The sequence below is a fragment of the Notamacropus eugenii genome, chromosome 6 (assembly GCF_028372415.1).
Source record: "Notamacropus eugenii isolate mMacEug1 chromosome 6, mMacEug1.pri_v2, whole genome shotgun sequence".
NCBI classification, from domain to species: domain Eukaryota; kingdom Metazoa; phylum Chordata; class Mammalia; order Diprotodontia; family Macropodidae; genus Notamacropus; species Notamacropus eugenii.
This window is the reverse complement of record NC_092877.1, coordinates 13,433,497-13,505,585: the sequence shown is the minus strand read 5'-3', so window position 1 is coordinate 13,505,585 and position 72,089 is coordinate 13,433,497. Positions and strand designations below refer to the sequence as shown.

At 36.1% G+C, this 72,089-nt stretch overlaps 1 long non-coding RNA gene and 1 pseudogene across 1 annotated transcript; one reads left to right on the top strand and one right to left on the bottom strand.

Annotated features, from left to right (window-relative positions):
- Window positions 1-24,519: 24,519 nt before the first annotated feature.
- Window positions 24,520-28,637, bottom strand: LOC140511123 (estradiol 17-beta-dehydrogenase 11 pseudogene; annotated as a pseudogene).
- Window positions 28,638-31,867: 3,230 nt separating this feature from the next.
- On the top strand, window positions 31,868-67,793 carry LOC140511955 (uncharacterized). Its single transcript, XR_011969731.1, has 3 exons — window positions 31,868-31,953; window positions 32,288-32,432; window positions 67,596-67,793. It is a non-coding gene; the product is annotated as an uncharacterized lncRNA (long non-coding RNA).
- Window positions 67,794-72,089: the final 4,296 nt, after the last annotated feature.

Genomic DNA, 72,089 nt, shown 5'->3' with positions numbered 1-72,089 from the left:
TCCAAAGTTACTGAACTGGTCAAGTTCTTTGTCCCACCTGTACCCTCAAAGAGATAAAAGAAACAAGAAAAGGGCTGATATTTAGGTACAAAAATTTTCTAGTAGCTCTTTTCATTAATAAACTGAACATGGAAACTCAGAATGGGTCTTCCTATTGCTAAAAAAATATTGCTTTATAAGTATGATGCAAATTATTTTGCCATAAGAAATGACAAAATGAAAATTTCAAAGAAAACTAGGAAAACTGTAGTATGAATTAATGAGAACTGATATAAAACTGACAATGCTTTGAGGGGGAAGCTGTGTTAGACTTTAGGACTGATTAATAAAATGATAAATCACAAGACAAGAGGACTGATGATGAATCATGTCAGTCATGTCCTTTCTGAAACTTAAAACCCAGAATGAAATATTGTAATGGTAATTTAAAAGTGGAGATCTTTCATATTCACTAATAAGACCATGTGACCTGATTGGGTACCATGGAAGTCTGAGTTACATGAGTCTGAATCACATGGAGCCTGTGGTGGGAAGAGTTTGTTGAATGAGTGGAACAGGAAGAGGCAGAGCTACAGCAGAGCTGAGAGGAAATTAGTGAGAGAACAGAGAGAACTAGGAAGGATGCAGACAAGCAGGCTGCTGGTTAGCATGAGCAAAGGGTTTTTTTTTTTTTTTTTGTGATTTTTGTTTAAGGGCCTCACTTGTGATTTGTTTAATAGAGCTGGTTTGTGGGAAGCCCAGCAGGGGGAAGGCTTGGGGATGATGTTGTTCTCTATATCTTTACTGTGTATAGAGTTTTGTTGCTATGATGGATTTGGCTTCATGGTGTCTGAATAAATGTTTTGGTTCTGCCTTCCAGGTGGAGAGTCTGCTGCATTTTGCCATTCAGAATTGCCCCAGGATAATCATGGCCACTGTAGGCACTGTGAATATCACACTGTCACTACAAATATGCATAGTTGTAAATAGATAATAGAATTGTTTTGGGTTTTTTTGCTAGATTTTGGATATTTGCTATAACTTTTTGGATTGTTGCTTAATTTATTATTTATCTGGGATACTAATTTAAGGAAGAGTTAATAAATGGAAATTGAAATGAAAATAAAAAATAAATTGACTACAAAAAGTGGAAAATAAGGATCAGATGATGGGAAATTCAAGGTAGTGATGAGCAGAAAGAGATGAGAAATGTCAATTCTTATGTATTTCCCCCTCAATTTTAAAAGAAAAGTTTCACCAGTGATCCCACAAATTACCACATTTCCACTTTCTAGTCCCACACAAAAACTAGTCTCTCTGATAATGCCATTAATATTAGTGCTTTGCAATTACTAGGCCCTCAGGAAATATTTGTCTAAATTGAATGCTATCCCCACCTGATTTCTTATTTTTTTTTTCATTTCAACAACTTGCTTAGCTTATATTTGGACTCTTTGTTCTGTCTAGCTGATTGATGAAGAGGTCTTGCTTGCCTCTCTGGTGATCTAGAGACCTGTATGAACTGGTTATCAGTTAAAGTTGACTGGCATTAGGTATGGGAATTTCAGATACAATGTTTACTGGTACTTTTGTACAGTTACTACTCCCCATCTGTCAATAACAATGATGTCTATGACACAGAAAGAGGGCAGGAAAGTTCCTGCCAAGAAGAACTGGACCTCTCAAGTGACTGTCAGTTACAGACCTGTTATTTTTTCCTGACTCTTACTTTCCTTTCCCATCATTGATTCTTGTGGGAGTCTTTATTGATGGAGTCTCAAAGTCCACAAGTTTTCTAGGATCTTCTTGATTTTGTTCACCAACTTCTAATGCTCAGTTCTATCAGCACATGTTGCCCTAGTTGCTAGAAATGTTTAAAATGAAGAAAATTTTACATTTTCTCAGAGAAACTTTCTAATTTGTGATGTAAAAAAAGAGGAATAATTTAGTTCAGTTTAATAGAACAGGATAGGAAACTAATCATTACAGTGATTTCTACCTTCAAAAAGAATATGTACATTGGCAATTTTTTAACCTCTCAATATCAGTTCTCTGGGACATATGATCATTCGTAATAGCTTAATTGCATCACTATATGGCACGATATATTATAGTAACATAAGTTGCAAAGTCAGGAACCTGAAATGGTGAGAGCTCCTTCTTTCTATAACTTGCTCAAAAGTGTATGGACACAATGGTGCACTGGACTGATTGCCTCTTGAAAAACTTCTCACACAAATGTACAAGCAATGTAAGCCAGAACTGGATAGCTTGAGAAAGGATTAATTGTAAAGGATTTCAGAACAGTTTTCCGAATGACACTGAAAATGTAGGACCTTTGCTTTGCTCTCTGTCAAGTTCAAAACAGAGTTCATTAATTTTTACTTTCTGCACATTCTCTCATTTCTCAAATTCCTTTATTTTTTTTTGTCAAGGGCATATCATCTACCCAATCACACAGGCTCACAACTTCAGTTTCATCAATGATTCCCTACTCTCACTGACCTCAGATATATACACCTTTGTCAAATCTTATCACTTCTACTCTTACAACATGTCTCTTATAAGTCCCTCCCTTCATTCACATAAGTACCACTGTGGTTCAGAATATTACCACTTCGCAAGTGTATTATAGCAACGTTGTTTTAATTGTTTAAATATAACACTGTTATGTCTCTTCCCATTTCGTTGTATTTTCCATTTTGGTGCCAGTGATATTTCTAAAACACTGTTCAAAACATGTCAAAAACCACACTGACTCCCTATTCTCTCCAAGATCAAATGCAAAATTCTCTGATATTTAAATATCTTCATATCCTGTCCTTATCATAAATTTCTGTTCTCCTTTACTTTCCTCTGTAAACCATTAGAATTTTATCATCTTGAGGGAAAGAATTATTTTCATGTTTCTTTGCATCCTCAAAACTTAGCACATCAATCAGTATTTAGAATGTACTTCTTATTTGCTTGTTGATTGATCCCCATTATATGAGAACAAAAGGTCTATCTGTCTATCTATCTGTCTCTCTGTCTGTCTGTCTATACATGTCACAAAAGAGCAGCAATTTGGATTGAGAAGTAATTTCCTCACCTGAAATTTCCCAATGCCAGTGAAATTAAAGATTCAATCCATATCGTTTTCCCTATCCTTATCTTTATCCCTATACCTTTCCCTAGTCCTATTCCAATTCCTATCCCTGCCTGTCTGTTGAAATGAAGTTAAAATGAGAAAAGAAAAGAAAAATGAAAGGATGAGTACCAATTGGGATATGATCACCAATCAAGGAATGAATTGCATGGTCGTGGAAATAGGAAAGAAAGCTGAGATGTGGACAAATTCAATCAGCTGGTCAATAATTGGTTCAGCAGGTACTTTTCAAAGTACCTAACATATGCCAGGCTTTTTGAAAGGGAAAAAAAAAGACTTGGTAGGATTTCATAATTAGATATATGGTAAGATAATTAAGCAAGAATTTAAACATTTAACCATGTTCAAAATAGCAGATAGTATTTGTTTATCATTCGTCGTCAGCACAGTTTTTAAAGATCAGAAACCAAGAAGGTGATGAATATTAGATTTCTTATTGAGCTGCCTCCTTAGATCACTTGTGCCTTGATTTCTTAAACTGATTAAAAAGAAAGAGAAAAGAAGCAAAGCAGGAAAAAATAAAGGAATAAAATAATAATAGAAAACAAATTCAGCCCAAATATTAAAATGCTGTGAGGGTTTTAAATAGGAGTGGAAAATCATTTATAAATGTATAAAACAGACCACAGAACTTAAGCAATCAATTTCTGAAATCACTTAAAACCCTGTAATTATATTATCATATGTGGATAAATAATCTCATGAAAAAATTCTGTGAAGATGGTGAATTAAGTCAGAAAATTCAAACCTTTCCCTGTTTCCCCACAAACACAACAAAATAGCCCCTAGAGGTGAATGTAGAATGGTAAAAGTAAACAAGAGTGAGGGCAGAACTGTGGACTTGCTGGGACAACCAGATAATTTTGGAAGAAAAATCTGAGCCCCAAGGCTTGGTGTCTGGGAAGAGTAAAGGTCTTCAGGTTAGCTCTCCTGAAACAGTAAATGGTGAGTCCTGGGGCTAGCTGGGTTGGTAGGTAGCCTTGGGCCGAGTCACAGGAACTTTCACCTCCAGATAGTATAGGTAATTGGCCTCTGAGACAGAGAAGATTGAGGAAGCCACTGCTGATAATGAATTTCAGGCCCATCCTTGCTGCCCCAACAAGACATGGCTGGAGGAGAGAACGAGCTAGTACATGCTGGTGAGTGCAGAAGTAGTGGGACAAGGATGCTGCTAGCTGTGGACACTTACAGGAGGTTGGAGTTCTTGGTTCTGGTTTTAGGCTAAAGAGTAAAACTGTAGGAGGATCTGACCCCAAAGGCACCATCCCAATATGCTAGGACTAGAGGTGATTACAATAATAGGCTGCTACAAATTAAAAAAAAAGACCAGCAAAAGAGAAAAATACCCATCTATGGAAAGTTACTATGACAACAGAGAAGATCAGGGTTCATTCTTCAGAGGAAGATACTGAAGCAAAAAGAAAAAGCCTCTACTAATGTCAAATTGTCACCTGCCCAAAAAGAATTCATAGAAAATTTTGAAAAAGACTTCAAAAATCAAATGAGAGAGATTGAAGAAAAAGATTTTTTAAAAAGAACAATCCAATGAAAACAAGAAGATTATGAAAATAAAGTCAACCAACTGGAAAAGGAGATACAGAATTTTAAGGAAGAAAATGACTTCTTGAAAATTAGAATTGAACAAGTCATGTTGGAGAAGATGTGGGAGAATTGGAACACTAATTCATTATTGGTGGAGCTATGAGCAGATCCAACCATTCAGGAGAGCAATTTTGAACTATGCCAGAAGGGCTATAAAAATGTACATATTTTTTGAAACAGCAATATTACTTCTAGAGCTGTATCCCAAAGACATCATAAAAATGGGGAAAAGATACATGTGCGCAAAATATTGAGGGGACGACCATCAATTGGGAAACTATTGAACAAGTTGTGGAATATGAATGGAATGGAATACAATTGTGCTACAAGAAATGACACAATGGTGGACTTCAGAAAAACCTGGAAAGCCTTTTTTGAACTGATGGTGAGTGAAGCAAACTGAAACAGGAGAACATTCTACACAATAGCAGTGACAGTAGGTGAGAACCAATTTTGAAAGACAGCCCTTTTAAGCAATTCAAGGAGATAAAGATTTCTGAAGGACTCATCACACAAAATGCCATCCACATTCAGAGAAAGAACTATGGAGTCAGAACACAGAATTAAGCAGACTATTTTCTCTTTTATTTTGTTATGTTTTGTTTTGTATTTCTCATGGTTTCTCCCATTTGTTATAATTCTTCCATGCAACATGACTAATGGGAAAATGTTTTTAATAGGAATGTGTGTGTAGAACCCATATACGATTGCATGTCACCTAGGGGATGGAATGGGGTGGGAAGGGGAGAAAATTTAAAACTTATGGAAGTGAATGTTGAAAACTGAAAACAAATAAATTAATAAATTTTGGGGGAAAAGAAAATTAAAACTGAGGAAGGGAAAGACAGTGAAGTTATGAGACCAAAAAGTAATGAAACAAAATATAAAATGAAAAATAGAAGGAAATGTGAAACATCTCATAAGAAAAACAACTGATCTGGAGAACGCATCAAGAGGAGAAAACATAAGAATAATTGAACTCCCTGAAAGCTGCTATTAAAAAAAGAATCGATACAATAATGCAAGAAAAAAATGAAAGAAAATTTCCTTGAATAATTAGAATGAGGGGAAACTTAGAAAAAAAATTCAGTCACTGCCTGACAGAGATCCTATGAGGAAAATATATAGGAATATCATAGTCAAATTCTGAAACCCCCAGCTCAAGGAGAAAATATGAGTAACTATAAAAAAGCAATTCAGACAGAGCAGAATCACAGTTACAATGGTACAAGACTTAGCAGTGGTGTCACTTAAAAAAAACCTCCACAAAACTCTGGTCTTGGAACACTATATATCTAGGAGAAAAAGAATTAGGACTAACGTCTAACCTATTCTACCCAATAAAGTTAAGCATAATACTGAGTGAAGAAAAAGAATATTTAATAAATTACCAGACTTCCAGGATTTTGCTGCCAAAGGAAACCTGTTGAAATCAATATAAAATCTGACATAATGTCCAAGAAAAATATAAGGTGTACATCAAAGTCTAACAAAAAGGGACTCAGTAAGGACAAACTGTCTACTTTTTATACAAGAAAATGTAAAACTTATGTTTAATATTGTTCTCAATGACTAGGTAGTTTGAAAGAAAGATTGGAATAGACTTGAGTATGATGTGATTCTAAAAAGTAACCATTTAGGAAAAGGTAACAAATATCTTATATAAATGAGGTGTAAGAGGGAAAACTAACATGATTTAGATGGTGGAGAAGGGCTGATAGTTCTGGAAATCTACTCTCATTGGGAATGGGTCAAAGAGGGAACAATGCATACATATCGATAAGGTTATAAAATTCTAAATTCAGAAAAATGAAAGACTAAGGGGATAGGAAGGGGGAAGAGGAGAACAGAAGGGTTTTTAGAGAGGATCCCATTTACACCAGATCTGAGTTAAAGAGAGAACAATATATATATATATTAAGAAGAAAACAAAAGTCTGAATTTATAAGGAAATGATGAATAAGCAAATAGGGTAAAGTGAGGTATAGTAGGGTGTTTAGATTAATGGGAATTGGAGGATAAGGGAGGGATCATTTTTAAGTAATAGGAGGGCAAGGTAGCTGGTAAAAGAAAAGTAGAAGAATCAAGATGGATAAGGAAACAAGGAATATACAAAAACAAAAAAAAACCATCAGGAGTAGAATTTATTAGGGAACAAAACCAGGTAGTTATCATGATCTCAGATAAAGTTAAAGCTACAATAGATATAATAGAAAGAGAAAGATAAGGATATTATATCATTCATGTCAATCAATTTTGGTTTAGACAATTTAAAATAACTAGACATTATAAGGTTGGAATATTGCTGTGGTATGGGATATAATGATTTGGTGGACTTAGAAAAAATATGGAATGACTTGGATATATGTAGGAAGAGATTATCCATCCTCAGAGAAAGAGAGGGCAAATAAGTATAGTATGGTCTTACCCAGATGCATGTGAATGTATGTGTCTCTATATTAGTAAGATTATAGATATCTAAGTATATGTATGTGTATATTTGTGTGTACACACATATGTAGTATGTATATGGGTATGTGTAGGTATGTTTATCTGGGCTTAATTATAGCCTTCTGGGGCTTGGAGGGGTAAAGAACAAAGTAAAAATGTGTACACAGAGAACAGAAAAAAACTTACAAGGAAGAAAAGATTGACAGCTCTGAAAGTAATGTATATCATTTATTATATAGGCTTTTTGAAATGGAAATTTATTGCTGTATATTTTGAATCATTTTTTATGTTGTGCTGTGCACATGGCAATTTATTTCTTTTTTCATTTTATGTTTAATTTTCAATATCTATGTTTCTTTTTCTTTTCTTCTTTTATTTAAAGTTTAGCATGTAACCTTTATATGTACATGTGTATATATATGTATGTATTTTAAACATTCATCTTTTTTAGTTAACTAAGAGAAGGTCCTGAAATAATCATTCACATTCTTGTGCTGTGTTTGTAATTTTGGGCCCATTTCTTCAACGATGACCTAAGGTGTAAATGAGGAAATATTTTCTATCTATTCATCTATCTATCTGTCTGTCTATCTATCTATATCTACCTCTATATTCATCTATATCTATCTCTATATCCATTTATACCTATAGAAAGAGTTGCTATGGTGATCTCATTGTTATATGATTGTGAAACATGGACAGTCTACCAGCACCATGCCAGGAAACTGAATCACTTCCCTTTGAACTGTGTTAGGAAGATTCTGAAGATCACCTGGCATGATAGGGTACCAGACACTGAAGTCCTTGCTCAAGTTGAACTGCCAAGTATTCAAACTATGCTTCAGAGAGTGCAACTGTGTTGGGCTGGCCACGTTGTTAGAATGCAAAATGTACGCTTGACAAAAAGACAATTTTATGGAGAACTTGCATGGAGCAGGTGATCACATGGTGGCCGGAAGAAATGATACAAGGACACTCTTAAAGTCTCTCTCAAGAACTTTAGATTTGACTATGCAACATGGGAGACACTGGCACAGGACCGTTCAGCATGGTGTGCCCACATAAGAAAAGGTGCTGTGCTCTTTGAGCAAAGCAAAATTGAGACAGCAGAAAGTAAACGCAGGATGAGCAAATTTGGGATGTCCACCTCAAATATTCACACAGAGCATCTGTGCCCAACCTGTGGTAGAGCATTCCGAGTTCGTATTGGTCTGATCAGCCACAGTTGGACACACTGAAATTTCACTTTACAGTGGTAATGTCATTTTGGTCCTCTTTGAAGACGAAGGACAACCACCACCACCATAAAAAGATATATTACTAACCCTAACCTCATGTCCATCTATATCTATAGAGAGATGTAAATAAATATAGGAATAGCAATAGATAGATGATAGATGAGAGAGACGAAAGAGAGACAGAGAGAGAGAGAGACAGAGAGAGACAGACAGAGAGAGAGACAGAGAGAGACAGAGACAGAGAGACAGAAAGAAAGTGGGAGAGAGTAATAAAAGAATAATGTCTCTTCTGAATAAGGAAATGTCCACTCTTCTTCCTCACTTGACAATGTTACACTTGTAATTTCAGTTGTGGCCAGAAGGACTCCACTGTGATCTGTTATGTCTTATCTGGAGAATCTTTAATGGCTCTTGGTTAAAACATCTGCTCATCTATTTTCAGAAAAAGATTGTACCATCCAATCTTATTTCCTGATTTGATAGATAAGGAAACAGAGCTCCATAAAAGTTCAGAGATTCTTATAAGGATCACACAATTTATTAGGAGCAGAGCTTAGATAAGGACTAATATCATGGAGTCCTAGGTTTGGGGAACTGGGAGAGACCCTGAGGAAGAGCTTGGTTTGCTGTTTTCAGGTCACTTCTCTCTCCACTACAAACCACTCAGCCACTCAGTTTTATTTTTAGTTCCCATGTCCACAGTATCAAGACTAAGGAAAAAATCTGAAGCTTTGCCATTGCAAATGTAGTAATTTCTCTTGTAACATGAATCCACACCCACACAAACACAAACAGTGTTAATTTAAGGATCATGATAGAAGATGGAAATAAATTTGTGTATCAGTGGCAGGTAAAGGAAGTTCTTATCAAAAAGCATTGAAATTCAGGTGAAAACAAACAAGCAAAATGTGGACAATGATTAAAATGTACTAAATAGGAAACCAGACCTGGAGTCAAGAAGATGAGTTCAAATGTCACCTCAGATGTGTCACCCTGGGCAAATCACTTAAACCTGGGTACTTCTGTTTCCTCATCTATAAAATGAGTTGGAGAAGGAAATGACACCACCCCTCCAGTACCTTTACCAAGAAAACCCCAATTGGAGTTACAAAGAGGAAGATATGACTGAAATAACTGAACAACAACAAAGAATCTGAGGGGGTCAAAACAACACCAAACTATGAATGCAAATACACAGTAGAATTAGGTCTATTCATGGTATGGAATTAAAATAACAGTACTTGCAAAGTTGCCAGTTATTAAGATCTTTTTTATTTTTTTCATTTATTTTTTCTTCCCAATGCAAAATGGACCTAGAGCCTATTAGATGATAATAGCATACACATTTTATTTTCGAAGTCAAAAATTATTTCCACAAATTTTCAAGCTCAAAGGATTGGTAGAATCCAATGAAATTATACTAAAATGATTTTCTTCCAGCTTTGAAAGGAAAATAGTACTGTAAAATCACACTACTTTGAAGTAAATGTGAATAGAATATCTGTTTGTATGTGTGTCTCTCTGTATTACTTTGAGGACGATGTAATTATAATACTGCCCTTACTCCCTTACCTTTTCAAATATGCTTTAGAGCTCGTAGGCTCCTTGGAGATTGTATTGTCCAAGTTTCTTACTTCGGACACGAGAAAACTGAGGCACAGAGAGGACAGAGAATCATAGGATCATAAATGAAGTGCTAAGGGGATTTCAAGATTAGTTGGTTAAATCCTCCTCATTTTATTGAAAGGGATACTGCAGCACAGACTTATAGAAAAGGATACTGCGGCAGAAATGGCTTAATGGATTGCCTGCATGGTTCTTGTCCTTCTTTCTCAAAGAAGACCAAAATGACATCACTATGATAGAGTCAAGTTTCATTGTGTCCAGTGGTGGCTGATCAGAACAATATGAGATTGGAATGCTCTACCCTAGGTTAGACACAAATAATACTAGTGAATATTTAGGGTGGGTACTCTCAATTTGGCCATGTCTCAGTTCCTTTGAGCTGTTTCAATTTTCCTTTGCTCATTAGAGCACAGTACCTTCTCTGATGTGGGCACACCATACAGAGTGGTCCTGTACCAGTGTCTCCAAAGTCACACAATCAATTCCAAAATTTTTAAGAGATTCTGAGAGTGTTCTTCTTCTGACCACTATGTGAATGCTTGCCCTGTGTGAGCTGTCCATAAAACAATCTTTTTGGCAAGAATGTGTTTTTGCATTCAAACATGACCAGCCCATTGGAGTTGCACTCTCTGAAGCAGAGTTTGAATCCTTGGCAGTTTAGTTCGAATAAGTACCTCATTGTCTGGTACCTTATTCTGCCAGAAGATCTTCAGAATCTTCCTAAGACAGTTCAAATGGAAATGATTCAGTTTTCTGGCATGGTTCTGGTGGACTGTCCAGGTTTCACAAACATACAACAATGATGTCAGCACAACAGCTCTGCAGACATTCAGCTTGGTAGTCAGTCAAAACCTCTTCTCTCCCACACTTTCCTCAGAGTCTTCCAAGCACTGAGCGAACTCTGGCAATGTTTGTGTCAACCTCATTATCAATGTGTATATCCCTGAAAAGTATACTATCAAGGTAAGTGAACTTATCTGCAGCATTCAAAGCTTCTCCATTTGCTGCACTTGACGGTTCCACATATGGATGCTGTGGTGGTGGCTGATGGAGCACCAAGGTTTTCTTGGTGTTGGTAGGCCAAAATTAGCACAGGTAGGAGAGAATTGATTTCTACTTTGTTGCATCTCAGCTTCAGACGCAGTATTGAGTGCACAATCATCTGCAAACAGATAATCATGCACCAACACTCCCTCCACTTTGGTCTTGGTTTGTAGCCTTTTTCAAGTTAAAGCATTTACTGTGTGGTAACTGACCTTGATTCCATGTTGATCCTCACTGAAAGCATTTGACAATATAGCTGAAAATATCATACTAAAAATCATGGGAGCAAGTATACATCCTTGTTTCACTCCACTGGTGACTGAGAAAGCCTGAGACCATTGTCCATTGTCTAGAACCCAGGCAACCATGCCATCATGAAATTGATGTACAATGCTGATGAACTCTGGGTAACCAAATTCTGACAGAATATTCAATAAGCCCTCATGACTGATAGTATCAAAGACTTTGGTCAGATCTACAAAAGTTGTGCACAGATCTCTGTTCTGCTCCTGGCATTTTTCCTGGAACAAACACCATATTGACTGTTCCTCAGCCCTATCTGAAGCCACATTGACTGTCAGGTAGATTATCATCTTCTAGATGAAGGATCAGCCTATTAAGGAGGACTTGGGCAAGAATCTTGCCAGCAATGACTAAGAGAGACACTCCACTCCTTTTGATTGGCACAGGACAATCTATTTCCTTTTACCTTTATAGAGATGGACAGTGGAGGCATCCTTGAACTCCAGGGGGATAACCTGTTCTTGCCATACAACCTGGAAAATTGCAGTGAGCTTTTGTATGAGCAATGGTCCCTCTACCTTGTAAATCTAAATTGGAATAGAGTCAGCACCAGGTGTTTTGCTACATGAAAGGAGCCTAATGACATTCAGAGCCTCTTCTTCAGTTGGAGCTTCATCAAGGGAGGTACTAACTTCAATCTGAGGTAAATTGTCAATGATCTCATCATTGATTGATGATAGTCTGTTGAAAACATTATTGGACTGTTCAGCCCATCTCTCTAGGATCATGTCCCTATCACTAATCAATGTGATTGTGTCATCACTGAGTAATTGAGATGTGTCATAGGTCTTTTGCCTACAAATACCCTTAAGTGCATTGTAAAAGTACTTTAGATTGTTACGATCACCATGAAATTGAATTTCATCTATGTGTTCATCCTTTGTTGCTGAAGAAAACCATGCCATCAGAGAAATATCAGAGACTGCACTTGACTTTGTTTTGAATTAGTGAGGACCGTGCAGGTCACCAGCCTCACTACTCCAGAGCCATCTGAATCCAGTGACCAGATATTCATCAGGATGACTGGAGATAACCCAGGATGAGGCAGTTGGGGTTAAGTGACTTGCCCAAAGTCACACAGCTAGTGAGTGTCAAAGTGTCTGAGGTGAGATTTGAACTCAGGTCCTCCTGACTCCTGCACTATTGCTCTGTCCACTGCGCCACCTAGCTGCCCCTTAACTTTCCTCAAGACTCAGCTAATGCACCACCACAGGCTTATCAACTTCCTCACCTGGTAATCAGGGTCCTTTACCAGGAACTTCCTCTATTTCTCCCCAAGTCATCTTGAACTTCTTTTTCACTGCAGTCAAGACAGTCTTCTAGATATCTTTCCACCTGTCTTCTTATTGAGCCAGAAATTCTGCATACAAGCATTGTTTGTACTTTACTTCTGATGGAATTAAATGATGACTTTTTAGGGATGGATGAACTATCCTGCTGGTAAACCCTGTGGAGTTCTTGTTTTTCATTTAGCAGCTGCTGAATTTCCCCATCATTTACCTCAAATCAGTCTTGGTATTTTCAGGTGTTCTGACCCAGATGAGCAAATGCAGTGCTGTACACTAAATCTTTGAAAGCTGCCCACTCCTTTTCTGTTGCCAACTGTGTGTTGGCTCAACTTTTCCTCCAAGTTAGCAACAAACTATTCCCTCTCAGAGAAGAGCTCTAATTTGTGGATTGCTTAAAACAGTAGAAATGCCAGGGGAAAGATCTGAGACCAGATGTCCTTAATCTGACTACAAATCTAGAACACCTATCCCTACTACATGCTGTTGTTTTGCACTAAACATTTTTGTTTACTTTTCTTAAACAACACTAGAGGTAAGGAAAGAAGCATGTATGAAGGGTGTGTGGGATACAGTGACCCTGACTCAAATTAAACTCAGAAGCTTTTCAAAATAGAAGGTAAAAAGGAATTTATTATAATCTCATGAGAAGGTGCACTTCCCATGAGACCATGGGTGGTGTCAGCAAGGGGGTGCACCTGAGCCGAGGATAGTACAGCATTATTTAGCCTCTAATGCAGAAGCCCACTAGTCTCTCTTCTCATTGGCTGGGATTCCAGGGATACAGTCTAAGCTTGGGAATCTACTCCAGAGACAAAGAACACGGAAAGGATTGTTGCTCACCAATGAGGGTTTTTGTTACCAAATATGTAACTTAAGGGAAGAATGCTGATGTGGCATTAAGGGAGTGTTGAAGGGGAAGGGTACACCAGGTCACATGACCAGAATTTTGGTGGTTCTCCTCCATCCTGGAACATTTTATTTGCCTAAGGGGGATACTTAGTTATTTTAGGTTTGGCAGAAAGGGTGGGGGTTGGGGGAAATTCATGCCTGAGGGGTCTTTCCTTAACCTGATTTTACTCAAGGGCCTACTATATGTCCAAAACTGTTGTGAGAGCTTTATAAAATATCTCATTTCATCTTCACAACAATTATGAGTCTATTGTTGTTATTACCTCATTTTTAAAGTTTGCTGAAATTGAGATGGATAAAGTTTAGGTGACTTTCCCAGGGTCCAACAAATAGTAAATATCTGAAGTAATATTTGAGCTTGTCTTTTCAACGCTAAGACTAACTTTCTATTCGTTGGGCTACTTAGCTACCCATAATTCCAAGACTTGAATTGTAACAAGTATTCTCAACTTGTCACATATGAATTTGTTTTCCATTAATATTCTGATAATTATACACGGATATAATTGATCTGCTTTATAGTGTTATGTATTTTATACACTTAATTGTTATGAAAAAGATTTTATAGACTTTGCCAGACTGCCAAGAGAAGAAGGAGAAAAATAGAAAGGGGGGGGGGGGAAGAGCAACAAAGAGAAAGAAGGAAGGTAGGAACCAAAAAAGAAGATAAAGAAAAGAGGAAGAATCCCTTGTTAAAGGCATTTCTATTTCCTCCAGGTGTAAGGTGGTGACAAAGTTGATTATCAATGGGCTACTATTTATAGGCTCTAGAAGTAAATAGTTCAACTACTACATTTAGTAAGAAATTGTACAAGAAACCATGTGAGTAAATACTTAGTGTATTATGAATATTCGAAATTTAGTAGGAAAAATAGAAGTGATATATAAAATTGGATAGTAACTGCAATCAAGATATTAATAATATTGTCCAGTTATATGGCATACTGGAGAGAGTTCTATCCTTATCTATGGAAACCTCTTCATTGAAGCATTGTGTCTGACATTCATTGATTTTGAAACAGTGCGGGTAGCTAAACAAATGACTTAGGAAAATTCCAGGTAAATTTCTGATTACAAACAAATTACAAATCGTCATGAATATGAATATATTTTCTTAACTTCATAAGATATTGAGCTTAACTTTGCAACAAAAAATATAATTTTGGATAATGTCAACTTTTTTTTTAATGATCTGCATTAAAAAAAGTAATGAAAGCTCCTTGTAGAGCACAGCTGTGTCTACTTGGATAAAGTTGACAACATCATTTTGACAATTTGTGTAATTAAAATCTGTTTAGGTGAATTGATTCAGGTGAGTTGATCTTTCATCTATAGTCTTTGTAATTTGTACAATAGAATCTGTCAATTAGCATTCCCATTTTGTACAAATTTTTGCATATTAATCTGTGAAGAAATGAATAGTAGTAATTAGGTGTTTGGTTTTATCCTTTAGCATTTGTCAGATATATTTTGTAATCTTGCTTATCATTTTCTGAAGGCCCCAGAGGTAGCCAGAAGCAACTATCTCATGAATTCTTTGTAGACCTTAATCTCTGTGTGTATATTCTTTATAAAATATTATGTAAATATATATATATATATATATATACATATATATATATATTTGTGTGTGTGTGTGTGTCTCATAATGCTGGGGGAACCTATCTTAATAACGAATGATTGGGTGAATTTATTACAAGCTGAAAGGTGAGCAGTACTTTCTAGGCCCTAGTAGAAGATTAGAAGGGAAAACAAACAGCCATAGTTTATGCCATACTGAGCGACCATATTTAAAATGGGGAAGAAATAACATAAATGTTAGAGGTAGAAAGGTGCTTAGCTATTGTCTAATCTAACTTCTTCATTACGCAGATGAAAATTTTAAGTCTAAAAGAGGTTTGGTGGCTAGAGTTCTGGACTTAAAAGTCAGGGAGATCTTAGTTCAAATCCTGCCTCAGACACTTGCTTCCTTTGAAATGCTGGGCAGGTTGCTTAACCTATCTTGGTCTTAGTTTCCTCATTTGGAAAATGAGGACAAGAATAGCATGTACCTCACAATTATTGTAAGGATTGTAGACCCCTTCCTAAACCACTTTGAACCCCAAAGACCTGATAAAAGCCTAAAACCTGGATTGGCCAATTAGGAAAGACATTTTGGCCCGCTCTGAGCTTAACCTACTGTAATCCTTCCTGTGCTCTAGCATAATTAGATATGCTTTGCTTTGCTCCCTGAGTGAACGCAAAATATCCCTTCCTGTGTCAGCTACTGCAAGACTAGGTGAAACTGATCAGGAACATTCTTTTGTTTATGACTACCAAGGACAAGGTTCCTTGTCCCAAACACTACCTTGAATAATGGGACTTTTCTCGTCTTGGTATTCTAGACACCTGTTATATGTTATACTTTATGTCATGTTAATGATAAAAGAAACACAGACATGATGGATCTATAATTTCAATTGACACTTTGACATTCTCCTATGTTATTGTATTTTCAATGTATCCACTTAAGACATTCCTTTCTCATGTTATGGTTAATACACATGGAGACTATAACTTTGGTTGACATAGGCATCCTGAGCCAAGAAGGGAGGGAGGGGTGAAAGGGAATTGCTCTGAAGATATAAGATGCTCTTGTCTGTCTATCCTTGAGTTCATTGTGTGCAATGAATTCCCATGCATATCTCTATATTCATGTTCTGCAAACTTTGGGAGAAATAAACATATGCATCAAGTTTAAATGTGTTTATCTTTCTAACAACAAACTCAGTAATGGTTGACAGGATCAAAATAAATAACATGTAAAGTGTTTTACAAAATGTAAATCAATATACAAATGCTAGTTACTGCTACTACTAGTATTACTATTACTACTACTGCTACTACTACTAATACTGTTACTACTGCTGCTGCCGCTTCTGCTGCTGCTCCTGCTACCACTACCACCATCACCATTAAATACCTTATAGATATAATAATAGTACACAGGTTGTGAAGTACTCAAGTAGCACAGACAGTCAGTAAACAAAATTATATTCCATCTAGGTTCTTTTGTTCCAATTTCAATTTTCTTTCCCATGTTCCATGGACAAATACTATTCAAACTTCATTTACATATGTATAAGACCAAGAACAATATCCAGTAAGCAGATGTTATTTCATAAATTCTTGCTTAAGTAAATCAAATGTCCACACAGTGTTTCCCAACACCATATAAACCATAGATTTACATTTCCACGAATAAAAAATTAATATTAGATTCATAGATTGTTTAAAGAAAAGAATCTCTAAAGTGTTTGATACTAAAGAAGTCATTCAACCTCTTAGTGCTCTAGACAATTCTAAAACTAAATTTCAAAGAAGTTGCTGACTTTGACTGGTAAAGATCCCATTCTTATCCCTATCCCTATCCATCCATCCATCCATCCATCTATCTATCTATCTATCTATCTATCTATCTATCTATCTATCTATCTATCTATCATCTATCCCTCTGTCTGTCTGTGTCTGTCTGTCTATCTATCTGTCTATCTGTCTGTCTGTCTATCTATGTATCTGTCTGCCTGTCTGTGTCTGTCTGTCTGTCTGTGTCTGTCTATGTGTCTATCTGTCTGTCTATCTCTCTCTCTATCTATCTGTCTGTCTATCTATCTATCTATCTATCTATCTATCTATCTATCTATCTATCTATCTATCTATCCTATCTATACCTATCAACCTATATCTCTATCTATAACTAGCTATATTAATTTATATCTATACCTATCTCTATGTATATCTATTTATCCATTACTTGTATAAAATTAAATTATTTTATTTGTTTTCAGTGTTCCACAATCACTTCCATATAACTTAGATTTTTTTCCCCTCCTTCACCCTCATTCCCTTCTCCCACCCCACTCCCCCCCGAGACAGCCTACAATCTTATATAGCTTCATGTATCCATTTGGACTTTATCCTTATGTACAATGTTAGGTATTGGTCTATACCTAATTTCCACCACACTGTAACCCAGTTTTCCCAGCAATTTTTGTCAAACAGTGAGTTCTTATACCAGGAGTTGGGGTCCTTGGGTTTATCAAACAGTAGATTGGTATATTCATTCACTGGGGCAGCTAGGTGGTGCAGTTGATAGAGCATCAGTGCAGGAGTCAAGAGGACCTGAGTTCAAATCTCACCTAGATACTTGACACACACTAGCTGTGTGACCTTGGGCATGTCACATAATCCCAGTTACCTCATCCTGAGTCATTTCCAGTCATCCTGATGAATAACTGTTCATTGGATTCAGATGGCTCTGGAGGAGAAGTGAGGCTGGTGACTTGCACAACACTCCCTCACTCAAAAACAAAGTTAAGTGCAAGTCATGTCATTATTTCCTTGATGGCATGGTCTTCTTCAGCAACGAGGGACGAACACACACATATGCACTGACTACTGTGTATTGAGTACCTAACTTATTCCACCAGTCTACCCTCTGCTTCTTAGCCAGTATCAAGTGGTTTTGATGATTGCTGCTTTATGATATAATTTGAGATATAATTGAGGTCTAGGCTACTTTCCCTATCATTTCTTTTCATTACTTACCTTGATATTCTGGACCTATTCTTCTTCCAGATGAATTTTGATATTATTTTTTCTCACTCTAGAAAATAATTAACTGGCAGTTTGATTGTTATGGCACTAAGTAAATTAATTTAGGTAGAATTGTCACTTTTATTTTATTAGCGTGGACTACACACTAGAAACTGATGTTTTTCCACTTGCTTAGATCTAACTTTATTTGTAGGAAAAGTGTTTTGTAATTGTATTCATATAGTCCCTTGGTTTGTTTTGGCAGGTAGACTCTCAGATATTTATTTTGTCTATCATAGCTTGAAATAGAATTTCTCTTACTATCACTTGCTGTTGGGTTTTGTTAATAATATAAAGAAATGAAGGTGTTTTATCTGGGTTTATTTTGTAACTTGCAACTTTGCCAAACTTGTTTATTATTTCAAGTAGTTTTTCACTTGATTCTCTGGTGTACATTAAGTATATTATCATATCATCTGCAAAGAGTGATAACTTAGTTCCTTCTTTGTGTATTCTAATTCCTTCAATTTCTTTTTCTTCTCTTATTGCTAAGGCTAAAATTTCAAATACCATATGGAATATCAGTGATAATGGACATCCTTGTTTCACCCCAGATCTTATTGGATATGTATGTAGCTTATCACCATTGCATATAATGCCTGTTGATGGTTTTAGGTAAATACTGCTTATTATTTTATGGAAAGTTCCATTTATTCGTATGCTTTCCAGTGTTTTCAATAGGAATGGGTGTTGTATTTTGTCAAAAGCTTTTTCTGCATCTATTGAGATAATCATATGATTTCTGTTAGTTTTGTAGTTGCTATGATCAATAATGCTAATATTTTTTCTAATATTTAACCAGTCTTGTATTCCTGGTATAAATCCTACCTGATCATAATGTATTATTCTTGTCATAAGTTGATGTATTCTTTTTGCTAATACCTTATTTAAAATTTTTGCATCTATATTCATTAGAGAAATTGGTCTACAATTTTCTTTCTCTATTTTGTCTCCTCCTGGTTTAGGTATGAAAACTATACTTCAGTCATAAAAGAATATGGTAGGACTCCTTCAGCAATTATCCCAAATAGTTTATATAGTATTGGAATTAACTGTTCTTTAAATGTTTGATAGAATTCTCTTCTAAATCCATCTGGCCTTGGCGATTTTTTCCAAGGGAGTTCATTTTTGACTCGTTCAATTTCTTTCTCTGAGATGGTGTTATTTAAATATTCAAGGTCCTTTTCCGTTAATCTGGGCAATTTATATATTTTTAAAAGGAATCATCCTTCTCATTTAGATTGTCTAATTTATGGACATACATTTGGACAAAGAAATTTCTAATTATTGTTTTAATTTGCTCAATATTGGAGGTCAGTTCACCCTTTTCATTTTTGATGTTGGTAATTTGGTTTTCTTCATTTTTTAATCAAATTGACAAAAGTTTATCAATTTTATTGTTTTTTTCATAAAACCAACTCTTTTAGTTATTAGTTCAATAATTTTCTTAATTTGTATCTTATTAATCTCCTTTGGTTTTCAGTATTTCAAATTTGGTATTTACTTGAGAATTTTCAATTTGTTCTTTTTCTAGCTTTTTCAGCTGCAAGCCCAATTCATTGATCTCTTCTTTCTCTATTTCAGTCACGCAGGCATTCAAAGATATAAAACTTCCCTTAAGAAATGCTGTTGTAGTATCCCATAAGACTTGGTAGGTTGTCACATTATTGTCATTCTCTTGAATGAAGTTATTGATTGTTTCTATAATTTATTGTTTAAGCCATTCATTCTTTACAATTCTATGGTTTAATTTCCAATTAATTTTTGATTTATATTTCATTGACCTTTGATTGCATATAATTTTTATCGCATTATAATCTGAGAAGAATGCATTGACTATCTCTGCCTTTCTGCACTGGATTGTGACGTTTTTATGGCAGAGTACATGGTCAAATTTTGTATATGTGCCATGTACTACTGACAAAAAGTATATTCCTTTAGATCTCCATTCAATTTTCTCCAGAGATCTATCATATCTACCTTATCCAGAGTTCTATTTACCTCCTTAATTTCTTTCTCATTTATTTTGAGGTTAGATTATCAAGTACAGAGAGGGGGCAAATTGAAGTCCCCCATTAGCATAGTTTTGCTGTCTATTTCTTCTTGTAACTCCATTAACTTCTCCTTTAATAATTTGAATGCTATATCACTTGGAGCATATATGTTTAGTAATGAAATTTCTTCGTTGCTTAAGGTGCCTTTTAGCACAATATAGTTTCCTTCCTTATCTCTTTAGATTAGATTTATTTCTGCTTTTGATTTGTCTGAGTTTAGGATTGCTACTCATGCTTCTTTTACATCAGCTGAAGCACAAAATATTCTGCTCCAACTGTTTTTCTTTACCCTTTTTGTATGCCTCCCTTTCAGATGTGTTTCTTGTAACCAATTCTTTGTTGGAGTGTGGTTTTTAATCCATCCTGTTATCCATCTACATTTTATGAGAGAGTACATCCCATTCACATTCACAGTTATAAATACTATCTGTGTCTTTCCCTCCATCCCCTTTCTCTCTGTTTATGCTTTTGGTTCTCCTTTGTCCCTTCTCCTCCACAGCAGAGTTTTAATTTTGGACCACTGCCTCCCTCAGTCTTCCCTCCATTCTTTCAGCCCCCTTTTCTTTTAATCTCCTTCTCCCTTGCTACTCCTTCCCTCCCCTTTAGCCTCCTCTCTCTTTTCTTTCTTCCTTCCCCTCCCACTGTCTATAGATTTCATTGTATTTCTATACTTCGCTGAGTTTTCTGTGCCCTCCTTGAATCCAATCAGATGAGATTACCTCTCAAACAATGCTCATCTCCCTCCCCTCTTTCCTTCTACTGTAATATATTTTTATAACTCTTTCTGTGATGGAATTTATTTTTTCTGCCTCTTCCTTTTCACATCTTCCATTACAATCCCTTTGCATCCTTAAATCACATTTATTATCATCACATCATTTAATTTATATCTACTCCTTCTACCTACGTATATCCCTTTTGCATTTCATAATAAATACAACTCTCAAGATTAACAAACATCATCTATCCTTATAGAGATGTAAGCAGTTTGCCCATATAGTGTAACAAGTTTTTTTCCCCTCCTGTTTTCCTCTTTATACCTCTCTTGAGACCTGCATCTGAAGATCAAATTTTCTATTGAATTCTGACCTTTTCATCAGGAAGGTCTGGAAATTCCTTATTTCACTGCATGTCCATCTCCTTGCCCAAAATGTTATGCTCAGCATTGCTGAGTAATTAATCCTTGGCTGTAGTCCCAGCTCCTTTGCTTTACAGAATATTGTCTTCCAATTCCTTCAGTCTTTTAATGTAGCAGCTGCAAGGTCCTGTGCAATCCTGACTGTTGCTCCTCCATATTTGAATCATTTCTTTCTGATTGCCTGCAGTATTTTCTCTTTTGTTTGACAGTTCTGGAATTTGGAAAAAATATTCTTTGGTGTTTTTAGTTTGGGGTCCCTATCAGGAGGTGAACAGTGGATTCTTTCGATGACGATTTTGCCCTCTGTGTCTACGACTTCTGGGCAATTCTCCTTGATGACTTCTTGGATGATATTGTCCAGGCTTTTTTTGTTCATCATGGCTTTTTTGTAGACCAGTAATCCTTAGATTTTTCTCACCTGGATCTATTTTCCAGGTCAGTTATTTCTCCATTTAGATATTTTACATTTTCTTCTATCTTTTCATTCTTTTGATTCTGTTTGCCTGATTCTTGAGATCTCACATATTCATTATCTTCTACTTGCCTAACTGTATTTTTTATCAAATTGGTTGCTTCAGTTAACTTTTGCATCCCCTTTTCCATCTGTCCAATTTTTCCTTTTAAGGACTTATTTTCACCAGCTATGTTTTGTGCTTCCTTTTCTATTCATCCAATTGTCCTTTTAAATTCTTCTGTGATTTCTTTTTTCATACTTTTGAATTCATTGATCAGTTTTTCTTCTGTTTCTCGAATTTGGGTTTAAAATCCTTCCTGAAATCTTCCAAGAAGGCTTTTTGTGCTTCACACCAGATCACCGAGCAGATGAAGTGAGCTTCAGTCCTGAGTGGGGGTCCTCAGATGAAGAGGAGTAGTGGCGTCGTGGACTTGGTGGTGGCTGTGGAGAAATAATCCTACTTGCAAGTCCAGGGCAGAAAAGAATGCTTGTGGTTGCTTACAGACCACAGTTAAGGACAGGAGAGGAGTGATTTCATCACCTTGGAGGAACTGAGAGGTTGCAGGTCCCTAGAGAAATCTCAGAGAACAGTCACACAGATCCTCTGAAGCCTAGAATAGTATATGGTCCATGTGACAAAGGAATCAAAAGTCAAATAACTAGCTGGGAAAATGCCCCCCAAAAAAATAAGAGTACAGAAGGTTGCATTTTTGGTGAAATGGTATTTTCTTCCATCCTTTCTGATGAAGAAGAACAATGTATGCCATCAGAGGCAGACATAAAAGTCAAGGCTTTTATATGGAAAACCTTCAAAAAACATGCAGTATCCTCAGGCCATGGAAAAGCTCAAAAAGGATTTTGAAAGTCAAGTAAAAGAGGTAGAGAAACATTGGGAAAAGAAGTGAGAGCTATGTAAGAAAACCATGGAAAACAAGTCAACAGCTTGCTAAAGGAAACCTAAACAAATGCTAAAGAGAATAATTTTTTTTTATAACTAGACTAATACAAATGGCAAAAACCATCCAAAAATCCAATGAAGAGAAGAATGCTTTCAAAAGCAGAATTCGCCAAATAGAAAAGGAGGTTCAAAAGCTCACAGAAAAAAAAAAAAACAGTTCTTTAAAAATTAGAATGGAACAGATGGAAGCTAATGACTTAATGAAAATCAAGAAATGATAAAACAAAACCAAAACAATGAAAATAATAGAAGACGATGTGACATATCTCATTGGAAAAACAACTGACCTGGAAAATACATCCAGGAGATATAATTTAAAAAATTATTGATCTACCTGAAAATCATGATCAAAAAAAAAAAAGAGCCCAGACATCATCTTCCAAGAAATTATCAAAGAAAATTGCCCTGATATTCTAGAACAAGAGGGTAAAATAGAAACGGAAAGAGTTTACCAATAACCTCCTGAAAGAGATCCCAAAAGGAAAACCCCTCAGAATATTGTAGCCAAATTCCAGAGTTCCCAGATCAAGGAGAAAATATTACAATCAGCCAGAAAGATACAACTGATGCATTGTAGAAATACAATCAGGATAACACAGGATTTAGCAGCTTCTGCACTAAAAGTTTGAAGGGCTTGTAATATGATATTCCAGAGGTCAAAGAAGATAGGATTAAAACCAAGAATCACCTACCAGCAAAACAGAGTATAATACTTCTTTTTTTTAGATTTAATTCCTTTATTGTCATGATTCATAAGTGTATTCCTTTCCTCAAGCACAAAAGTTTCTTGTTGAGATCTTTCCATTTCAATAATGCATCTGTACTTTCTTTAGTTTCATACTTTAGTTCCAAAACCTTGGTATTAGAATAGAGGATATTTCCCTCTTTCAAAATAAAGTTTTATTATTGCCTTTTATTTTTTACCCCATTCATTTGCTCTTAACACCCTCATATTTTAAATCTCTTTGTGAAAAAAGTTATGTTTCAGGGAAAACAGGGCTTAACAAATAGTCTGAATTGCCATTTCTGTTTGCAAAGAAAGTTCTGTCTCCAAAAGTCCCAACAGTCACCTTCACTCAGATAATGACAATATCTTTGCTTTTTGATCAGAGACACTATAAGATCCAGAGTTCAAGCCCATCCTCTGACACACAGTGTCTCTGTGGTTTGACTAAGTTTCTTAACCTTTCAATGGTGCAGGAAACTCTTGAAGACTTTAAATTGAAGTACAGTTGCACATCTGCATGGATAAAGAAACTTTCTGGATTAAGCCTTCCCTACACCATTGATATCACAAGTCAAGGTTAAAAAAAAAAAAAAAGCTTTGAATGATGTCTTAGAGAAAAGGAGGAGTCATCTCAAGAATGTCGAACTGTTAGAAAACTTTCATGTTAACTGAAGTATAAGAATTTGAGTATAAGTTTTGAAGAGCTATCGTCCCATATCAGATGTTGTGAACCATTCTAGTGGTAGAATAGTGTGTGATCCCAAGGTGCAAAATTGAGGGCACTCTACCATCACTGGATATGATCATCAGGGAGTAAATGAAAATAAGTGTGGTTTCAGAAAAATTTATTACTAGAAAAAGAGAATCAGAAAAAATAGAATCCTTCAAATCTTTAAGTCTTGGATAAGCTGTATCCAAATTACATCAAATAGCAGATACTCTTCAGCAAAGAAGTCCAAGGTATTTATTGTGCTTTGTTTTTTAATGAAATCACTGCATCAGACTTAATATTGATAATGCATTTCAAGGTATTCTGGAAATGCTCTGGAAGGATTCTTTCCAGCACTAGTACAAAACTTAAGGAAGGTGGAACAAAAATCATTTTTTGTTCAGTTAGTATGCCTTTCATTGGCTTGATTACTACTTCCTCTGGCTCCAGTGTAGGTAAAAGTATGGTACTTGGATTTTTGATGAAGCCTGTGTTTATAAAATTAAGGCAGAAGTATGATGTTTTGATTCCATTTTTTTCTAAGGCATTTATTTCTGCAATAAGAGCATTGTGAAATCCAAGAGCAGCAAACTTGCTTGAACAATAAGCCAATAGGAATGTCGTATGTCCTGCAGCTGAAGCCACTGTTACAATATAGCCATGATTGCTCTTCAACATTGCAGGGAGGAATGCTTTTGTAGTCCAGAAGTGAGCCAGAACATTGACTTCAAAGGTTTTTTTGATCTGAGGGTCCTGAGTAGCAAATAAATCTGCCATGTAGACTACCCCAGCATTATTCACTAAGATGCCAACATCTCCTACTTCTGCTTTCACCTTCTTTTTTTTCTTTTTTTCTTCTTTTTTTCATTTAATTAACTAGTATTTATTAGGATATAAACAAATACGTACATACAAGTTATATTCAGGGTAGAAGGGAAAGTTTCATTTTCCTGATCTATAAGTCCTCATGGAACTATCTTTTTTAAATTAATTTATTAAACTTTTAACATTCATTTTCACAAAATTTTGGGTTCCAAATTTTCTCCCCATTTGTCCTCTCCCCCCACCCCAAAATACCGAACATTCTAATTACCCCTATCACCAATCTGCCCTCTCTTCTATCATCGCTCCCTTCCCTTGTCCCTATCTTCTCTTTTGTTCTGTAGGGCCAGATAACTTTCTATACCCCATTACCTGTATTTCTTACTTCCTAGTAGCAAGAATAGTACCTGACTGTTGTTCCTAAAACTTTGAGTTCCACCTTCTCTTCATCCCTCCCTCCCCACCCATTCCCTTTGGAAGGCAAGCAATTCAATATAGGCCATATCTGTGTAGTTTTGCAAATGATTTCCATAATAGTCATGTTGTGTAAGACTAACTATATTTTCCTCCATGCTATCCTGCCCCCCATTGTTTCTATTCTCTCTTTGATCCTGTCCCTCCCCAAGAGTGTTGACTTCAAATTCCTCCCTCCTCCCACTGCCCTCCCTTCCATCCTCGCCCCCACCCTACTTATCCCCTTCTCCCCCACTTTCCTGTATTGTAAGATAGGTTTTCATACCAAGATGAGAGTGCATTTTATTCCTTCCTTTAGTGGAATGTGATGAGAGTAAACTTCATTTGTTTCTCTCACCTTCCTTCTTTTCCCCTCCACTAAAAGGTCTTTTACTTGCCTCTTTTATGAGAGATAATTTGCCCCATTCCATTTCTCCCTTTCTTCTCCCAATATATTTCTCTCTCACCCCTTAATTTCATTTTTTTAAAAATATGATCCCATCCTATTCAATTCATTCTGTGCTCTCTGTCTCTATGTGCATGCACACACACGTGTGTGTGTATGTGTGTGTGTGTGTGTGTGTGTGAGTAATCCCACCCACTACTCAGATACTGAAAAGTTTCAAGAGTTAGAAATATTGTCTTTCCTTGTAGGAATGTAAACAGTTCAACTTTAGTAAGTCCCTTATGACTTCTCTTTGTTCTTTACCTTTTCACGCTTCTCTTCATTTTTGTGTTTGAAAGTCAAATTTTCTTTTCAGCTCTGGTCTTTTCATCAAGAATGCTTGAAAGTCCTCTATTTCATTGAAAGACCGTTTTTTCCCCTGAAGTATTATGCTCAGTTTTTCTGGGTAGGGGATTCTTGGTTTTAGTCCTAGTTCCTTTGACTTCTGTAATATCCTATTCCACACCCTTTGATTCCTTAATGTAGAAGCTGCTAGATCTTGTGTTATCCTGATTGTATTTCCACAATACTTGAATTGTTTCTTTCTAGCTGCTTGCAATATTTTCTCCTTGACCAGGGAAATAGATGACTTCCAAGCATTGTTGTTGAAAAGACCAAGGCTGAATAGAATATTTGACTTTTAAATGCAAGAAGCAAGGGAAGCATGAAAAGGTCAACAGGAAAGAGAAACCTTAAGGTAACTGTTAAAGTTGAACTCATTGAAGTTACATTTCTCCATGGAAAGATGTTATTTGTATCTCATGAGACTTTTTTCAGTATTAGGGTAGTTAGAGGGAATATATATGTGTATACATGTATATGTGGGTGTGTATTGTATGTGTGTATGTACGTATATATGCATGGAAGCATGCACACATGTGGTACACATGTGCATTGATACCAATGTCCACCTGCATATATATGGATATGTATACATATATGTATATACATACATAGGCAGAGGGCACATGGTGAGCTGAATATGAAGGGAGATTACCTAACAAAATAAAATTTACTATTGAATGGAATGTACTAGGTGTAATAGAAAAGGAGAGATAGAATGTAGCAAATCACCTCACATTAAAGAGGGAAGAAAGAGCTTTTACTATGACTTGGAAGATGGGGGAAATAAAAGGAAATAAGTGAACTCTCATGGGATGTGCCTTAAGGAGCAATAACACACACTCAGTTGGATAAGGAAACCTATTTTACCTTGTAGGAAGGCAAGGGGGAGGGGATAGGAGAGGGAAGATAATAGAAGTGACAGCAAATTGGAGAAAGGAATAATAAGAAGCAAACACTATTGTGGAAGGAAAGGTCAAGGGAGAGAATGGAATAAATGCAGAGCAGGATAGGACAGAGGGAAATGTGGTTGGTCTTTTACAGCATAACTATTATGGAAGTGCTTTGAATTGTTACACAAGGATGACCTCTATTGAATTGTTTGTTTTCTCAGTGAGGGTGACTGGGGGGAGAGGGAGAGTATGGAACTCAATGCTTTAAAAAAGAATGTTAAAAATTGTTTTAGCATGCAGCTAGAAATTAAGATACACAGTCAATGGAGTATAGAAATTTATTTTCCCTTACAGGAAAGTAGAATGGAAGAGGGATGGAAAAAGAGTGGGTAATAGAAGGGAGGACAGACTGGAGGAAAGGGTGGATGGGGTGAAAGCTGTCATGGGGTTGGGGTGGGGAAAGATGGGGAGAAAATTTTGAATTGAAATTCTTGCGGAAGTTAATGTTGAGAACTGAAAAATAAATAAATCCTATATTTAAAAAAAGGAATGTTTCGCTTTCAATAAGCTTATATTCTTCCATGAAAAAGTGAAACCAAGAAATAGCTAGCTAGATGATAGCTAGCTAGCTAGTCAGATGGATAGACAGGCAGGCAGGCAGACAGACAGACAGACAGACAGACAGACAGATAGAGATATATAATCTTTTGTGGATAATTTTCTCCTTTTTTTAGGGAAAAAGTCAACTCTTGGATCTGACACTGACATCATGCAGTGCTTAGATTTGTCACTTTCCCTAAGTTCAGATCACAAAAGTCTTGGTTCCTCTTCAGTGAAAGCAACATTCAGTGTTTAAAGGTTTGTCTTTAAAAACAATCACAGTTATATCAGAGAGATGTCTAAAAAGATAGGACTGACAATTCATACAGGATTACCGAACTGGACAAAGTCAAGACAATTCAAGAATGATGTATTGTGTGCTTACTATGTGCCAGACACTCTTAACTGCTGGGAATATAAATAAGTGAAAAAAGAAAGACACTCTCTTTCTTCAAGGAATTTACATTCTAATGGTTGGAAGACATTACATAAAAAAATGAGTTGAAAGGAGGATGAGGGGAGGGGAGAGGGGTATCCTAGGCAGGAACACTGAAGAGAAAATGCTCCAGTGAATAGATTATGCACTAGCCTACCAAAGACCAGTGTCCAAGCTGGTGGTCATTAATGTCATCAGAGATGATCGTTAGTACAGATCCTCTCTAGTGCACCACACTTTCATAAGGAATGGTGTTGTTTTTTCTCTTCAATCAAATCCTCACAGCCTTTCTCAGAATCCTATCTATACCAGAACCCTTGTTCAATGTATGCTCTTTCCCCAGAGCCATCTCCTAACATAAACTCTACTTACTTCGGAGCATCCTCCGTATTACCACCCATTGAACATTGCCCCATGTATCAGCTAAAATTGTCTCAGATACAAAAACAAACAAGGAACCATAAGGAAAAAGAAAACAATTATAATTTTGGGTAGCAGGGATCAACTTGACAGCTTGGAATAACCAAGTTTCCTGTATAATTTGAGAAGTATAATTCCCTCTATTATTTTCTAACATAGTTTAAGAGTAGGATCTATTTTTTCTAACTTTCCTTGTATTCATAGACTTTGACACGGTATTTAGACTATAGAAAGCATATCATGGACATCTATTTACAACCTGATTCTTCCGGTTCTTGATCCCTCTTTGGTATATTTCCAAGGAAAAAATGTTCTTGTAGATGAATTCAATTACAATAAAAAATTAATATATTTAAGGAAATTAAGTTGAAGGAATGGAAGAAGAGGGAGAAAGGATAGACAGTCCAAAAGTTGTACACACACCAGTAGATAGACCCAAGTTATGATACTGAGATAGAAGTGGCTTCAGTGAGCAACTTTGCCCCTACCCCTCTGCATGATTGGAATTTTGGGTTAAAAGTCCCAATTATCTCAATATAATGGCAGATATGTTGCCATCACAAACAATTTTAAAATGCATGTGCTCACTGCTACATGGATAGGAATCATGGAGAATGATCTTGGAAGAATCAAAACCATCATTTCATCAAGAGAAAATTAAAAGATTCATGCCCAGTACAAACAGATTATAATGTATTATCAATGTTCACTAACACTTTAGTTTTAATGACAAATGTGGAACCAATGACACATATTATACGGAAATGATTTGAGCTATACATGTCATAAGCCTTAGGAATAATAGACAGACACTCTCCATGTTATACTAACACACAAAATACTTTTTTCAAAAAGAGGAGCACCTCTAATTAATTGAAAAATCATAAATAGATTTAAGAAATTACATACATAAGAAATGCACAGAAAAGGAAGTCATGAATGAGGTGCCATTTACCCTGATGTAGGGCATAGCCACAACAGTAGGATCATGAATTGAATGAAATGTTGCAATGTAACATAGCTGGCAAATAAAAATGACCACTGAGTAGACTTCCTAGGAGTGGAATGAATTTAAATAATCATGTTAGTTAAATCTCTATTGAGGTAGCACAATAAGCAATACTGTATTTTGGGGTAGTTGTCCCCAACTCATAACAATTCCTTACTTTGGTCAAATTCCACACAGCATGTGGTGGAAGTCAAAACGTATTTTTCTTGAAATTTGTCTGTTTGGTTTTTGCAAACCATAAATTGCTGCTTTGTCACCCAGCTGACTGACAGCTCATCCTGCTCTGAGCTGCAATACTCAGTTTTTTTTTTTTTAAACTGGCGGTATATTACTGTCTGGCATCAGCAAGTCCCAATTGGTTTTAGTTGTAAATTAAATGCCCTGATGGCTGTAATATGGTGATTTATCACCAGAGTCAGTAGAGATTTGGCTTTTCAATGGATTCAAGCAAAAGGGAGAGAGAAAACAAAACTAGTGGGGAAAAAATTCTCAGGGGTGTAGGCACCGAATATGAAGTCTTCAGAATCTTTTTTTTAATTTAAGATGAGAACACCACTAAGTTTGTCTATCAGGGACTTTCGGGAAAATGGAGCTACTGACATCAGAGGATAGCTGATCTTGGTAGGTGAAGCAAACACCTCCAGCTGCCAAATCACATGAATCTGTATGACTTGAAGTTTCTCCTGAGAAATGTGTAAGGGGAACATTTCTCATTTACAAAACCAAACCAAAACAAAGCAAACCATAAATTTATCTCTGACCCTGGTAGGAAGAAGATTTTATTTGAAATTATTTTTTTTTTAATTTTTGAGGCTCATTTTTTTTCTTATTACTTTTTAATGTTTATATCACAGGATTTTCTTTTCCTTCATACCTGCCCAATCCCACAGAGTGAGAGTGTTATTAACAAAACTGGCCAATACATATTAGCACCTTTCCTATTTCCTACAACATTCTCACAATCCCTTATCCTTAAAATAATCATCTCTTTATTCTCACCTTCTCTCTCTCCTCTCCTTTCCTCCCTCACATGTCTCCTCTCCTCCTTCACATTTCTCCTCTCTATCTCCTCTGTCTCTGTTTCTGTGTGAGACTGTCTGTCTCTGTCTCTGTCTCTCTCTCCCTCTCATCTCTTCTAATTCCAATTCATTTTCCACTTTAACCATAAAATGAAATGTAGAAGGAAGAGACATAACACTCCAGTATCTTTGCTGAGGAAGCCTCAAATGGGATCATGAAGAGTTGGACAGAGATGAAAGTGACTGAACAACAGTAAGAAGATGTATAAAGCACTATTTTATCCTCATAACAATTCTATGAGGTAAGTGCTATTATTATACCCATTTCACAGATTTACAGATTAGTAAGCAGAGGTACAGTTCTATTAAGTAACATGTCCAGCTTTCTCTCCACTGTATCATCTATACAAAAGGTAGCAAATAGATGAGAACAATCAAATACACACAGGAAGATATTGACAAATTTATTATAAGAACTTATGAGGAGAAACATGGAGTCTTTCCCTTTATATGTGTGTTTCTGTCAGAAATTCTATGGCATGTATCTACTTAGGACAGACTCTATGTAAGGTTGCTGGAATTATAAGAACAAAAGAAATTATCAGCCCTAGTTGCATGGTTGGTAAAGCAGGGTGAGTTTAGTCTTTGGAAATATTACTCATCAAGGGAAAAGGGAATGGAGTGTACAGGAAATCAGATAAGCCTGGGTTCTTTAGAGCTTTCATCTCCCTGGGTCATTTTGATGGAGTTTTGCTAAAATACCTAACTGATATAGAGTAAAAAATTAATTAATATCTAAGACTGCTTGAAGTGGAAAAGTCTTAAAATAGTCTAGCATAAGTCCTTTTTTGTATGTAGGGCTGAGACACAGGAAAGAATAATAAATTGGCAGAATCTATAGAATCAGTCAGTGACAAATATTGGATTCAAATACAGATCTTTTGACATCTATGGGAGTAATTTCCTTGCCCAATTATGATATGTTCTCTTTTTTGAAATGTGCTCCCTACATAGGCATTGAGGGGAGAATCTTAATGAAGGTTAAGAAGACTGTGAGGGGATATACAGTTAGCAGAATTCTAAGTTTCCTGTCACAGAACCTGACTGGGATTCTGTTTTGCTTGCTAATTATGTAACCTAGGTGTTTCAGTGAGCAGAGTGTGGGAGATGGAGTCAGGAGGACCTAACTTCCAATCACTTTATCTAAGACACTATCTGGGGAAATTTTCTGAGAGTAAAAGGATAGTTGGGTAAGCGAAGGTTAATTGAACTACTGAATTTTTAAATGTCGGGAACTGAAAAACAACATGCAAATGAAACACATTATTAATAATTGCAACAATAGTAATGACAATCTACCTGGTTGTTTTCACCATCTTTAAAGCAGAGAATATTAAAATTATTCATATTCAATGAAGATTGTTTATTAACCAGGATACAGAATGGAAGAAAAAGAGTTGTTTTATAGAGAAGCAGGGACAAAGAAAGAAAGAAATGATGTCTCATGAATATTCATTCTTTTCTTGGTCATTTGAATTTTGGTTAATGGACCAGTAAGAGATCAACTTTCTCTTGGCATTGTAGGCTACAGAATCCGGAATTAACATATATTTGAAATCCGGTAGCCAAAGAAGGAATGAACGCGTCTCTCATTAGGCATAATGGGAACTGAATGAGCAGAGAATGAAGAACAAATAACGTTTAAGACAACTTCTTATGAGAAGTAAAGGTAATAAGACCAAAGCAACCTATATAATATGGAAGTATTTTGCTATTTCTTTTGTTTTCATGAAAAAAAAAATATCTACTTTCTTTCACCTCTTCCTTTCACTGAACCCACTCTCCGCTTCTTCTGAAAGTTTTCGGAACCCTGTTTTGTTGCAATTGTTTAGTTCATCAGGAAAATGGTTATCATGTCCAAGAATCTGATAGTAAAGACAGGTGGTGAGATATAGCGGAACTAGCACTCACAACGTGGGAACTGGATGCATTTTTCCAATCCTGTTTCCTACATTAATGAACTAGATGACTTTGAGCATAGTCTTCAATCTCAGGTCCCTCACTAGTAGAATGACAGCTTTTTTTTTCTCTACTGAAGCTAAAATTCACAGTAAGAAAAGAAAAAGCAACATTATAAATTTAAATATTGAAACAAATACAAAATAAGAAAAGAACTTGATATGTGCACAGTAGAATATAGGAAAGGATTCAAAATATATAGTCATAAATTTCCATTTCTAAAGCCTATATAATAAATACTACGTCTTGTGTTGAGAGTAGTCCATTGTTTGTTTTTTCCTTCCTTGTTATTGGTTTTTGTTCTCTGCTGTGCACTTTTTACTTTGTTCTTTTCCCCTCCCCCCACCCAGAAGGATACAATTAATCTCAGATATGTTTATATATAGATATATAGAATCACATATGCATATATACGTATACATGCATATATAGACATATACCTTCCCTAACAAATTCTACTTCTGATCTGTTTTTATGTTTGTGCATATCTCTTATTTCCCATCCCTCCTAACTCCAGTACTTTACTTCTATTGCTACTTTACCCTCCTTTTACTTATGTACCCCTCCTCAAGGATCCCTCACTTGTCTTTCCATACTCATTAATCTAAACACCATTCTATACCTCCTTCTTTAAACCTCTTCCCTCCTCTTCCCCTTGATAGAGCCCACCACCATCCTCACCCGCATCCTCTTAGCCTTTTATTTCTTTCTGAATTTAGAAGACACATATGTATGTATGTATGTATGTATGTATGTATGTATGTATGTATGTGTGTATGTATGTATTATTGTCTCTTGAATCCATTCTTAATGAAAGTAGGGTTCCAGAACTAATAGTCCTCTTCCCCCATCTAATTCCTGTGTTGGTTCTTCCTCTCATACCTCATTTATATTAAATTATTACTCATTTTAGCTGCTCCTAAATGGTTTTACTTTTTAAAGTCATATTGTATTCAGTTCTACTCCAATGTTTTTTACAAACTATTCAATTACTAATAACGATATAAATTATTTATTTTGCATTTTACATACATGAAAGGTAAACTGTCTATGTACCTTGTATTTCTCTTGGATTTTGTATGTAAAATCTTCTATCAAATTCAATCATTTTTAACAAAGTCCTGAAAATCTGTCTGTCAGCTCATTAAATTTTCACTATATATATTTTTTTGATATATAGTGAGTGTTCCAAGATTTGCAGTAGTAATATTAAAGCTACTAGGTTTTGTGTGATTCTAATTGTGGTGCCATCACATTTAATTTATTTTTCTTGTTGCTCATAATATTTATACTTGAACTGGGGGTTTGGGGATTTGACTATAATATTCATAAAGGTTTTCCTTGTAGTATCTCTATCAGGTGATGATTTTTAAAATTTATCTCACTTTCCCTTCTTTTTATAATGCTTCGGGACAATCTTCTTTCATTATTTTTTGTATTATTGTGTCAATATTTGTGTTTTGATCATAACATTCGCATAGTCCAATTATGCTTGTTTTCTCTTCTAGATGTGTTTTCCAGATCACATGTTTATCTTATGTTTCACATTCTATTCTATTTTTTCATTCTTTATATTTTGTTTTATTATTTATTGCTCCGTTATAACTTTGCTGGCTTCCCCTTGCCCAATTCTGATTTTCAAGGAGTTGCTTTTGTCCTTAAGATTCTTGATCTCCTTTTCCAGTTGGTTGACTTTCTGTCCATAAACTTCTTGTTTTCCTTGGATTTCTCTTTTTTTAAGGTTTTACTCAATCTCATTAATTTGATTTTAAAGTCTCTTAATTTCTTCAATGAATTCTTTTTGACCAGTTGACCATTTGACTTTACATTCTTTGCTTCAGTATTATCCTCTGAAGATGAACCCCAGACTTTATTTCCATAGTAACTCTCTGTGGTTGGATGCTTTCTCCTTTGTGTATACATTTTTTAAAAAAAAAATTTGTAGTACCTTAATTTTTATGTTCATCTCCAATCCTGGGGTATGGAGGATGGTGCCTCTGACTTCAGTTCTTCCTTCAGTGCTCACTCTACCCTGGAACTGGAGCCAAGATCTCCAGCCTCCTGTAAGTGCCCACAACCATTGGGCACATCGATGTTTCACTGCTTCAGCACTTGCCACGCATGCAATGATTCCTTCCCACCCCCACTACATCTCCACAGTACTGCTACATATGGCATTCTTTGTCAGCAGAGGTTCCCTCTATCTTCCCCAGCACAGACGCCCAACACTCCTAATTAAAAGTTTCTGTGACCAGGTAGAGGAATCCTCCCGCCTCCGCTAAGCCTAGAGCTTGTCTCTTGTTGTTTAAGTGGATCTAGAATCTGTCCTGGAGGTGTTTACTCTTCACAGGGACCAGCCCTCATCTTGAGACTTTTCTTCAGATATTCTGATTGTTTCAGGAGGATCTCTTTTCTGCCCCTACTCTTACTTATTTTTATTGCTCTATATTCTCCCTGAAGCATTATTTCATGTTATTTGTTGGAGAAATGTTAACAGCTTGGATCACTGTCTTCCTAGAGTCCTCTCCCCAAATAACAGTTTTAGATTAAATGAATGTTAAAATAAATTTTTAGTATTCAATTAAATGGCTATCACAAAGCAAGTTAACCATTTTGTTGACATGCAGTTTCAGGACCTTGTTCAACTAAAGAATGGAATGAGGTACAAGTAAGAAAAATTTAGAAAGAAAAAATAAAACGAAGAAAAATAGTGCCTTAAGAATCTAGATATTGGTGCACTGATTTCAACAATTTAATCATAATTCAATATAAACTAACAAAATGCTACTTATCAGTTTTTAATTACCTTTGATAAAATTGGGTTCATGGAACTTCTAAATTTTATATAGAATAATGGAGAAATGTGGTAGAATTCAAGAGAAAAACAATTAAAATAAAATACACACAGGCTATCTGACATTCTCCATAAGACCAGGTAATTCTTAATGTCTGTTCTGGAGTCAACTACCAATACTGATTGTCTTGGCCTGGCTTCGATTCATTCCATTCACTGCAAACTATGAGTAGTTTCTAAAGCCAATTGTCAGTCTTACCACTTTCTCATAGTTGTGTATGGGACATAGATGCCCAACTGTCACATCACAATCAACTTTTCTAATATCTAAATCTTCTCTGATTCAATTTATTTTTCTTCTCTTATTGATATAGCTAGCACTTCAAGTACAATGTTAGATAATACTGGTGATAATGGCCATGCTTACTTCCCATCTGATCTTTTTGCAGACTTTTAGTTTACCTCTATTTCAGATAATACTAACTCCTTGTATTAAATCAATACCATTTATCTTTTTAAAGAAAGTCTCAGTTTATGTTGTTTTTAGTGTTTCAAATAGGAATAGGTGTTATATTTTGTCAATAACTTTTTCTACATCTGTTGATATAATATTTACGTTGTTTTTTAGTTAAAAAAGTCAGTTATGTTAATACCCTTCATAATATTGAACTAGCCAAGTACACTTGGTCTAAATCTCAGCTGGTCATGGTGTATAATCTTTGTGGCATATTCTGGTACTCTTCTTGTTTATAGTTCACTTAAAATTTTTGCATCAGTATTTATAAGACAAATTGGTCTTTAGGTTTCTTTTTTCTGTTTTTGTTTTCCCTGATTTAGGTATCAAAATAGTATTTATGTCTTACATAAAATGGATTTAGTAGGACTGACTATTGTTTTGCCTATTTTTTAAAAATAGTATAAATCATATTGAAATTAATTGTTCTTTGAATGTTTGGTAGTATTTACATGTACATCATTCTGGTGATTTTTTTCTTAGGGAACTAATTTTTGGCTTGTTCTTTTTTCTGCGATTGAGTTTCTGAAGTATTCTATTTCCTTTTCTATTAATCTGGGCATTTAAAAAAAAATTTAACTATTCATTTCACTCAGATTGTCAGTTTTATTGACACATACAATTAAGCAAAATAGATATTGGTAACTGATTTAATTTCATCTTCACTGGTGGCGCATTTACCCTTTTCCTTTTGGATATGGATAATTTATTTTTCTTTCTTTTTTTTAAAATAAAATTAACCAATTGTTTTTCTATTTTACATAAAAGCAGTTCCTAATTTTATTTATTTATTTCAATTATTTGTTCATTTTAAAAACTTTTAATTTTACTAATTAAGCTATTGATTTTCAGGATTCGTTTTGATGTTTAATTGACGATTTTTAAATGGTTCTTTTTTTCTAGTGTTTTTTAATTGCATACTCAATACATTGATCTCTTTTTTAAATTGATCTGAGAATTTTTAGAGGTATAAATGTTTTCCAAGTACTATTTTGTCTGCATCCCTCAGATTTTGGTATATTATCTCATTGTTGTCTTTATCTCTAATAAAATTATAGATTTTTGCTGTAATCTGTTCTTTGACTCACTTATTCTTTATGAATAACTAATTTAGTTTTCAATTAATTTTTGATCTATGCTTCCAAGGCCCTCTATTGAGTGTAATTTTGATTGCATTATAGTCAGAAAAAGAGTATATTAAATATTTCTGTTTTTCTACATTTGTTTGTGAAGTTTTTATATCTTAACATATGGCTATTTTTTTGAAGGTGACATATACAGCTGAGAAAATATATATATATATATATATACTCCCTTCTGTTCCCATTCAGTTTTCTTCCATAGTGTTCTCCAGGAAGAATGGCATGTCTAAAATATTATTCATTTCCTCAATTTCTTATTTATTTATGGTTAGATCTATCTGCTTCTGTAAGGGGAAAGTTGAGCTCCACTAATATAGTTTGAATTCCTATTTCCTCCTGCAACTCATTTCACTTTTCATATATCAATTTGGGAGAGCTGCCATTTGTTACCTCTATGTTTATTATTGGTGTTATTTGATAGTCTGTGATATCTTTAAGCAAAATATTGTTTTCTCTTATTTTTTTAATAAGGTCTCTTTTTGGTTTTGCTCTTTCTGAAATCATGACTACTACTCCTGACTTTTTTACTTGGGAGCTCTAGAATTTGACTATAATATTCCTGGGAGTTTTCATTTTAGGACCTCTTTCAGGAGATGATTGGTAGAATTTTTCAGTACTTATTTCATCCTCTTGATTCAGTATATCAGGAAAATTTTTCTTTATTAATTCTTAAAATATGACATCTAGAATTTTTCCATGATCATGACTTTCAGGTAGTCCATTAATTCTTAAATTATCTCTCCTTGAACTATTTTACAGGAGGTCAGTGGTTTTTAAGATAACATTTCTTATTTTTTCATTCTTTTGACTTTGTTTTACTGTTTCTTTCTGTTTTGTGGAATTGTTTTCCATTTGTCCAAGTGTAGTACCTAAGGAATGAATTTCTTCTATGAGCTTTTTTACCTCTTTTTCAATATCACTCATTTTGATTGTTTTTAAGGAATGCTTTTCTTCAGTGAGGATTTGTCTTGTTTTCCTCTAGATCAATTCTGCTTCTTTGTGATATTATCTTCTTCAGTATTTTTATTCCTCTTTTACAAAATTGTTAATTCATTTTTAATGATTTTTTCCATTGCTCTCAATTCTTCCTTTCAACTTTTCCTGTGTGTGTGTGTGTGTGTGTGTGTGTAATACAGAGAGAGAGAGAGAGAGAGAGAGAGAGAGAGAGAGAGAGAGAGAGAGAGAGAGAGAGAGAGAGAGAGAGAGTTTCTTCAGTTCTTCCAGGAATTGTTGTTGGAACTGTATTCAATTAGCAGCTTCTTTGAGACTGCAGCTTGTTGTTTGCTCACTTTGTCCAATCTGTATTATATTTTTGGTTTACTTTGAGCCTTATGGTAAAGTTGGACTATCATCATGTGGAGAGTGGTGAGGATATCTCAAGTTTCAAGCTTTTTTTTGCTTGCATTGATGTTTTCAGAACTAATTCTGGTGTTTTATAACTTATCTCTACTTCCAATATTGTGTGATCCTGAGATAGGAGTGCTCATTGCTCTCCTGGTCTGTGCTCTATTCTTAACCCAGGTAAGGTCCTTGTTTCTTTATAGCCACAAGTTCTAACACTCTTCTCTTCCCTGGAACTCTGACCACAGTCCTGGTTCCTTGTGACTGCAGGCACCTTTCTCTGCCAGGAACTGTGTCCCAGAACTAACGGTATGCCATGGAGTTACCAAACAGTGTCTACTCCAACCCAGCCTCTACCTCAGTGTCCAAGAACTCTCCTTTCAACCTTCTTTGTTGTCTTGGGCTGGAAAAAAAAATAAATCACTCAAATCTTTTGTTGACACTACTGCTACAGAATTCAATTTGAGACACTTTAATGTTGTTTGGAGAGGAATTTGGGAGAGATCATTTTCAGTGATTCTTCTGTGCTATCTTGTCTCTATCCCTCCATTTCAGTCTTAAATCAAAGATTGAAAACTGATATCTTTAGTATATTGAATACTTATTGACAAGCCTGCCATAATATGCATAAAATATTACTAAAGCAAGAGACAGAAGAAGAGTGGAGGAATTAGTGGAATTTGCAGATATGTTGGACTTCCTCCAAACATGAGGTGCTGCTAACACTCATGCACATAGGAATTCATTATCCTGGCTTTCCAAAAAAAATTCTTCTTTTAAATTTCATCAATAGTTGATTCATCTATTTAGCTGTTCTGCCATTTACTGGGTTAATCTTTCTGCCAATTTGGGTGATCCCTTTGCCCCTTCTGACCTTTACAACTGGTACTTGGAGTTCTAAAGGAAAGATGAATGCTTGACTAATAATCCTTTCTGTCTAAGACCTCCCAGTTAGTTTATAAAAACCTGGACAGATGTGCAATGAATGGGCTTAGTCAGAAAGTCTAGGTAAAAAATAGGATTTTGTTTTGTCTTTTATAGTGATAGGTAAGTTGCAGAAGCATGGATATGAATTTAGGAAACATATCTATGATGTACAAATTATACAAAAGACTATGACACAATTAATTGAATACAGTTAGCACCTCTCCTTTATACTGTTGCAGATAATTCATCAGCTAAATGTCTATTCTCTGATTCTTTTCATTTATCTAACTCTATGTTTTTATTACCATAAATGTGTATGTGTGTGTAGGTTTCCTTCTTCAAATATTCACATCATTTAAAATAGGATCTATATTGACTATCTTTTTTTAATCAATTAAAATAAAGAATATTTATAAGTTAATGATGAAGAACCTGTGGCCTTAAAGTCACAAGTGGTCTTGTAAGTAGTTCTTAGGTGTAACATTTTGCCTGAGTCCAAGTTTTACAGAACAAATCCTTTTATTAAGGGATTTATTCTATCAAGTTTATATTCAATCAAAGGGTCACACTTAAGGACCTACAGGGCCACGTGTGACCTCAAGGCCATAGTTCTCCATCTGTGCTCTAGATAAATCAAGAATGTTTAGTTAGCTTAACATTACTCTCTTAGTTCTGTCTTTTCAGATTTATATACAAGTAGCCCTCAGAATAAGATAACTTCTTTTCCTAAAGTTCTGTTAGAAATCATCTGTTTTGTTATCACAAACCCCACAACTCTAAAGAAAGAAGGTCTATGTTCCTAAGCCAGAAAAAGAAAGCGTATTGAAACCATAATACACTCATAGTATATGCATGCAAGGTCTTCTCATAAAAAAATAAATTTAAAGCTGTTAGGGAAATTAAAGACTAGCTACTCCAAATCTCTCACTTGGTAGCTAAAGAAATTCAAGCCAAAGGAAGGGGAAATAATGTCACCAATTCAGATAGGGCTTCACCAAGGTCACACAGAGTGATGTAGTGTATAGAAATTTCTACTTGGATTCAGGAAGAATTGGATTCTAATCCCACTTCTGAAACTCTTGCGTCATCTTGAGCAAGGCACTTACTAAATCTTCTCTCAATTTTCTTCACATATAATGTAGGAATAATAATAACACTTATTTTGAAGGAAAATGAAATAAAATACAAGAAAAATTTTGAAAGTTTAAATGATTAAATATCAATGTCAAGAAGATTTGAACTCAGATCTTTTAAATTTTAAAAAACACTTGTTTTTTCCTCTGGAAGAGAGAAGTTAACTCTATTCAATTGGAATGGAGTGGCCTTAGGAAACTTGACAATATGTTTGTAACTTACATCTATATAAGATATACAGAGAAGATGAATGGGAATCTTAGAGTACATAGCCTTTCATATGATAAGTACCTGGAGTGATTTACCTAGTAGATTAAGGCAAACAGAGGTTAAATGACTTGATCAAGTTAACACAGCTAATAATTTTCTGAGGTCTGATTTGAATTGAGATCTTCCTGACTCCAAGCCCTTTTGTCTATTCAATGAGCCCCATGCTGCCTATTTCATGAAAGATGCACAATAACCCTGGAAAGTAGGTGTTATTTGTTACTGGTCACATTTTACAGTTGGGGAAACTGATTGGTCCTGAGTCATATAGTTGCTAAGTGTATAAAACTAGATTTGAATGTGGGTCTTTCTGATTCCAAGCCCAGTGCTTTATCAACTCAGCCACTTAATTGCCTCTGACTATAAGTGTTTCTTAAATTGACTGAGTGTGAATTAGGGAGAGAGTAACCATGAAAGCCTTCCTAGAGATGGGGTCCATCTTTTCCCTTTCCCTATAGAAAGCTAGGGATTCTGAAAGATAGAAAAGTAGAGGTAGCACATATTAGGTATGATGAATAGACTATGAAAAGTCATGGAAGCAGGACATAGCACATTTAACATAGGTAACAGCTAGTTATCCTGTTTCCTTGCAATGTAGAGTTACTCCACACCACCAGAGTCTTCGTTTACTTGTGTTTCAGGGACAGGGCAAAGCTGAAGTGCATAGGATGTTAGACTCGGATGTAGGATGTCATTTAATCAAACAATTTTATAAATGAAATAAGTGAGCCCCAAACATTTATTTTTAAAATTGGTAAATGATAGATTTGGAACCAAAATCTAGATCTTCTAACTGAAAATTCAGTTTTCTTTTAATCATACCAAACTGTCGTCTCCAGTCTTCTTTCTGGTCTTATTCTTACTCCACTAATTACTTCTCCTTAGTTTAAAAAGAAAAAAAATAAATCACCTCTCAAAAGTAGGTTTCTGCTTCTCTCCAGTTAATCCATGGCTGCTATTTCTTCTGAAAGCCCAGCTCACCAGTGGAAGATTCCTGATTATGCTGGGGCTGACTCAAAATCTCATTAATTTAATACAACAGCCTGTAGGCATTGGGAATGACTTTAACCTCCTTCCTTCTTAAGAGGATATTAAGTGAGCTTAAAGAGGCAGATAGAATTGATAGATTTCCCTCAAAGGATGTTCTTTTACTGACAAAGATACATAGTAGTAAAAAATTCACCTGCTAACCTCAAAGTTTTCCCTCACTCCAGGGCACTTGATTCCTTAAAACATTGTAGCTCACCTGTTACCCTTTGTGACAACTTATTGAGAACAACTGTTTGAAAACCAAGGAATACCTCTCTCTCTCTCTCTCTCTCTCTCTCTCTCTCTCTCTCTCTCTCTCTCTCTCTCTCTCTCTCTCTCTCTCTCTTTGTCCCTCCTTCCCCTCTCTTTCCTGTCTGTGTTTCTGTGATGATTTCAAGTTTCTAGTAGTTGTAGAATGACAGATATGCACATTTCCTTCTCTTTTGGGTTTGGGCTGTATTTTGCTGATCTTATCTCTCTATACAGACTCCACTAGGCTCTGACATTCTGTATTTCCTTAGATTCCCCAAATTTATTTACAGAACAAAATCTTAATATGAGTCAACTATGTTACATGACCACAGATAAAAACTAAGGCAATGGTGAGCTCTTTTAAAAGAGGGGTAACTTTAAGGATTAAGAGAGAGGTATACTTCCATTCAACCTTGTAGCCTCTTTGGTAAAAATGGACTGATTTTGGTAAATAATCAATGAAAGATGAGAGAAAAAAAATCAATCTAAACCTGGAAAAAGGGATATTGAAAATACTAACAGAAAATGGAAATAACAGAATATAGAAAATAAGAGAATAAGAGAAAAATTATGTTGAAAGAGACCAATGTTAGAACGTCTTTCTGACAATGATTTTCCAACATCTACCCTTTCAATATCTACCCTAATCTGAAAGAATTGACCTTGATAAGTTCTTTCCGGAATTTTGTCATCCACAAAAATATGTATCCATCCTACAAATCAAAGGTATGCAAGTACATATCTGTCACTTTAATATGCGGGCAATGTTAGTCTTTAAATTTAGTCAAGATGTGACTTTACATATTCTAATCACTTGCTATTACCAATCATCTCTTTCAAATTGGAATCAAATTTGACTAGCCTATCTGTTTATGATCAGTGATTCATACTCCAATATCATTTTCCTACAGGAAGGGAGACACTGGTCCATCATTTACACACCCAGATGAGATCTAAGTCTTTGTTAAATACATAACTAAAGCACTTCCACTGAACTAATCAGGGCTTATAGTAGGGCTAGGAAGGTAGCATATGCCTGCATTGTGAAGTAGTGAGACATGATCTAAATGGTTATGTGCAATTTTGAACGCTAAGCTCTGTATAGTGATGACACTGGGAAATGGGAGAGCATCCATAGCAAGGCAAGCAAGATGTGAGACATTCTGAATGTACGTGCTACAGATCTTCTATTCTCCATCTCCACTTCCCCCAAACTTTTTTAAATTTTCAGAGTATGATTAACATACACTTATAGGTATACATATTGCATCTTCTAACCTAATATAAAATTGTTGAGGGTACTGAATTTTAACTTATTTCTTGGTAGTCCCACCTCCTAGTACATGATGTATGCTTAATAAAATCTTTTGATTAAGTGATGAATGGAAGAAGCTTGAGACAACATACTATATAAGGAATTAGGGATGATTACTGTGGAAAAGCAAAGATTAGGTTGAGGGAAAGCAGTGCTGGAGTTCTCAGTATTCAGATATTTGAATGACTGTTAAGCGGAAATCAAATTAGACCTGCTTTGTTAGTCTCCAAAGATCAGGGTGAGAAACAATGAGTAATCACAACTAGGTTAGCTATCAGGACATAAATCAACACAAACTAGAGATGTCTGAAAATGGAATGCGATGCAGTGGAAGATGCTAAGTTTCCTCTTATTGGAAGTTTGCAAGTAATGGTTAGATTTGTTACTGAATGTATTGTATTGTGGATAAACTTTTATATACGACTTAAATTAGATGACCTCTTAAGTCTCTTCCAACTATCTGTTTTTATGATTCTGAAAAATGTGTAGATGAATAAAACTGTATCTAAAGCAAATCAATGATTTCTATTCAGTTACAAAAGTTGAATTTTGAAAAGACATATATGTATTGTGTTTATGCCTCTCCTTAGGCATACAGACATGTTTTATACATTTGTACATGTATTGTTTATGTTATAATGTACATAGATACACATACATATATGTATTTATTTTTAGATGCATTGTTTATATGCATATATACTTCTCTGAGTGAATACATTTATGTATAATGCAGATGCATGTACATGCACATGTCCCATTGTATATTCTTTAAGGGTGACTAATAATTACAGTACCATATATGTTCTGGAGTTTAAAACTGTGTCCAATTCTTTTAGACATATATACAGAGGGGGGTTTGTCAACTTTTCTCTTGGAAAGGCTCCATAGAAAAGACCTAATAAGTTTACTTTAATTGTTCCTTTTTAAAAAAATTTTTAACTGCTCACAGCCTTTAATATTGAAACTAGGCATGTACCACAAGAAGGTAAAAGAAAGAAGGAAGTATCCCACATGTATCAAAATATTCTTCAGACTACATGTTTGTCATAGTCAGAAACCATACAGAAAACCGAAGGTTGCTGAATGGAATGATATCACTCCAAAAAAAACAAACAAACAAACAAAAAAACCAAAACGGGTACTCAGAAAAATTCAAAGGAAGACATATAAACCCATGCAGAATTTTAAAAAGAGAAGAAATATGCTATTACATTGAAATAATAAGGGACAGTTTGATTCATATTAATTGTGGTGATCAATTTTGCTTGCAGGGGAAAATGCTGAAACATCTCTCCTTTTACTTTGTAGAGAGAAGGGAGACTATGGATATGGACTGCTACATAGGCTATCAATTACTTTCTTGGTTTAACTTTTCTCATTTTTTTATGGGGACAGTGTCTCTGTAGGGGAGGCAGGTATCCCTCTAATAACTTTGCTATAAAAAATAAAACAGCACACTAATGAAAATGTTTTATTTTGGGGGGCAAGAGGAAGGAGATTTCTTTAAGTCTTTTACTATATACCCATGTTCCCAGAAACAGATGAAACAATTTTGTTTTTTGAGAAATACTGTCTAATATTCTCTCTGCATCAATACTATGGCACCATTCCTATGCTCTAAGATAGCATGATGTCAGGAGCTAAGTATACAGCCAAAGGAAGCATGGTTGTAATAAAAATACAGGTTATGTTTTTAGCATCCAGGTAGACTGTGTGGTCTTTCGCTAATCAAGCTAAGAGTTAAGGAAGGATTCTAGTATAAGGAGTCAGCCTTCCAATGCAAATAATCACTTCTGACCCACAAATTAAGTTTCATGTTGTGTGACAAACAGCAGATCATTAAGCTATCTCTCTCTCACCCAAACTAGCAGAAAATAGCCAGCAGGGACTCAGTTTCAACTGAGAAATGACTTAGGTGTATTTCTTTCTCGCAGATCTTCTCTTGGGGAATGCTGGGTAATACTCTTTGGTGTGACAAAAATTAACATCGCTAGAATTTAAATCCCAGGAAAGACAACCACCACAGCGGGTGCAAGAGCCAGACACAGCAAACTATTGTTATTGATGGGCTGACAAACTTGACATGGAGGGGAAAAATAATTCTTTGTGTAAATGCCAATTACATTAACTCAATTAGATAGATTGCAACCCTGGATACAGAACCCACTAATTCTGCCAGCAGGGTAGCTTGGTGAACAGGAAGGGAAACCTGTAGAAAGCCTTGCAATTAAAAAAACTTGAGTTCATTTGCACACTTGGGTGGTTGCATTGAAAGTCACAAATGCAGAAATTAAAAAGCAGTTTTCTAATCCTGGCTCCAGGTGCTTTCATGTGGGAATCTGAACACAAAAGGATTTTCTCCGTTTGGGGGAAGGAGGATGTTCAGGTGATAAAAAAAGGTAAATAAAATGAAAACCTTGAGCAGGATTTTTGTCAATAGAGAATGACTCTGTATTAAATAATCTTATTTAATCATATATACATATGTATATATAAAATTATATATACATATACATAATTATATTCAACTAAATATAATTACAATTATATATATATATTATATATATACACATATATACATATATATATATATATATTTAGAGAGAGAGAGAGAGAGAGAGAGAGAGAGAGAGAGAGAGACTATATTTGCCTTTCCTGGGATCTGAATTCTAGCGATGTTAATTTTTGTCACACCAAAGAGTATTACCCAGCATTCCCCAAGAGAAGATCTGCGAGAAAGAAATACACCCAAGTCATTTTTCAGTTGAAACTGAGTCCCTGCTGGCTATTTTCTTCTAGTTTGGGTGAGAGAGAGATAGCTTAATGATCTGCTGTTTGTCACATAACATGAAACTTAATTTGTGGGTCAGATAGGATTATTTGTGTTGGAAGGCTGACTCTTTATAACAGAATCCTTCCTTAACTCTGAGCTTGATTAGGGAAAGACAACACAGTCTACCTGGATGATATATATATATATATATATATATATATATATATATATATATATATATATATATATATACACATACATATATATGTACACACACACACACACACACACACACATATATATGTGTATATATACACATATATATGTATGTATGTATATATATATATATATATATATATATATATATATATATATATATATATATATACAATTATAATCAATATTATAGACAGGTTAGGCCACAATCTATATACATAGGAGGTTTATAATACCCTATCATCATCATCAACATCATCCTCATCCTCATCATTATTATAATTATTGTTAATACCTGTGATTTCGTCAATTTCAGTGCAGGAACACTGCACAATGCAGATTTAAAACTTGTAGTCACAGGAAATTGTCTAAGGCACTGAGATTTTACATGATTTGTCCATGTTCACATAATTAGTATTATCAGGGGAACCCAGTTTTTGACCTAATAGGTAATAAGAATTTCCTGAGGTTAATTGTATAAGGGAAGAGTATGATCATATCTGTATTTTAGGGAATCACATTAGCAGACATAAAGACAAATTAGGATGTTCCATCACTAGGGAGAAGAGGATAAATTTCAGAAATATATTGTTGATGTAGATATGAAAAATTTGGCAACTGAGTCAATATGTTGAGTGAATGAGAATAAGAGTGAGAAACTGAAGATGATAAATAGTGAAATTGGGCATCTGTAAAAATCTTAGTGTCCTTGACAACGAGAGAGAAGAGCAACAGACCTTTAGCCATGAATCAATTAGTAACTCAGAGGTCAAGAAACATTATGTACAAGAACTTATTCTGTTATAGGCATTCCACTAAGTATTGGGGGTACAGAGACAATAAAAGAAGTATTTCTTCTTTCAGAAAGCACAAAATCTAAAGTCAGATAAAACATGTAAACCATTACATAGGTACAAGAGTAAATTGGAGGTGTTTCAGATGGAATTTGCTAATCCAATGAGACATGTAAAGATTTTTTTTTTGCAAAAGGTGGGATGTAAGCAGAAACATGAAAGAAGCCAGGAAATTCAGGAGATAGAAAAGAATACAGAGAGAGGTCGAGGCATGGGATTCTGGAGATAGCCATGGAAAATCTAGGACCAGAAATCATATCATCAATGAGATGATTTTACTTCCCTAATTATATCAACCTTCTCTTTATCCTGTTCACTATAGAACATCTTTCTCTTTCCCTTTCTTTTTATTAAATATATTTACATATTTTTAGTTTTCAACATTCATTTCTAAGATATTTAGTTTCAAATTTTCTCCCCATCTCTCCCCTTCCCCACCACAAAACACCATGCATTCTAATTACCCCTTCGCCCAATCTGTCCTCTCTTCTTTCACACTCCTCCCTTCCCTTATCCCCATCTTCTCTCTTTTCTGACAGGGCAAGACAGATTTCTGTACCACATTACCGGTATTTCTTATTTTGCAGTTGCATGCAAAAACAGTTCTCAACATTCATTCCTGGAACTTTGAGTTCCAACTTCTCTCTCTTCCTTTCTCCCTGCCCATATCCATTGAGAAGGCAAGCAATTCAATATAGGCTATAGATGTGTAGTTTTCCTAAAGACTTTCATAATAGTCATGTTGAGAAAGACTAACTGTATTTCCCTCCATCCTAACCTGCCCCCTATTCATTCTATTCTCTCTTTAGACCTTCTCTCTCCTCTAAAATGTTTACTTCTAATTACTCCCTCCTCCCATTTACCCTCCCTTCTATTATTCCCTCACCCTACTTACTCCATTCTCCCCCACTTTCCTGTAGTGTAAGATTGATTTTCATACCAAATGAAATGTGCATGTTAATCTCTTCTTAAGCCAAAAGTGATAAGAGTAAGCTACACTTTTCTCTCTTATCTCCCCCCTTTTTCCCTCCACTGGAAAAACTTTATCTCTCCTGTTTTATGAGAGATAATTGACCCCTTTCCATTTCTCCCTTTCTCCTCCAAATATATTACTCTCTCACCCCTTAATTTTTTGATATCATCCCTTCCTATTCAACTCTGTGTATGTATAAATACATACATACATACACACACATATGTGTGTGTATAATCCCTCCAAATACTCAAATACTGAGCAAAGTTTCAAGAGTTACAAATAATACTTTTCTGTGTAGGAATGTAAACAGTTCAGCTTTAGTAAGTGCCTTGTGATTTCTCTTTTCTGTTTACCTTTTCATCCTTCTCTTGATTCTTGTGTTTGAAAGTCAAATTTTCTATTCACCTCTGGTCTTTTCATCAAGAATGTTTGAAAGTCCTCTATTTCATTGAATGAACATTTTTCCTCCTGAAGTATTATGCTCAGTTTTGCTGGGTAGGTGATTCTTGCTTTTAATTCTAGTGCCTTTGACTTCTGGAATGTCATATTCCATGCCTTCCAAACCCTTAATGTAAAAGCTGCTAAATCTTGTGTTATCCTGATTATATTTCCACAATACTCGAATTGTTTCTTTCTGGCTGCTTGCAATATTTTCTCCTTGACCTGGGAACTCTGGAATTTGGCTACAATGTTCCTAGGAGTTTTTCTTTTCTGATCTCTTTCAGGATCTGATTGGTGGATTCTTTCAATATTTTTACCTTGTGGTTTTCCAATATCAGAACAGTTTTCTTTGATCATGAAAGATAATGTCTAAGCTCTTGTTTTGATCATGGCTTTCAAGCAGTCCCAAAACTTTTAAGTTGCCTCTCCTGGATTCATTTTCCAGGTCAGCTGTTTTTCCGATGGGATATTTCACATTGTCTTCCATTCTTTTTTTTCATTCTTTTGGTTTTGTTTTGTAATTTCTTGCTTTCTCATAAAGTCATTAGCTTCCATCTGGCCAATTCTAATTTTTCAAAAGTATTCTCTTCAGTGAGCTTTAGAACCTCCTTTTCCATTTGGATAATTCTGCTTTTTAAAGCATTCTTCTCCTCATTGTCATTTTGGACCTCTTTTACCATTTGAGTCAGTCTGTTTTTAAAGCTGTTATTTTTTTTAGGTCTCTTTTAGCAAGCTGTTGACTCACTTTCCATGGTTTTTTTTGCATTGCTCTCATTTCTCTTCTCAATTTTTCCTCCATCTCTTTTACTTGATTTTCAAAATTCTTGTTGAGCTCTTCCATTGCCTGAGACCATTACATATTTATTTTGAGGGTTTTGGATGCAGAAGTCTTGACTTTGATGTCTTCCTCTGTTGGTATGCATTGTTCTTCCTCAACTGAAAGGATGGAGGAAAATATTTGTTCTCCAAGAAAGTAACCTTCTGTAGTCATTTTTTCCTCTTTTTTGGGACATTTTACCAGTAAGTTACTTGACTTTTGATTCCTTTGTTAAGAGGAGGTTATACTCTGGCGACCTGTAAGTTCTCAATTCCTCCAAGATGGCACAATGAAGGGAGAGGAGTTTAGTCCTCTACTTCTCTGCAGTCTGGGCTGGGAGCAACCACAACCTTTTCTATCCAGGATCTATGAGTAGAATTCCCTCTCCAGAGCCCCCACCAGCTCCATCAATCAGTGCTCCTCCTCACCCCAGGACCATCATTCAGGGCTGAGATTCAGATCAGCTGCTTCATTCCCCCAGGGTCTTTAGGTGGAGGGTTCCAGAAATGGATGCTCCTGCAGTGTGGGGCCAGTTGGGGCTAGGGCTAGGGGAGGACCCTGCTCCCCTGTCACCCAGGTGAAAGAATTTTCTCACTGACCTTTGAAGCTGTCTTTGGTATTTTGGGGTTGAGGAATCTGGGAACTGCAGCTGCTGTGGGTTACACCCTGAAGCCTGCCCTGATCCATGCTGCATTACACGACCAAGGCTAGGTTGCTCTTCACTCTGAGCCTGGTGCAATAAAACTTTCCTGTCAGCCATCCAGTCTGTCTTGGACTGGAAATCTCTTTCACTCTGTTGTTTTGTGGCTTGTGCTGCTCTAGATTATTTTAGAGTCATTTTTTACAGGTATTTTATGGGCTGTGGGGGGAGAGGTTCTACAGGTCCATCCTTCTACTCTGCTATCTTGGCTCCACCCTTTCTCTATCCTTTGCAATCATTCTAGGCAGATATAACACTCTCCAAAGGAGAATAGTGAGGACAAAATTAATTAAATGATTTGTCTAAAGTAACACAGTTAGTTAATGGGAGAGCCAGAACTACAGATGAAATATGCCAAACTCCACTTTGGGAGACACATTCCTTCCTTAAAATGTTTGCCTGCCTAAAGACATGACCTTCTAGTAGGTTTGTTTTATATATATGACACCTTGTATTATCTTTCATTTTTCTTGCTTGGTAAGAGGGTTTTTCACACTTGGAATATTTATTTCTAAAGATCTAGAAATATAGCACTATGTGACATATTGTATTATTGTTTTTGTGTATGAGGCAATAGGCCGCAAGGTCTAGGAAGTTAATTTTTTTTTTAAAATTATTCTACCCCTGGGTCTCTCTTTTTGGAATTCACTAAAGTTATTGAATATGTACGGAAATACAGAAAGTCCAAAATAGAAGGGAAATACTAGGAAAAGGGCCAAACTTTGTCTTTGACAGGCTGTTTATAATATTAGGGCGAATAGGATTTGTATGAAATACCTGGGGCAAGATTCAGTGGAAAGGTTGCAAAGTGATGATTAATGGCAGAAATGGCAGGTTATTTCCATTGCAGGTGAATAACCCTGCCCATCTAACAAGTAAACAAAGAACAAATCCCTGGACATTTTAGACAGGAAACAAATTAAAGTAGAAGTTATTACAAATTTAGCTCTGTGTGGCCTCTTAATAAGTGGGTTAGCAATTTGAAAGGTATAAAGCTGGAAACTGAATTCATGGCAAGAAATTGGGAGAAAGCCAGAGAGGGATAGAGAAAGAGAAAGACAGAAGGATTGAGAGAAAAAGTGAGGCACAGAAACAGAGATAGACAGACATGGACAGAGAAACAGAGATAGAGAGAGTAAGAGACAAAGAAACAGAGATAGACAATTGTAAAAAGACTGAGAAATAGAGACAGAGACTGGGAGAAAGACAAAGAAAGAGAGATGAAGAGAACTTATAATCAAGATGAATCTTGGCTTCATCCTATCCCTAACTTACTATTACAAGTATTTTTATAAGTTAAGTTGCAGCAACTATGAATTTTTTTCTTATTCTTTATACTTAATCTTCCAATACCTTTCTTTTTTTAAACAGCATTTCCACCCTAGTAACATGTCAAGAAATTTTTTATCATTTACTTTTACAGGATTCTGATTTCCAAATTTTTCTCCCTCCCTCCTTCTCTCCCCCTCCTGTTCTGAAAATGATAGGCAGTTTGATGTAGTTTATACATGTACTCTCCTGGAAAAAAAAAATCCATATTAGTCACAAATGCAAAAGAAGAAACTAATCAAAAGGAAAAAAAAGTGAGAAAGAATAAACTAAGTGAAAAAAAAAATCATTTGATCTGAACTCAGAGTCCATCAGTTCTTTATCTGGATATGAACAGCATTTTACTTTGAGTCTTCTTTGTACTTGTCGTTTATCAGTCTGTTGCTGAAAAGAACCAAGACATTCATAGTTCATCATTACACAATGTTTTCCCAGTTTTGCTCATTTCACTTTGCATCAATTCACATAAGTCTTTCCAAGGTTTTTGCTGAAATATGCCTGCTCATCATTTCTATTTGCACAATAATATTCAATTACATTCATATACCACAGCTTGCTCAGTCACTCCCCAACTGATGGATATCCTTTAAATTTTCAATTCTTGACCACCACAAAGAGGGGTGGTATAAATGTTTTTGCACGTGCAGGTCCTTTCCCACATTTTTATGATCTCTTTGGGATGCAGATCCAAAAGTAATATTGCTGCACTAAAGGGTATGCACAGCTTGGTTTTGTTTCGGACATAATTTTGAATTGCTCTCTAGCATATTTGAATCAATTCACAATTCCACCAATCAGTACCTCAATTTCCCCACTTCTCCAACATTTATCATTTTTCTTTTCTTTTACATTATTAGCCAATCTGATTGGTGTGAGATGTTACCCAGGTTGTTTTAATATACATTTCTCTAATCAAAAGTGATTTAGAGAATTTCTTCATATGCCTATAGACAGTTTTGATTTCTTCATCTGAAAATTCCCTGTTCACATCCTTTGAATATTTATCAATTGGGGAATGGCTTGTAGTATAAATTTCACTCAGTTCTCTATCTATTTAAGCAATTGGGCTTTTATGAGAGATACTTGTATAAAGACTGTTCCCCATATTTCTGCTTTTCTTCTAATTTTGGTTGCATTGGTTTTGTTTCTTTCATTTTAATATAATCAGAATTATCTATTTTTACCTTATCTCTCTATCCCTTGTTTGGTCATGAATTTTTCCCCTCTCCACACATCTGATAGGTAGACTATTCCTTGTACTTCTAATTTTCTTATGTTGCCACTTTTTTATGCTTAAATCATGCCAAAGGTATGTCATATCTAACTTTTCTAATATTCTATTTATCTCCTTAGTTTCTTTGTTGGTTTCTTTTCTTTAGTTGTATTTATCAAGTTTTGATAGGGGAGAGTTGTGGTCCCCCCAGTATATTTTTGCTATATATTTCTTCCTGTAATTCCTGTAGTTCTCCTTTAAGAACTTGGATACTATTTCATTTGGTGCATACATGTTTAGTATTGATATTGCTTCATTTTTTGTAGTACCTTATAGTGAGATGTAGTTTCCTTCTTTATCTCTTTTAATTTAGTCTATTTCTACTTTTACTTTGAGATCAGGATTACTAATCCTGCATTTTTTTTAACTTCAGCTAAAGCATAACAGATTGGTCTTCAGCCCCTTACCTTTAATTTGTGTGTTTCGCTGTTTCAAGTGTTTCTTGTAAACATCAAATTGTAGGATTCTGGTTTTTGATCCACCATGATATCTGCTTTCCTTTTATGATAGAGTTCATTCCATTCAAATTCACAATTATCATTACTCCCTGCCTATTTCCTTCCATTGTATTCTTCTTCTTCTTTGTCTTCCCTCTCCTTTCACCCTTTCCCTCCTCACCAGTGACTTACTTCTGTCTACCGCCTCATCTGATCTGTTCTCCCTTATCTCTCTCCCCTACTCTTTACTTGATCTCCTGTCCTCCTACTTCCTTGTTGGGTAAGACATATTTTTATATTTAGCTGAATGAGTGTATGATTCTGTCTTTGAGTCACTATTGATGAGACTAAGGTTTAAGCAATGCTAGTTTCCTACCCTCCCATTTTCCATTTCATTATGTGAAATAATATACTCTGTTCTTCCTCTCCCTTCCTTCTGCCCACTGTGAATTCCTCTTTCTCATCCCTTAATTATTTTTATGTCTTTCTCTCATATTCATGTTATACCAATACTCTTAGCCTATGTATATTCCTTCTAGATGTACTATTAGTGTTTAAAAAAAAAGAATTATAAGCATAATCTTTCCATGTAGGGATGTAAATAATTTCGTTCTATTGAATCTCTTATGTTTTCTTTCCCCCTGTTTATGTTTTTCTTAGGTCTTGTTGTTGGAGGTTAAATTTTTGGTTTCTTCTGACCTTCTTCTTATGAAGGCTTAAAATCTTTCTATTTCATTGAATCATCATTTTTCCCTGTTGGGACTGGAAGCTCAATTCCGTGTGGACAGTCTCGGGCAGGTAAAAGTGGGACTTCTAAATCTTAGAGTCTTACGAGGCCCTCCATGAACAGCGGGGGTTCGAGAAGGTCAGACCGAGCTAGCTCGGCTAGCTCGGGTATTTCCGCCTCTCCCCCGGAGATACCTGATGGGTGGAGTCTCCCTGCCCTCGAGGTCGTCCCGGATTGGAGCACACCTAGTTACCTAACAGCATGGTATTGAGATGCAAACTGTGTGGCTGAAGATTAAGTAGGATTGAGGAAGCCAGAAAGCTCTTAGCACGTGTGGAGCCAAAGAGAAAAGTAGGGCTCCGCTTCTTTTCTTTCCTCTCTCCCCTCCCCCTCTCTCCCCGCTTGTACTTCTACTTCCATTCCCTTAAGCTTAGCCTTCTTAGGAAATCTCCCCCTCTTCGTCCTAAGAAAGAAGACCTCCTGCACTTGTAACCGAAACCCTGTAATAAAGCTCAACCCCTGTTTGACTCTGGAACGTCCTTTCTCTCATACGTGCATCCGGCGTGGCCAGCCGAAGACCTGGACAGGTAAGAAAGACTCGGGTAGCCCAATACAGGCCTCTAGGCTTGCCATTTCCCCTTCAAATATTATGGTTAATTTTGCCAGAAAAGTAATTCTGGGTTATAGTCCTTGATCCTTCACCTTCCTGAATATTATGTTATGTCACCTCCATGTTTTTCATGTTGCAGCTGCCGAGTGCTTTATAATCATGATTGTGACTCCCAATATTTGATTTTGACCCCTTTTTAACTTGATCTGATTGTTCTGAAATTTGGATATCATGGTTCTTAGAGTTTTTATTTTAGGATCTCTTTGCTGAGGTGATAGGTGGATTCTTTCATTGACTATTTTGCCCTCTAGTTCTAGGATATCATTTGATAATTTCTTGAAAGACGCTGAGCAGGTCGTCCTTTTGATTATGGTTTTCAGGTAGTCCAATGATTCTGGAAATATCTCTCAGGGATCTACTCTCCAGGATAGCTGTTTTTCTCAAGAGGTATTTTACATTTTGTTCCATGTTTTCAATCTTTGAAATTTGTTTGATTGATTTTTGATGTGTCCTAGAGTCATAAACTTCCACTTATGCAATTGTAACATTTAAGGTGTTGTTTTCTTTAATTAGCCTTTATGCTTTCTTTTCCATTTGTCCAAGCATACTCTCTAAGGAGTTCTTTTCTTCAGTTGATTTTTGTATCTCCTTTCCATGTTGGCCAATTCTACCCTTTAAGCAGTTTTCCAAACTAGTGACTCTTTTTTTGTTCATAATTCTCTTGGACCACTCTCATCTATTTTCTCATTTTTAGTCTTCTGTCTCTCTTATTTGATTTTTAAGCTCCTTTCTGAGCTCTTCCATGAGTTGTTTCTGGGCTTGAGATGATGACCCATTTTTCCTTGGGACTTTGTCTATAACTGTTTTGACATCATTGTCCTCTTCTGAGTTTGAGTCTTGGTTTTCCCTGTCACCACAATAATTTCCTATGGCCAGATTCTTTTGTTTGTTTGTTTTTTTGATAAATTTGACATTTTTTCTTTCTTTTAAATTTGACCTCTGCCCCTGGGTTGAAGGGGCACTGTCTCAGGCTTCTTTTGTCAAGAGGTCCAGGCCCTCCCAATGTTGTGTTGATGTGGCCCCGAGTCCCCTGGGGGATCTTTGTGTCTGGCGTTGTACTGAAGGGGTAGGGTGGGAGTAGATGGCACTGCTGGAGAGCATAGGGGTCTTGCAGCTTAGCTCATGCTGAAGTAGGATCCCAGGGGTGGTATCTGGAATGTGTGGAGGCCTGGTGAGGTGTTTCTTCATTTCGCTGGGGCTATGCTGAAATGTGTAGAGTTCTGCCCACTGCTAGAGGATGTTTGTTTGCCCAGGGTTACACTGAAGCACATGGAGGTCAGGCCAATGGAGGATGGCTATTTGCCCAGGGTTACACGACTGTGCTGAAGTATGCCATATATTTCAGAGCTGGGATATACTGGTTCCCCTGCCTGTGCTGAGGTATGTGGGGGGGGGGGGGGAAGGGGGTAATTCCTGGAGTTGGCACTTGCTTGCTCCACCACACTGGGAGATCTCAGGATCTCCCACTGGTTTGCTTAGGTGGGGCTTGCTGCTATTTTGCTGGGATCTTTCCTCTCCTGGATTGTGCTCCCTTTTTACTCAAGTGAGATGGGGTTTCTTGCTCATCTTCTAAATTTCTGCAGCTAAATGATTGTTCCACTCCATCTTTTTATTGGTTCTGATGTTCCAGGATTTGTTTTGGGGGGATATGTATGGTTGTTTGGAGGTGAGTATATTAAGATTACAGTGATTCACTGCTTGCTTCACCATCTTGGCTCCCAAAAGTCTCTCCTTTCTGCCTTTGATATCTTTCAAAGTTTTTGTTCATAACTGTCTCTTGATAAATATTTTTACAATCAAATGTTTACTGATAGATAGTTGTGTGATTATGGGCAAGTATATTAATTGTTATTTGGTTTAATTACCTCCCTGAGACCTAGTTTAATACAAAAAATGCATTATAGTAGATATTGGTAGAACAATTTTTCACACTATAAATACTGCAATCCCAAATCATTTTTGAATTTGTGTGTATATTTGCAGATATCAATGCCTACAATTAGAGGAAGTTGGTAGTAGTTGCATCATGATTTTGTTTTAGGGAATATTTATTAAGAATAAAATAAAAGGAGTAGGTGATTTTAGTGAAAGGCATTTCTAGGTTCTTCATGAAATTAGATCATAAGATCTTAAGCTGGAAAGGACTATGGAGATACTAATAATATATAATGTTTATTCAAGGCTTTAGAAGTATTCAATTTACATCAATTATCTCACTTGATCATTGTAATAACCCTCTGACATGGATGCAATAGGTATTATTATGCCTACTATATGCAAGAAGATCTTGAGGCTTAGACACTTTCAGTGATATGCACATTGTAAAAATATTCAAGGTCTCCAGTTGGATTTGAAGCCACTTTTCTCCTAACTTCATGACCATTCCCTTTTCAGGCATAGCATCTCTCTTTAATCTGTCCTTTTGCCCTGTTCTCCAAAGAATTCAGTTGATTAGACTTGTCTCTGGGAGCCAAGATGGCAGAGTAAAAAGTTAATCACTCTTACCCTCCTGGACTTTTGAAAGTCCAGAAAATGTTACCCCAGAAAAATGTTACTCTCAGCTGTTTTGGAACAGCTGAGCCAGTAGAAAGACAGAGTACACCAGTCTTGCAGCCCAGGAAGCTTGGGGGATTAATGGGAAAGGCCCCTCTTGTTCTGGGGGAGGGGAAGCAGTACAGGAAGGGAGATGTCCCATCCAGTTAGTGACTAGCCCCACCTCAGCAAACCAAGGGGTTATTCTGAGCCCCAGGGTGGTGGAGCAGGCAAGCACCATCACCAGGACCCCTGAATGTGTAAACACAAGTGGGGGAACTGGTAGACACCAACTCAGGAAAACCACCATGTGAACCAGAGTTCTCTAGCGGCCAAATCTCCCAGTGATTCAGCACAGCTTCAGGAAACACAACTCCAGGAGTCACAGCCCCAGGCTGGGAGAAATCCTCTAACAGGCAAACATTGGAGTTCAAGGCCTAGGTGAGCAGGTGATCAAGGGCCAGATTCCCCACCCCCAACCCAAGAGCACTGGGCTTGCTGACCCCAATTGATAAATGGTCAAAGGATAAGAACAGGCAGTTTTCAGAGGAAGAAATTAGTTTTCTACAGTCATTTGAAAAAATGCTCTAAATCGTTACTGATTAAAGAAATGCAAATCAAAACAACTTTGAGGTACCACATCATATCTATTAAAATGACTAACATGACAAAACAGGAAAATGGTCAATGTTAGAGAAGATGCAGAAAAATTGGAACACTAATACTTTGTTGGTGCAGTTGTAAACCAATCCAACCATGCTGGGGAACTATGTCCAAAGGGCTATAACATTTTGAATATCCTTTGATCTAGCAATACCACTTCTAGGTTTGCATCCCAAAGAGATCATAAAAATGGGGAAAGGATGTACATATACAATTTTTTTATATAGTAGCTCTTTTTGTGGTGCCAAAGGAGTATCAGCTGGGGAATGACTGAACAAGTTATGTTATGTGAATGTAATGGAATTCTGTAGTGCTATAAGAAATGACGAGAAGGTCGAATTCAGAAAAACCTGGAAAGACTTGTGTGAACTGATGCTGATATGATTTATGTTATACTGTATTTTTATTTTGTCTGTTAAATATTTCACAATTCAATTTTAATTTAGTTCCTGCCACATTCAAGAATGTTGCTGACTAACCAGTATGGAATGAATTAGGATATTATCAATATGTCACTTGGTTTGGCTTAAGAAAACTTTGTTATAAAAGTATTTTTTTCTTTTTTTTATTTATTGATGTAATCATTTATTTTTGGTGGGGTGGCAGTTTAATTTTGAAGTGACTATTTTTGAAGCCATCAACAACACATTAAGACTTCTTGGCCACATGAGGAACAAAATGACTGACTAGACATTTTCTCCAATCCCTACAACCTTTCAAAGCCTTTGAAACAGAAATTTTGCACCAAAGATAATGCATTTTTGTTTTCTCTATGCTATAAGAAATTCAAATCCAAAAAAGGTAAAAAAAAAAAATGAACAAACAAAAGAAATGAAGCTTACTGACCCTGAGCTCCCTTATTATCCCTTCTTTACTCCTCATACTTCTAGTAGCAAGGCTATATTCGGTGTCATACATAAGCTTACATCAAAACCCATCCCTGGACACTGTCCTCTTTTCACTCTGTCAGTTGCTGTGGAGACCCTGGCTCAAGGCTGTGGCATTTTGCACAAGCCTTGATAGCCAGTCTGATCATATCCCTTCAGAAGCTAAAGTCTGCCAGGGCTCCAACCTAGAAATACTAGTTCTAAAAACCTCTGAACTACTGATGCCAGATCAGAGAACTAAATGATAGAGAGTGGGAAAGAGATTACAAGCATGCACATGTTGTACATTGGGAGCTGTGGAGCATCCTACTAAGCATGAAGAATGATGCAAAGCACCTATTTTGGGAAATTTTGACCACCCAAAATTTTATTGTGGCAGAAATCTAGGTTGGTGAACTGTGGATTATCTAGTGTGGGACTAGAATGAGATGCTGTGGGGTCCAGCCCCCAAGGAAATCACATCAAATGAAAGTCAGAAAAGAAAATAAGGATAGTAGGGGACAGACTGAAGGTATCAAACATTGCAGGAAGAAAACTCAAAGAACTTGAATACTGACAGATAAATCAACAGGAAGAAAAGCATAAAGGAAGGAAATGTGCCCTCCAGAACTAGTAAATGAGTTCAGAAATCTATGAATAAATACTATATAAAAATAATCCAACACGTGATGAGACAGAGGACCTTGTTGAATTTGTGGAGAAAATGGAGAAATAATGCACTATTAAAAGAGAAATGAGAATCATAAGACTGGAATTTATGTCCTTCATGGCAAAAAATAGTGAATAGCATAGGAAACCTGTAATTTGCAATGGCGAGCCTTGCCAAAGAAACAAAAGGGAGAAGAAAAGATTGGGAATGCAATTCCATAGAAATGAAGTACAACCAGGAAGAAAAGAAAAAAAAAAAAAGTAACTTTAAAAGAAAATATGCTCATTGTGCAAAGAAAACATACTAAACTTAATGGCATCACTAAAGATGATAGGTCCCTCAGAATAATGTGGTAGAATAAGAATACTTTAATACCATAATGAAATGAATGATAGACAATAACTACCCAAAACTACTAAAGAGACAATGAAATTTCAATTGAAATAATTCACATATAATTTCCAAGAAAGGGGGAAAAACACCTCTACATGTTCCAAGACACAGAGTAGTTAAATTTAACAATTCAATTCAGAAAGCACAAGTCCCAAAAGCCTTCAGGAGAAAGACCTTCAAAAACAAAGAAAAGGAAATTTGAATGACTGGATTATTCTACAGTCACTAGGAAAAGGAGGAAGGAATGGAAGAATATGTTCTAAAGAGCAGTGGATCTCAAGATGCAGCACACTCTAAACTATCCTGAAAATCTGAGTGTTGCCAAACAGGGAAAAACATGGGCATTCTATAACAAAGAAGTGTTTGAAACATGTTCAGAAAGAAAATTAGAACTGAAAAGATATTTTACTTTTCTAATACCTCAAACAACAGAAATGTAGGAGGAATAAAAAAATATCAAGCAGGCAAAGGTGATAATAGCAATAGAGTGGCAATGAGTAGACCAGTACCTGTAGGAGACTTCTTTCTAGGTATACACAAGAATTCAGGTCTGAAGGTAGAAATCTGCTATGGGTAAAGTGATAGAAAAGGAATAGGGGTTATTATGGATGAACCTGGCAATACAATGACTACAGTTTAGTATGATTACATTATGAGAGAATACATAAAAAGCGGGATGGAGCAGGGAAACAGAGAAAGAGTGAGTGATACACCAGGGTTAAACAAAGAGCTAGAAATGAGGGGTGACCTTTATGGTCTCAGAAAGAGAAGAGACAGTGGGGCAAATCCAAAGGTGAGGGGGAGAAGAGGTCTTATTTTAGAAGCAGAAGGAAGCTCCACTAATGAATGTTTCTATGACTGACAAGAGATGGTTGGTGAAGGGCATTGAAGACCTTGCTTTGGATGACACCTGGAAGATTTGGTGCTTGAAAAGCCTACTTGTTCTGGGAGTGCAAGGATGGGGGTAAGTGGGTAAGGTAATATGGGGAGAGTTGGAACTCCTAAATACCAGTGGAACCTGGAAGACTAGAAAGTATAAATACAGGGAAGAGAGATTTGGGAAAATATGGAAGAAAAGGTCAACAAGAGCTGATATAGATTAGTGGTGGACTCCATCATCAGGGATGTAGTGGGAGAAGTGTCCCAACATGGGTCAGTCTCCTCTTTAACAACAAAACTAATCAGCATTATTTTGGAAGTGAAGTACAATGGAAAAGAGGTATCCTTGTCCTACAGGGAAGTGGTAGAAAGTTTCTAGAGAGGAAAGGGTAGAATGGATGCTTTGAGGACATGAAGAAAATAGAGAAAAGAGAGGCACTGGATATTTATCAGGATCATGAAACAGAGAGTGATAGATTGAAGTAAACACAAAGAGAATATGGATAATGAAGAGAGAGAAATCCTTTATCAGCAGGGGTAAAGAAGAAATTTAAAAATTAAGGAGCAGGATAAAGTGATAGAGAGGAGAGGAAGAGAGAAATGTTAAAGAAGAAGAAATCAAAGGTGATAGAAAGTCAATAGAAATAGAACCACCTTTAAAAAAAGTTTGAAGCAAAGTGATAAAAGAATGATAGTACATTGTTTATAGTAAAAGAGACAACTTGAAAATTAAAGGCTTCTGTACAGACCTCAGGAATGCATCTTGTTCAAACAGAGGATAAAAATCTTTGCATCAAAATTAGGTGAAAAAGTTTTGATATACAAGATATATAAACATTAATGTATGTATGTATGTATATATATATATGTACACTTCATAGAGATGATATTATATACTTGTTCAACATATCAATCAGTTGTACTGATTTTTTTTCTTTTTCCTTTCCAAAGTATTCTGTCATATGGGAAGACTCATTGGGAAGGAGAAAGGGAGAGAGGAATACATGGAACACTATGGTGATGCAAGAAATAGAAAACATAAACAAAATTTATTTAAGAAGTAAATAAAAGCATTGTGTATACCAAGATTATAATAAAAACTGGCAACCTTTTTCCCTTCATAGCAAATTTAAATTATTTTTTCTTCTTAGTGAAGAAACACCAAGATCTTCTTGTGGCAGAAAGGTTAAATAAGATGTCTCTTGAATGTAATAATTTTCTGGTCCATAATCACACTTAAAATGCCACTCAGATGTTTCATTTTGCAGCCTTTATTACATCAGGCTAGGATATCCACTGAAATGAACTTGAAATATATCTATGGTGACATGAGGAGCTTCTGCCTGATCAACTTTAGACCTTTTCCCTTCATGGGTTTTATCTGTGACATTATGCTAGCAAAATCATTTGAAGGATCAAAAGGGCTTTTCCCCATTCTTTTGTCAATGTTTCTTTTTTAAACTTCAAATTGAATTTCAAAAATCACTTTCAGATCTTATACCTAGCACCTTAAAAAAGACAGCTACCATGGAAGCTTTCCCTCTCTTTGGGCCCATAGCTAAAATATCTTTCTTTTCACAAATTCTTATTCTCTTCCCTTGCAATTTCTATCATTAAAAATGATTTGTCTACCCTGATTCCCTTTCCATATGAGAATCCAATCTACTCAATCTAATATTTCCCACTGTTGACCTCTGATTAAAGTGAGGAAAAAAAATGAGACAAGGGAGTCAAGAAACCTAAATTCCAGTCCTTCCTCTGTCATTAATGAGCCACATTATCTTGAGAGAATCATGGAGACTCTCTGGTACTTAATTTCTTCTTCTGAAAAATGGAGAATGGATTGTAAAGGACTTTTCCAGCCTAAATATTCTGCACTTTAAAGTAAAGACATCATTTGTCCTGGAAGACTATCGTCCACTTGATGGATCAATTCTAGACTTGAACTTGTCTTGGGACATTGGCTATATTTCATGTCTGCTTCTTTTTAAGAAGCCAACTTAGCTTCCTTAATTTTTCTTCTCTGAGTTACTAGGTGTTTTTGTGTGACATACATGCATGCACATATACATATATATAAATATAAATAAAACATATATACATATATATATATCACTAACTCATATATATGAGTGTATGTGTGTACATAGGCATTACTTGTGAATAGTGTGTGACATCTTTATCCATATCTCTATCAAGTGGTACACTGGAACCAACACATAGGCTCTTGAGAACCATAAACATTTTTTTCAATGTATTTGCACATCTGAATCATGGAAACACTATAAATCAAAGCTTTTTAATTTTGTTGATTGTGCAGACTTAAGAAACATTAATAACATGGATTAAATGTAGGAATGTACGGTGTGTACATTTCTCCCAAAGTGCTAGTTGTTTAACCTTTTATAGCGTAATCTTTTCTCCATCTTCATTTCTATCTCTATATTTATATGCTTGTGTGTATACTTGTCTAGATGTATCTGGACTTTAACTTTTGTTAATTAAGATAATTTGTGTGATATCAATACCTATGTTTTTACAGATCTGTATCTCTCCATATTATTTATCTGTTTATTAGATGAATTTTATCTAATTTTTTTATCTAATTTTATCTCAATAACACATCTCACACATAGCCAATATTACTTTACCTAATAGCTTAGCTAGGATGTATTGGCAAGAATAGTTCAAAAGGATCAGATTAGGTCCTGAGAGCTACAGATATCAGAAAATCAGTGAACTGTGATTGATTAACAGAAAACTATCATTAATGGGGCACGGCCTAAGCCCAGTTTCTCATGGTTAATATGATTCTGTCCGCAAAACCTCAGTTGGCAGTCCTTATAGGACAGCCATCTGCTGCTAAGGATTATGAACACTTTATTGAAATATTTATGACTTGTTCCTTGTGAAAGATGATATCTTGTTCTTTTCAACAGATTAATGTCATGGAGGTAACTGTAAAGCTAAGAAGAGAAAGAAAAATGAATTGTAAAACTGATCTAAGTCAAAGGGACGTGAAGCAGCAATCTAGAGACTATTAGATAGATAGATAGATAGATAGATAGATAGATAGATAGATAGATAGATAGACAGATGGATAGATGGATGGATGGATAGATAGATAGATCAAGAAAGAGACAGAGATGAAGAAATTCAAAGAGAGATCACCCTTTCAATGAGACAGTTCTTCCAATTTTCACTGTTATTTTTGAAATGTATCTACATAGGTGGCTAACTACTACACCCTTAGGCTTTGAAGATTGACCCTGAGGGTCTAGGAATTGAAAAACTATCACTCCCTAGATCTATCTGATATATCCCCCTATTATCAACTAACCAAGGAGTATCAAGGAGGTTTTACAAAAAGAATTTACTGATAATGCATAGCAAAAGTTCCCCTTCTTTGATATGCGCGGAGCGCACCTGGCTCTAGAGCAAACAGTGGCTGGAGGCTGAGTGGATTAGGAAGGCCTTTAGCATATGAGTACCTTACAACAAGACTTCATTCACACAGAAATCTGCAGCTAGCACAACTGACAAAGGGAGGCATCAAATAAAACAAAGATGAAACTAAATGGCTGAGTTACAACAGGGGAAGTGCAATCAACTAATCCCAAAGCATATTTTAAGAGAAGCAGGTGGTGTAGGCGCCTTACATCACCACTCCCTTAATCTTGCAAATGGATCTATACAGGTATAAAATTGGTCACCTCCTCCCCACCCAAGTGTCCTGGGTTTGTGATATCAAAGTCCTCATTCAGCTGGTGAAAAAAGGATGCCTAGATTGAAGCTGTCAGCAGCAGTGTCTGCGGTTGTGATGAGGGCTGCTTCCTCTCTGGGCAGCAAGGTTAAAGCTGTCAGCAGCAGGCTCAGGTGGTGTATGATCCTTCTCCGGGGTCTCTGGGCTCTCCGGGGTCTCCGCCTCCTGCATCTCCATCGTCTCCGACCTCGGTTCCCACCTACTGATCCTTCTAATGGGAATCCACGCATCACCTTTTCCTGTGGAGACACAAACATACCCTCGACCCCCTATTAGTATCTTAAAATGTCTCATAGCTGGAGTAGTATGTGCGTTTTTTTTTTGAGACAGCTGTATCAAGCTCTGATTGTATTAGGCCTCTTAATCTTAGCTCTGATTGTATTAGGCCTCTTGATCTTAGCTCTGATTGTATTAGGCGACCTTTTCCCCTTCTTTGTTTAGCAAGGATCGCCTTTAAGGTAAAATTGATAAGGATGCAAACTGGCTCTTTACTTAGGTATAGTTGCTGCCAGGTGCTTACAAATGCTTCATTAACATCTGTAAGGAACCTGAATTTCCCAGATTTTTTCTTTTTAACAAACACAGGAGCATTCCAGGGTGCTAATTGCTCCTTAACCAATAGTTGTAGTGCCTGGAGTTTTTCTGGAGTCAGGGCCCAAATCGGGGTGTCTGACTTCCAATTCAAGGGTGGGGACTCCAGTGCAACTGCAATGGCCCTTACTAAAAATTTGATAGCTTCATCCCGAGGCGGCTCATAATGTCCCTGCCCCAGATGTTAAAACTAAGTCCTGGAATCACCAACGGCCATACGGTCCTTTGGCTATCCTCTGCCTCCCACTTTACTGGGTGCATTGTCTCTAAGGTATTTTGGCACCCTCCTATTCCCCACACTGGTCTTTGGCTTTCTTTGAGCTTCCAGTGCCGGGGTACTGAGCGACCGCTAAGGCAGGTCCTATCCGCTCCAGTATGGAGCGTGCTATAAGGAGGCGCAGAGGGAAGACACGGTACATTCTCCCCTGCCTCGCCTTTTCCATCCGCTAGATGGAGCTCCGAGTCTATTTTTTCTTTACGCTCCTTAACTTTCCGCTTAACTTTCTGCTTGCCTGGGTCCTCCCCTCCCCTCTCTCCGCTTCCACTCTCTTTCCAATCCCGCCCTGGCCTCTCTGGCCCTTCCTTACAAAATTCTCGGAGGTCGTTTAACTCTATTGTGACCCCCGCCTCCCTGCATTCCCTGTGAAGTTTCTCAGCCCAGACCTCCTGTTCCTCTGTCTTTATTACTGGCAATTGATTCCTCATCCCTGCCCTTTTCCCAGGGGTTTGGGAAGCTTCTCTCCCCTTTCTCTCCTTCCGAATCTAGGATTCGGGACTCGCTTCTTTCACAGCCCCTTCCGGGTGTACCCCAAAAGCACCCAGGATTATTTACGCTCTCAATCCCTGTTGGGGCGCCAACTGCCAAGCCTAGAGGCCTGTATTGGGCTACCCGAGTCTTCTTTACCTCACCTCCCGAGGTCTTCGGCTGGCCACGCCAGATGCACGTATGAGAGAAAGGACGTTCCAGAGTCAAACAGGGGTTGAGCTTTATTACAGGGTTTCGGTTACAAGTGCAGGAGGTCTTCTTTCTTAGGACGAAGAGGGGGAGATTTCCTAAGGAGGCTAAGCTTAAGGGATTGGAAGTAGAAGTACAAGCGGGGAGAGAGGGGGAGGGGAGAGAGGAAAGAAAAGAAGCGGAACCCTACTTTTCTCTTTGGCTCCACACGTGCTAAGCGAGCTTTTAGGCTTCCTCAATCCTACTTAATCTTCAGCCACACAGTTTGCATCTCAATACCGTGCTGTTAGGTAACTAGGTGTGCTCCAATCCGGGACGACCTCGAGGGCAGGGAGACTCCACCCATCAGGTATCTCCGGGGGAGAGGCGGAAATACCCGAGCTAGCCGAGCTAGCTCGGTCTGACCTTCTCGAACCCCCGCTGTTCATGGAGGGCCTCGTAAGACTCTAAGATTTAGAAGTCCCACTTTTACCCGCCCGAGACTGTCCACACGGATTTGAGCTTCCAGTCCCAACAAAAAGTAATTGGTATAAAACAACTCCTCCCCTCTCCACAAATAGGTGCTCTTTTGTTTTATACAATAAGGTCACTGGGATGAGGGGGCTTTAAAAAATATGCAAATTCAAAGTCAGTGAAGGACCCATGTAGAAAACTGGGCCTGAGGAACACTTTAAATTCCTGGCCTTGAGAATATTCTCACTCTTTATAAAATTTTCATGAAGCATCTTTTAGATTGAGCAGTTGACTGGCTTCTGAGGCTTAGATGCCCTTCCCAATTTCTATATCCAGGTTATTTCTGTCTTCTTATGGGTCTCATTCACAGAAGCCATAGTTTTCAATTAGACTGAAAGTGCTTCCTTTAATGTCAGCTTCTACTGCTTTAGGGGCCAAAGTCATAAATTCTGTTGGACAGTACTAATGACTTCAGTTACCAAAAGGACTTCTTACTGGATCTTGTGATGTTCAAAGCTCCTTAGTTACCTGAGACGTCCACTCTAAAAATACTCATTATCTAAAAACAGGAAAAGGAGAAGAAGAAAAATAGGCACTGGCTGTTGAGTAGCAGCTAGGACAATTACCCTTTTCTCCCCAAGCAGCCCCTCAACCCAATCCTTGCCTCACTTCAAGAAGATAAAGAAATTGAGAAATAGGTAGGTTGTCTCTTTTTGCAAATACTCTAGGTTCCTGTTCAGCACTGAATCTTCATTTCTTCTAGTAACACAGTAAGTTGGAAGACATTTCAACAACATAGTAACTATTCTAATTAATTATATTGAGAAGCAAGTCTCCCAAAATTTCCATGTGAACTGGTATTAGGTAGAAGATATCTGAGCACACTTCTTAGACTAGGGACTTCACTGGCCAGCTACCTCACTTCCCCATGTATACAAGTAATTCTCTGTGTATATATAAACATAATTCCTCAAGAATATAAAAGTGACAACCATACAAGTGGAACTTCTGTCATTTTACAAACAGATGTAAAAGTCATTAAACTAGGGGGAAGTAGAATTTGAAGCATTTGAATTGTCCCTGAAGCATAATTTTGGTTTATCATCTACCATTCACATGTTCTTCTTACCTTCAGTTTTGTCTTCTTAACATCTAAAACATTTTTGCATTCACACAGATGAGAACTGGAGCACTTACTGTTTTGGTCACTGAGGATCTAATGGAGGCCCTAATTGAACCCGAATGGAAGATGATTTCTGAATAAGTATAAAACCATTTCCAAAATGTCTTACTGTAAAACAATGACAAAAACAAAGAAAAACCTGAACATATGGATTAAACTTGTTTACAATGCCCTGACCTCCATGATTTAAAAACACAGTAAAAAAAACCAAAAACAAACAGTTAAAGTGACTTTCATTTGCCCTCCTTTAACAATCTATTCCTTCCTGAAACACAGTTATGTGATGATACACTGGAGAGTTTTGACTACAAGATGTACTATACTCTAATGCTATAATCAGAAAGGGTAGACAAGGGTATGTCTCTCTTACTTGTCTTTTAATATTATTTAAAAAATCAAATATCATTTTGGAGTTATTGCTGTCAGATATCAATAAAAAGGAATTCAAAGTTTAATAATACCTTTGAAGATAAAAGGATCTTAGAAGTCATCTAGTTTCAATAGTCCATTGTATACATTAAGATTCGGAGGGAGAGAGATAGAAACTATTCTCCCCAAGTGCACCCAAGTCAAATTCATAACAAGTCATCATTCATTTAAGTGCCTACTGTCAGGAACTATGTTAATTGCTGAAGATATACACACACACATACAAAGGAAAAAAATGCAGGCTCTCAAAGAGTTCATAGTTTAATGGGGTAAAACAATATGCAAACAATTATGAGAGAGAGAGAGAGAGAGAGAGAGAGAGAGAGATCTATTTACATGCTTATTTGCCTATCTTTAATTGAGGATAGTCTTAGATAGAAGACACCAGCATATACCATCAAGAGAAGCTTCTTCTAGAAGACTGAGTTTTATCTGTGACTTCAAAGAACTCAGGAACATCAAGATATGGAGAGGGAAAATTCCAGGCCTGAGGTTGGTCACTGAAAATGCATAGAGGATTTTATATTTGGTCTTTGAAGTAATAGGGAGTCACTGGAATTTATTGAATGGAGTGAAGAGACAACATGGTCAGATTGGACTTAAGAATATTAGTTTGACAGTCAAGGAGAGGATGAAATAGAGTGTAGAAAGACTTGAGTCAAGGAGGTCAAGTAAAAGGCTATTGGAGTAATCCTGGAGTAAGGTGATGAGGGCTTTTAGGAGAGTGATGCAAGGGTCAGAGGAAAAGCACCTTTCCAGAGAGATATTATGAAGGTAGAATAGGCAGGACTTAGAACCAGATTAAGTTGAGAGTGAACAGTCAACTATGACACATAAGGTGCAGCCAAGTGGCAAATGTTATTAGTTTTTATTTTTATTGTTGTTTTTTCTTTAGTCAACAACTATTATATTAATTAATACATGGGAATTTAGATATTTTATATTTTTTATGTTTTACATTTTTTACTAAAAGATGGGAAAAGTAACAGGCAATCAAGACCACATACCAACAAATATCCTTAAAAGTATTAAATTTGTTCTATTAAATAATTCTGTATATTTCTTTATACTCCAGAAATGTAATTCTATGTTTTTCTATTATATTATATATTGACAGTTAATGTGTGATCTTTTTAATGTGTGTATTCTTTTCAATTATTTATATAACATAATCATGCCTGCATATAATTTGTGATACTTGGATTCTTGTACATGTCCCCTCATACTTTCACTACATGGGGGAGGAGGCACACGCTAATTTCTAGATTTCCTTATATAACATTTTTGACCTTATGAAGATGCTAAATGATCATATGATATATCAATTTAGAAGCATCACTTTTTACAAAGGGTCTGTGAATTTGAATTTTAAAACATGTATTTTGATTGATATTTAAATATTATTAGCTTTCTTTTCTATGTATTTTATTTTATGAATTTAAAATATTATTCTAAGAAAGAGTTCATAAATTTCACCAGATGACAAAAAAATCCATGACATAAAAATGTTTGGAAAGCTGCCTTAGAATTACACAAATATTAAAATACCCTTTAAACATGGACTAAGTAGCAAGTCATAGCTGTCTTGACAATCATGTTCTAACATTGCTTGACATCAATAGGAATCTTTGAATTCTTTTCAGTATTTATTCAACTGAGTTTTACCATGTGATTTTTTGACAGTCTTATTTCCAAGACAGAAGAGATCAATCTTTTAAGGAAATTAAATCTAAATTGAATTGGGATAAGTATACAACTGAGATGAAATGAGAATTAGCCAATGTATTGCTCACTATAATTGGAGTTATAGTCAGGCAAATGCATCAAAGGCCATGTTTTCATAGTATTAAAACCACTACACAATCCTTCCCCCAACAAAATCAAAATCAACCAAAATGACATAAAAAAATTCATTTAATGGTTTTGTTTGCACTGAATAAGAAAAACAAACATTTATATACTTATATTTACAATTTTTATGGCCATTTAATGCTATCATATCACAAAGCATAAGTAAGATTATAGTTAGAGTCTGGCATTAGAAGTAGTGACTGGAATGTGACTGGGTCCCTACCCACTGTGAAAACAAACTCTATGGCTCATAAAAATACAATCAACCCATTGAACCCTCTCTTACTTCAAAATCAAAAGCATGTGATATTGAAAGGAAGACCGCCTTTTATAGCCAGGGTATCTGGTTTCAGATCTTGGCTCTGTGCTGTTTGGGAAAATCACTTGAATTGCCTGAAATAAATAAACCATTGCATTAAAGAGAAATATTCTTACCATTATTCTGTGTGATAGTGAACCATGGAGTATACTGTTTACTCTAAAATATTAAAATTGTGGGTCACACAAAGGTGAGTGGGAGGATCCAAGATGAGCATGAATAGAATTTGCAACATTAACAATGAAGAAACACACAGAAGATGTTTTGTCCATATTATTACAGAGATGAGGTCAGTTTTCCAGGAATGATAGACTGACTTATGTAGCAGGATCCAGGGATAACATATGTGCTCAGTTCCTTTCCAAGTGATATCAGCTCTAGAGAAAGACCACTTGATCTTTGATATTTCCCCCTACGGAATTCGTGGGAAGATATGGACAAAGGTCACACTAGACAAGAAATTGTGGATAGATTCACATTTGTCTCATTAGTGAGAATAGTAAGATCAATGAAATCTTCAATTCCATCGAGCATTAAAATAGATACACCTTCCCATCAGTGTTTGCTTCTGTCCATGAGGAAATTTGATGGTTTATAAAATGGTTTTTTCTCACCCCAGTATGGTACAATGAAAGGAATGCTGTCTCTAGATTCAGAACACAGAAGTTCACTTCATATTCCCATAATTGCTACCTGTGGGATCTTGAACAAATCAATTAAACTTTCTGGGTACCACTTTCCTTACCTGTGAAGTGAAAGTGGTTGTGGTAGATGGCTTCAAAGTTTGTCCTAAATCAACTCTTTGACTTTTTTTTTTAATGAGTCTTCTTATTTCACTTAAGCTGGAAATGCAGTGGTCAGTCACAAATTCAATTCCAATGCTGATTTCTACTGAAGCTTTAACTTCACTCCATTTTTTTGAGTAGGGATAGATTGATCTCTTTGCAGTCAAGATGATAGCCTTCCATTCTAGGAGGGTTCACCATGTTACTACAAGATTTGATGTAAACATCTGCTTTATTTTGGCCCTACTATTCCTCAGAACTCTCCAACCCAAACATCCACTTTGCTTTGCCTTTTCCAGGAGCAGGGATGAAATGTTTGTGACACCACACTATAAATCCTGCATACTTCCTAAAAGTATACATTTATATACTTATCATGCCCCCTCAATAGGATGTAAGATACTTGAGGAAATGGACCATTTGGTCTTTTTTTTTTACATTCTTAGAATTTAACGCAATGCTTGGCACAGAGTCCACAGTAAATAAGTGTTTATCACTTGCTCAATAACAGTAGTCATTTCTTCCTCTGCTTCTCCTGAGAATGTATTTGACCCCATTTTGAACCTAGGGATACTCATAACCAGACATGAAACAAAACCTTATTGGCTCATCAAATCCCAAGTCCACCAATGATTGTCTGGCAAAACAAAACAACAGCAACAAAACAAGTTTGCTTATAGCAGTATGAATAAATGGGAGCTGTTCCTACAAAGTGGTTTTGCTATTATTTCCATTTTACAGACTGGAAAACCAAGGCAGATAGAGATCAAATGACACGTTCAGTGTCAAATAATTGGTAAATTCCTGAAAAGGAATTTTTACAGCTTTTCTTGACTTTTGGTCCAGTGCTCTATCCACTACACCACATAGTTGCCTCTAGCCATTAGGTTTATTAGGAGAGATATAGACATTCATTTCTTGGCTGATGCTTGAAAGGCAATTCATTTTCCCTATACTAAAGTTTTAGTGACATCTCTAACTTAGAGGTTATAAGGATGGATCTCCACTTCTATTAATATTAAAGTGAAGGGATTACAGACATTTTTGAGATACTAAGACATTATGCTGGATATTACTGTTTTCTGAAAGATCAAGGACATATCC